This window comes from Manihot esculenta, chromosome 5 (genome assembly GCF_001659605.2).
Source record: "Manihot esculenta cultivar AM560-2 chromosome 5, M.esculenta_v8, whole genome shotgun sequence".
NCBI lineage: Eukaryota > Viridiplantae > Streptophyta > Magnoliopsida > Malpighiales > Euphorbiaceae > Manihot > Manihot esculenta.
The window spans coordinates 2660635-2722735 of NC_035165.2; the positions used below are offsets into that span (position 1 = coordinate 2660635).

General features: G+C 33.0%; 11 protein-coding genes across 16 annotated transcripts; 7 read left to right on the plus strand and 4 right to left on the minus strand.

Moving 5' to 3' along the window:
• The first annotated feature begins 961 nt into the window (after positions 1-961).
• Positions 962-3317, plus strand: LOC110615381 (protein BPS1, chloroplastic). Of its 3 annotated transcripts, none has more exons than XM_021757225.2 (2): positions 962-1117; positions 2057-3317. In XM_021757225.2, exon 2 carries the CDS (start codon positions 2069-2071, stop codon positions 3125-3127), a length of 1059 nt encoding a protein of 352 aa, XP_021612917.1. In that variant the 5' UTR covers positions 962-1117; positions 2057-2068; the 3' UTR covers positions 3128-3317. The 3 variants fall into 3 exon arrangements, with proteins under 3 accessions (XP_021612917.1, XP_043812999.1, XP_021612918.1); XM_043957064.1 differs by having other exon boundaries at positions 979-1105; XM_021757226.2 differs by having other exon boundaries at positions 984-1366.
• A 1847-nt stretch (positions 3318-5164) lies between these two features.
• LOC110615382 (mitogen-activated protein kinase homolog MMK2) lies at positions 5165-10559 on the plus strand. The gene is made up of 6 exons (XM_021757227.2): positions 5165-5458; positions 6211-6340; positions 8008-8145; positions 8496-8828; positions 9030-9213; positions 9951-10559. The coding sequence occupies exons 1-6, from the start codon at positions 5298-5300 to the stop codon at positions 10115-10117; spliced, it is 1113 nt and encodes a 370-aa protein (XP_021612919.1). The 5' UTR covers positions 5165-5297; the 3' UTR covers positions 10118-10559.
• Positions 10560-10990: 431 nt separating this feature from the next.
• Positions 10991-13509, minus strand: LOC110615380 (probable polygalacturonase). Its single transcript, XM_021757224.2, has 6 exons — positions 13108-13509; positions 12615-12947; positions 12351-12471; positions 12086-12260; positions 11931-12001; positions 10991-11831 (listed from the first exon to the last, which is right to left on the minus strand). The coding sequence occupies exons 1-6, from the start codon at positions 13186-13188 to the stop codon at positions 11122-11124; spliced, it is 1491 nt and encodes a 496-aa protein (XP_021612916.1). The 5' UTR covers positions 13189-13509; the 3' UTR covers positions 10991-11121.
• Positions 13510-17386: 3877 nt separating this feature from the next.
• LOC110614494 (putative UDP-rhamnose:rhamnosyltransferase 1) lies at positions 17387-19045 on the plus strand. Its single transcript, XM_021756043.2, has one exon. It carries the CDS (start codon positions 17458-17460, stop codon positions 18883-18885), a length of 1428 nt encoding a protein of 475 aa, XP_021611735.1. The 5' UTR covers positions 17387-17457; the 3' UTR covers positions 18886-19045.
• A 2997-nt stretch (positions 19046-22042) lies between these two features.
• LOC110614303 (probable receptor-like protein kinase At5g24010) lies at positions 22043-23982 on the plus strand. The gene has a single exon (XM_021755806.2). The coding sequence runs from the start codon at positions 22223-22225 to the stop codon at positions 23708-23710; it is 1488 nt and encodes a 495-aa protein (XP_021611498.1). The 5' UTR covers positions 22043-22222; the 3' UTR covers positions 23711-23982.
• A 1774-nt stretch (positions 23983-25756) lies between these two features.
• On the plus strand, positions 25757-29578 carry LOC110614302 (ferric reduction oxidase 2). The gene is made up of 8 exons (XM_021755804.2): positions 25757-25954; positions 26932-27139; positions 27218-27412; positions 27497-27731; positions 27871-28198; positions 28296-28539; positions 28643-29349; positions 29430-29578. Exons 1-8 carry the CDS (start codon positions 25768-25770, stop codon positions 29567-29569), a joined length of 2244 nt encoding a protein of 747 aa, XP_021611496.1. The 5' UTR covers positions 25757-25767; the 3' UTR covers positions 29570-29578.
• Positions 29579-35712: 6134 nt separating this feature from the next.
• LOC110614883 (brassinosteroid-responsive RING protein 1) lies at positions 35713-36542 on the plus strand. The gene has a single exon (XM_021756573.2). The coding sequence runs from the start codon at positions 35918-35920 to the stop codon at positions 36428-36430; it is 513 nt and encodes a 170-aa protein (XP_021612265.1). The 5' UTR covers positions 35713-35917; the 3' UTR covers positions 36431-36542.
• A 2587-nt stretch (positions 36543-39129) lies between these two features.
• On the minus strand, positions 39130-41714 carry LOC110614823. 2 transcript variants are annotated; one of them, XM_021756498.2, is made up of 8 exons: positions 41397-41712; positions 40795-40816; positions 40626-40682; positions 40465-40546; positions 40225-40320; positions 40004-40128; positions 39897-39915; positions 39130-39652 (listed from the first exon to the last, which is right to left on the minus strand). In XM_021756498.2, exons 1-8 carry the CDS (start codon positions 41494-41496, stop codon positions 39392-39394), a joined length of 762 nt encoding a protein of 253 aa, XP_021612190.1. In that variant the 5' UTR covers positions 41497-41712; the 3' UTR covers positions 39130-39391. The 2 variants fall into 2 exon arrangements, with proteins under 2 accessions (XP_021612190.1, XP_043812394.1); XM_043956459.1 differs by having other exon boundaries at positions 39515-39652; positions 39874-39915; positions 41397-41714.
• A 3803-nt stretch (positions 41715-45517) lies between these two features.
• On the plus strand, positions 45518-47409 carry LOC110616140. Of its 2 annotated transcripts, none has more exons than XM_021758467.2 (3): positions 45518-45855; positions 46144-46208; positions 46385-47409. In XM_021758467.2, the coding sequence occupies exons 1-3, from the start codon at positions 45703-45705 to the stop codon at positions 47067-47069; spliced, it is 903 nt and encodes a 300-aa protein (XP_021614159.1). In that variant the 5' UTR covers positions 45518-45702; the 3' UTR covers positions 47070-47409. The 2 variants fall into 2 exon arrangements, with proteins under 2 accessions (XP_021614159.1, XP_021614160.1); XM_021758468.2 differs by having other exon boundaries at positions 46388-47409.
• A 2935-nt stretch (positions 47410-50344) lies between these two features.
• LOC110614627 (syntaxin-71) lies at positions 50345-52939 on the minus strand. Its single transcript, XM_021756220.2, has 9 exons — positions 52656-52939; positions 52442-52567; positions 52183-52348; positions 52005-52090; positions 51772-51840; positions 51639-51683; positions 51340-51402; positions 51142-51218; positions 50345-50624 (listed from the first exon to the last, which is right to left on the minus strand). Exons 1-9 carry the CDS (start codon positions 52809-52811, stop codon positions 50612-50614), a joined length of 801 nt encoding a protein of 266 aa, XP_021611912.1. The 5' UTR covers positions 52812-52939; the 3' UTR covers positions 50345-50611.
• Positions 52940-54421: 1482 nt separating this feature from the next.
• Positions 54422-58171, minus strand: LOC110614242 (calmodulin-binding receptor-like cytoplasmic kinase 2). 2 transcript variants are annotated; one of them, XR_002487749.2, is made up of 7 exons: positions 57781-58171; positions 56556-56800; positions 56256-56424; positions 56068-56157; positions 55654-55955; positions 54744-55379; positions 54422-54603 (listed from the first exon to the last, which is right to left on the minus strand). XR_002487749.2 is itself a non-coding variant. In XM_021755729.2 (6 exons), the coding sequence occupies exons 1-6, from the start codon at positions 58019-58021 to the stop codon at positions 55119-55121; spliced, it is 1308 nt and encodes a 435-aa protein (XP_021611421.1). In that variant the 5' UTR covers positions 58022-58171; the 3' UTR covers positions 54668-55118. The 2 variants fall into 2 exon arrangements, 1 of the variants encoding a protein (XP_021611421.1); XM_021755729.2 differs by lacking the exon at positions 54422-54603 and having other exon boundaries at positions 54668-55379.
• Positions 58172-62101: the final 3930 nt, after the last annotated feature.

Below are 62101 nucleotides of genomic sequence, written 5' to 3' on the forward strand. Positions count from 1 at the left end.
CGGAAGGATTATTTGACGGAAAAAAAATATGAAGACGTTTTAATATGTGTTCAAAAATATAGAAATTAATTTGTTAATAATAATAATAATATCTAAAAATTAAATTATAAATTTCTGTTTTTTTTATATTATAAAAATTAAATTGTAATTTTTTAAAAAAATTATTATCAACCGGTTAGCAAAACTTAGTAAAACAAGTCCCGTAGGGTTTTAGCCCAGTAAGGTTGGGCTCAGCCCTAAAACTTCATCGCAACAACTGCAGTTGGGGCTGGCCATGGTCTGGTTCCAGCCGAAACCCAATAAACGGTTCTAATTATAAGATTAGCCTGGTTCAACTTCAAAGACTGGGGATGGAACCTAAAGGACCATTAATCTTAATTCCATTTTAGTTAAATTCAACAATTAATTTTTATTTATCATAAAAACAGAATTATTTTAAATTTAAACTTAATTAAATTTTAGTTTTATATCAATCCATAGAACCAGAAGCTACTACAGTCTGGACAGCTGTTTTCTTTTGGAATTATTCCATTAATTAAAAATGGAATTAGTCGGCAAATGGGGTTTTTAGACTTTAGACAGATACAGCAACCAAAACAATGTCGTATTTGATATAAATTGACCGATAACGCTCTTCTACCCGTTGGATTAGATGCATCGCAAATCATGCTGCCTTTCTGGCCCACGCTTCCTGCCCTGTTTCGTGCTTTCTTCGTCACTTTCCGCTCCTCTCTTTTTTTTTTTTTATTTTCTAATTTTTTAAAAGAAAAGCGAATTTTGCTACAGTGAGCCAAGATACTATGCACAGCCTCCCGAGGATAAGCATTACCTGATAAACCGTCACATGATGCTCCAACGGTTACCTCAACTGACCATTCTTTCTATCCCACGTGTACCATCTGTGACCGATTCTTCCTAACAGTCAGTGACTTGAGCACTCCCTTCATTTATAAATCAACACCAGCCCTATTCTGTTTTGTTTTGTTGTTGATGAAAAATCAACGCCTTTTAACAATCGTAGATAAAGTCGTCGAAATCTTAGAGCCAAGCAATTTGTATCACGCGTTTGAGACTTTCTCCGAAATCTCAGATCTCGTGTGAGCAGGTACCGATTCAGGTACCAATCCTCTCAGTTCCTGGCTTCTTCCCCTTTTATCTTTATTTTATGCTGCAAAAGAATCGGGTTTCCTTTTGGATTATTTTTCTTTTTGTGGTTGTGTCTATCTAAGATTATAGTTTCTTCTTTAAAAGATGCGTTTAGGGTTCATGCTTTTGTTGTCTGTTTCTGTAAATTTGTTCCAATCGCTGAGGGATCTTGTTTAATCTCTCGTTTTCGCTATTTTAATTCAAAGATCTAGTGTTTTTGGTAAGTTTTTCTCCCATCTTTTTTCCTTTGCTTAGCTCTTTCTGAATAGTAATAGGCTAAGTTAATTTTTGCGTTTGATTCTTTTGGTTTGTTTATGTTTCAATTATCAATTGAAGGCATGAATTTACTCAGTTGTTCTCTTCCAGAAAGAAAAAGAAAAGTATTTTTATTTTTTCATAGATGAAGCTCAGATTGATATAGGTATATATATATAAATATATATGAGACCCAGCTCTCAAACAGTTGTGTCTATTTTTATTAAACATCTAGTTTTTTTTTTATATATTTTACTTTTGATTTTTTAAGGTCTTATTTATTTTCCATTTTTTGTTGCTTTCTAAACCGGTTTATACTGTATAAATTTATTGTCAGGTTGAATTGGAAATGAAATTTGACTTGCGGGTCCTTTGATATGATTTTGATATAATATTTGTAAGGAATTAAGTGGGAAGGTTCTGTAGTTGTAGCTTCATTATTTTTATTTTTGGATTAGTTTATCATTTCTAAATGATGGTACTGTGTTGATAGCGTCACAATTTCTCAATTTATCTTGCATACGTTCTGCTTGGTTGCAATCCATTCTAGATCCTGCATATTTTGTACTAGTATTGTACAATTCTACTTGATTCATGGAATTTGTATCTCTTTTAGCAATAAAATCAATGGGTTTGTTTTGTCAACTCATTGCAGTAAATAACCAAGATGAGCAGACCACAGGAACCACACCGCCCTTTCTTCTCATTCGGGAATCCTTTCCGAATGATATCACCAAAGGGCTCTCAATTGTCTCCAAGGCTTCTTTCCCTATTGAATGCCTTTGAGGAAACCTTGGCAGAGAGGTTAAGGAAACTTCATCCAAAGGATAAGAATGATGTTCTTAGCTTATCATGGATGAAATATGCAATAGAATCACTTTGTGAGACTCATACTGACATAAAGTCCTTGATTACAGACCTTGAGCTCCCTGTGACTGACTGGGATGAGAAATGGATAGATGTGTACTTGGACATCAGTGTGAAGTTGCTTGACATTTGCATTGCTTTTAGCTCTGAGCTTTCCCGGCTTAACCAAGGCCATCTATTGCTGCAATGTGTCCTGCATAATCTGGAGTCTGACACACCAAAGCAATTTGTGCGGGCTCGTTCTTCCCTTGATAGCTGGAGACAGCAAATTAGTTCAAAGAATTTACGAGTCCTGAACTGTCATTCCATCTTGGATAATCTTGTGGAATCACTGGATCTGCCTAAGGTTAAGAACTCAGCTAAAGGAAAGGTCTTGATGCGGGCAATGTATGGAGTTAAAGTGCAGACAGTGTTTGTGTGTAGCATCTTTGCCGCAGCCTTCTCAGGTTCTTCAAAGAAGTTGTTGGATTTGGAAGTCCCAAAAGCATTCTTGTGGGCACAAGCATATTCTAATTTGCAGACAATTGTCAATGGGGAAATAAGAGAGATATTCTCCAGTGGAAGATTTACAGTCCTGAAGGAATTGGAAGCAGTTGATTCAATTGTGAAGAGGTTGTATCCCATGATTCAAGATGGGTTTGAGCCTGTTGAAGTGGACGCATTCCAGCATTCTGTTTCAGATTTGAGAACAGGTGCCGAAAGACTTTCTCAAGGGCTGGACTTTCTTGCAAAGGAAGTGGATGTTTTTTTCAAGATAGTTTTGAGTGGGCGCGATGCTTTGCTTTGTAATTTGAGAGCATCTAGTTCTGTTGGTGACACAATGTTAGCAACTAATGGAGGAGAGCAGATTGTCAGGTGAATGTATTTGGAGCTAACTATTCTAATGTATACAAATGGGTTAGTTGTGAGATGTTTTAGTTGTACGGCCTTGTATCGCTTGTCGTATTATGTATGGTGTGAGATATGCAATAGTATTTTGTTTCTGGTTTATACAGGTATGTCGTATGTAAAATTAACAATACAAGAATTGAAAATGGTGTTGCTGTTAACTGGCTTTCTCTTTTTTTACTTTTGCTCCCCCATCCCCCCCACCCCCCTAAAAAAATAAAAAATAAAAAATAAAAAAAAAAAGAAGAAAACTGTTAGGACACTGCCATCAGAATTGCATGACAATTATGCAGAAGTCGTGTGCTCTGCTGTAGTGCTGAATATATATAGTTATCTCCGTCGTATGTTCTTTTGTATTGGATATTGGTGCTGGAGCTTGGAGCTTGGAGTTTCCTTTCAACTGCAAGGGATAGAATAGGTGGGCCGCTCAAGAAGTTTGGTGTAAGCGATTCTCCCACTGAAAACATTCAAAGATAAATGTCATTTGTAGCCCTAAGTGGGATTTCTTAGGATACAAAATGGTATTGAGCTGAAGGATGACGAAGAAAAAGAATAGCCATTCAGTATAAGCTTGTTGAATCCTTTTGCGATAGCTAGTTGCACCGCTTATCTTCAAGCCAAGCTATCAAGCATAAGAGGGTCATTAATACCGTGATATCTTTTCAAGGGCTAACAACAAGGCGGTGCATCTACCGAGATGTTCACATTATTATGGAGGGTGTGTATAAACTATGGACATTTCCCACTTGTAAGGTTCACAAATATTGAACCTTACATATACCTGGTTTCTCAATGTCCAGTGCGTCTTGCGTATAATGGCCTGACATGGTAGCTATTGGAGAATATTGGATTATAGATTTATATATTTATCTTGTCCACCAATGAAGATGCAAAAGCAGCATCCTGGAAGTTGTCAATTTTGAAGCAAAGAGGTTTCCCTTGGTTTGATGTACAATCTTGGTTGGCAAAAGATGTCGAATGAAGAGAGGTGAAATCGTATAGACAATTAGACATTATGTTGGCCCTGCTAAATTCGCAGACACTAAACAATGAATGTGACGGAGACGGAAATAGAGAAATTTTCTGGTGTTCCCTTGCTTATTGCGCCGTCCTATGTTTATGATTTTAGTTCATTTTTGAGGACCAACATTTTTCCTTGTTATTTTCCCCCTTCTTTGCCCCGTCACTTGAAGTTGCTTGCAAGTTTAAACATGAAAAAGAAGTTATGGCTCTTTCTTTTCTGTTTCCAATAAAAAAACTCAAAATTCAAAAAGTGAAAAGAAGAAGTAAAAAAAGACCAGAAGATTCAGGAAACGGAAGGGGGAGACTTGGAAAAATAAGCAACATCTATAGCTTACGTTTTTACCTAGTCAAGTCTTCAATATGGATTTCTTTTTCCAGCTTTCTTCTACTTTGTGGAATAAATACACGTTACCCACTATGGAGGCTCCATTCTTGACCCAACAAATTAGCTATTTATTTATAATGTGATTTGTGACACAAGCTGCCTAACATCATCCCTCTCATTGCTTTGAAAAATATAAAAGAAGCTTCCTTTGTGACTGTTCAAAATGCTGCGTTTATGGTCATAATCCTGCAGAAAAGGCAAAATTTCTCGGAAAATTGTAAATTTTAATTTTAATTACAATTCCAATTTTTTTAATACAGTTGGCTCAGTTGAGTTTTAAACTTAGATTCAATTTAATTTTGGAGACTACTTTAGTATAATTCTGTAATTACTCCCTAAAATTACAAATTTATGTATTTACCACATCATTTTATTTTAAGATTAATAAAAAAAATTCTAATATTTTAATGAAAATAATATATTTTAATTTTTTTTTAAAGTTCTAATCTCTTAGTCTCGATGTCAAAATTTCACAAAAAGAACAGTCAAAACCCACTTCACGAGTCACCCAAGCTTTTCCAGTTCAAAAGTTCACATTAATCGCTCAACACCTAACAACTCCATTATATATATTTCTATTTTCCCTCCACCTCTTCTCCCTGTGGAGTTAAAAATTCGCCCCCCAAAGAAGAATTGTCAAACATTAAGCACCTACCGCACCCAGCCCCCTCCCCAACTAATAAGCTCAGGAGTCGGGTCCGGTTTCGGATCATCCGAGTTCACTGACGCGTCAATGGAGTCGAGCTCTGGCTCCGGCGAGCACAACGTCAGAGGAATACCTACTCACGGTGGACGCTACGTGCAGTATAATGTGTACGGCAACCTCTTTGAAGTATCTAGAAAGTATGTCCCTCCGATTCGCCCTGTTGGCCGAGGTGCTTATGGTATTGTTTGGTAAGATTCTTATCGACTTCCTTGTTATCCTTTTTCGCCCCTCTTATCCAAGATCATGTGGTTTATTAGCTTGTTTTCTTGCTCTTCAGCTGTTCGGTTCGTTGTTTAAGTTTGTTTGCTTAGTGTTCTGTTGGGTTTGTTTAGGATTCGATTGTTTTTGGAGTGTTGCATGCATACATAATATTCTTACCAAATTAGCTTAGTTTTCAACTGCAATTTGGATGATCTGTATCGTAAATATATAGTTGACTTCAATTTCATGATTTGATTAGGTATGTATTGCCCTACTTTTCTTCTAAAAAATCTTCCATTATTGTTTTAATGCTTTCATAGCTGTCTATTTCCAACCAAATAATCATTTTATTTTTGTTGTGAAACTTCAATTAGCATCATTTTAATCTTATTGTTGGTTTTTCCAGTTGTTGCAAGTCGGAAATTAGTAGTTTCACTTATAATCAGTGCATAATGCGTTTTCTACTGTGAAGAAACGGATTTAATGTTCAATTAGGTTTAAACTCTCAACTGTGTTGTGACATGTATGCCTTGCTTGCTATTCAGCAGCTTGCTCGAGGATTATCTCCATTTTATTCCATAAATCTTTCTGGAAGAGACTTCTTTGAAATCTGTTTTGTTACTGTCCGGAGAACTATTTTTCTGGTGAACTAAAAATGGTTATATTTTCTTTACATTTGACTCGATTGTTTTGTCTTACCAACATTGTGAAGGAAGATGTGATTTTTTATTTCCTTCAGTGCTGCTATCAATTCCGAGACACGGGAGGAAGTTGCCATTAAGAAGATTGGTAATGCTTTTGACAACCGGATAGATGCTAAAAGGACTCTGCGAGAGATTAAGCTTCTTCGACACATGAGCCATGAAAATGTCAGTTTTTGTTTATACTGTTATGAAGCTCATGATTTCATATGTTAACTATCGCTTTTCTGGAAGTATCTTCTATATTTTGTGCTGTTGGAATCAAATATGGAAAATCAGTTCTTTATAATTCTACAATTTCCATTTTTCTTGTATTCGCCAGTGGATTATTCGATTGAAGTTTTAAAATTTTTTATATATACATATAAGGATGCTACCAATAGTTTTCATAAATTATTAATTTGTTTTTGGGTTACCCCCTTCTTTTTTTCAAAAAAAAAAAATGAATGTCTGTTAGGCTTTAGTTCATTTGTTTACGCTGACCTTCAGGTGCTATAACAGAGATATGTTTTATTAGTAAAGAATCCTTATTATGATTCATGATGCGTTAAAAATTTTCAAGAAATAAAATCCATAGTGAGAAGTAGCAAACTGGAAAGAGAGATGTGGATGTGAATTTTGTGTTTAGGAACTGTTGAGTGTAAAATTTGGGGCACATTTATTTTGCCAAAAAAAAAAAAATCATTAGAGTCTCCCTCTTCCCCGCTTCTATAACCCCACCACCACAAAATCAATTTTCTCTATTTCATCCATTCACTTCTTTGCTTGCAGTGTCTTCATTTGGTTCATTATGGTCATCTTCTTCATACTCTGCTTTTGGTTAGTCAACAATTGGCTTATTTCCTACCCCAAGAATTTAGAATCCTCTATTAGTTCTGACTTTTCAATGTTGTTGTGGTCAGATTCTAGTCACTATCCTTTATCTACTGATTAAAGTTGTCATTTTCATCCATTTATTGTCATTTTCATCCATTTCTATGGTTGATTCCTCTACTGCCAACCCAACCAAATCTTCCCTGTAGTGCCAAATGATATTGGGAGAAGCAGAGGTGCCTTAACTATCCAAATTGGATTTTATTTTGGGATTTGTTTCCTAGAAAATCGTGTGCCTCTATCCATCCACCTATGTGATTTCATTTAGTAAGTTTGATTCTTTGCAAATCTATAAGAAGAACTTGCAAAATTGAAGTTTTGATTTGTGATTTGCTATGCATTTTGCAATTTGTATTTTTATACTGCTCTCAGTTATGGGGGTTGACATTTTCATTTATGATCTACATTGGAGGGAAAAAGCAAAAATCTTAGGTGTATGGTGAGAGTTTGAGGAAGAGAGCAAATGTGTGAGAGAGAGATGGAAAGTGTGAGGTAGAGTGATAGAGTATGATGGAGAGAAAAATAGCGTGTCTGACAAGAGACATAGAGAGTGTGTGAGAGGAGAGGGAGGTGGGAAACATATATCATTATCTAGGTAGGTCATTTAGTCTTTATTTTATTTTATTTTATTTTATTTTTAAATTGTGAAGTGTTGTTGGATACTTGGAAATATACAAGATAAAAACGTTTTTAATGTTAATCAAATTGAAGTTCAGAGATCCTCATTGTTATAGCACTCTAAGTTTAGCGACAAACAGTTGAAATTTAATCAACCTAAATGGGCACAAGACAACTCAGAAATTTATCACATTGACCAAAATTTTCTGAGTGCATGCAGAATATTGTCTTACTGCTCTTTCTCTTAATGGAATGATTATTTTACTTCCCTTTCTATATAGTACTTTTCCTCCTAAATTGATGGAATCATCATCTTATTTCTTGTTTTTCATTCCTTTCCTCAGATTATTGCTCTTAGAGATATCATACGACCTCCTCAGAAGGAGAACTTCAATGATGTTTACATTGTTTATGAACTGATGGACACTGATCTTCATCAAATAATTCGCTCTAACCAACCATTGACAGATGATCATTGTCGGGTTAGCACCATAAATTCTCTTAGATTTTGTGTTCATGATAGTATTGTATAGTTGTAGCTGAATTTTTTCTTCCCTCCTATGGATGAATCCATACTTTTATTTGCCTCCCCTCCTCCCACTCCACAAGTCCCAACACCGTATTACTTGGGAAATTTTGTGTCCTACCTCATGCAAAAAGTGCATAAGATGTCTTATTTTCCCCATCCAATCTTAAAGGATAAGTCTACCCTTGTACAGGACAGAAATCCATGGAACTGTTACAATGAAGCAAATTTTTAGCTTAACATATTTTATAGGTGGTAATAGTCACTAAATTGCCAAACTTGTTTATCGCATTGTTACTTTTGCAGTATTTTCTCTATCAGTTGCTGCGAGGGCTCAAATATGTACATTCAGCACATGTGTTGCATCGTGATCTAAAGCCTAGCAATCTTCTTCTGAATGCTAATTGTGACCTCAAGATTGCAGACTTTGGTCTTGCAAGGACAACATCTGAAACTGATTTTATGACTGAGTATGTTGTTACTCGCTGGTATCGGGCGCCAGAATTACTTCTTAATTGTTCTGAGTACACAGCAGCGATTGATATATGGTCAGTGGGTTGTATACTTGGTGAAATCATGACTAGACAACCCTTGTTTCCTGGTAAAGACTATGTTCATCAGTTGAGGCTTATCACAGAGGTATGTTTTCTGGGCGTAGCTCAGAAAATTTTTCCTGGACTAGACCTAAATTCTTTTTCCCTCTTAACCTTTCTCATGATCCCCTCCCCCTCCCCTTCCCCCTCCCCCCTCAAGTGATAAAAATGAAATATGTGGTTGGCTCATAGGAAAAATGAAATGTCCCATAAAATAACATTTGCATCCTTTATTATCTTTCTACAGCTCATTGGTTCACCAGATGACGCCAGCCTTGGTTTCCTACGGAGTGAGAATGCTCGCAGATATGTTAGGCAGCTTCCTCAATACCCAAGGCAAAATTTTGCTGCTAGATTTCCTAATATGTCTGCAGGTGCTGTCAATCTGCTCGAGGAGATGCTAGTCTTTGATCCAAACAGGCGCATTACAGGTAAATATGGCATGGTGATCTCTCATTTGCAATTGATGCAGTGACAAGTTAAGATTTATGGATTAATGTAGCAAAGGATGTGATAAATTTATGGTGAGAGAGGGAATGATAGGGAGAGTGGATGTGGTGAAATATTCAGATTTTTCTTTACACTTGTTGAGTCATATCAGATACTAAAGTGAGTTTTTCTTTCTCCACAAAATATATGCTTTCTCAGAAATTAGGAGTGTTAGCATATGCCATTCTTTGTTTGGCTACAATTGACACTAACTTTAATCCCTCGTTTGGCATGAATGATTTTGCAAGAAAAGGATTCAAATGAATTCTTATAAAATCATTTATGAGTTCATCTCTATATATAATGAAAATTTTTTAAATTAAAAATTTTTGAATCTTTTTGCAATAAAAGAATTCAATTAAATTGAATTCTTATAAAATTCTTGATTTCCGAAATCAATTGGAGGATAAGAGTTTTATATATATAATCACACAAATTAATACATTCTTGATCAGATGTGGTTTTCTGCTAATCGTTAATTGAAGTTTGTGTGCTCTGTGGAATACTGTTCGTGATATTAACTATACTTTTTGAGTTGAAAGTGCATATAATTAAACAAGATGAATACAATATTTTAGTTTGAAGGTTTATTTAGTTTTATTGAATGCGATGCATTGGTGTATTTTGGTCATTGATGAAGCTTTCCATTTTCCTTTTCCTGGCGGTTTCTGGTTTGCAGTTGACGCGGCGTTGTGCCACCCGTACTTGGCACCTCTCCACGATATCAACGAGGAGCCTGTTTGCCCAAGGCCTTTCAACTTTGATTTTGAGCAGCCAACATTTACCGAGGAAAACATCAAGGAGCTCATCTGGAGGGAATCAGCAAAATTCAATCCGGATCCTTGAGAATTATCTGATAGTCTTTTGTACACGGGAAAATACTCACATTACTCCCATCTTCATCATAATTATATAGAACCTGTCAAGAGTTCTAGGGAAAGAAGAAAAGAACTCCATGGGTATGTTGGGATTCACTCACGCCACGGACTGTTGATTCCTTTTATCTCGAATCATTTATGATATCGAAGTGTGTGAAATGGAGGCTAGGTTTTCTTTAAGGTAACTGAGAAGAATCTCTATGAAAGTTAAATTTGTAATTTGTGTATATGGGCAAACCAATTGATTTGGGTGGATGGAGTGGCTGTTGTACTGGCAATCTCTTCCGTTCTGGAATGGGGATTTTGCATGGATCTGAGACCTAATTTCCCTTTCTTTTCCTTAAAAGTTTCTGAAAATTGATTTGAATGTGTAGAATTTCTTTGATATGCGAGGCTTATATGTTTACCCATTTTGACATGGAATAATTGAACTGTGAAGGTATGGCCTGGTGCAGTTTGGCTAAATGTATGATGTTAGGATGGAATGGTTTTAGGGCCGATTTTTATTATATAGAAGATCTAACAACTTCGTTTTTTTTAACTATTAGCAGCAGTAGTTGAAGTTGAAGAGCAAATACCAAGCCGTTCTACGTGTGTAGATTGTTTCAGTAACTATATCCTTGAGTTGAATGTGAATCAGTACGGGGCCTTTCTATGGGATTCTGTTCTTTAGAATTTTTACCCTTGTCTTAAGATGAACTTGTTAATCTAGTTTTGCTACACTCGATGCAAGCCTAGAAACTGTGTTGGTTATGTAATCTTACCAACGCAAGTCAACTTTCGTTTTCATAAACACACCAAGGTAACAGCACTTTTTTTCTTTAATCTCACTCATAGCAACTATTTCAAAGCAGCTTCAATGGTATTATACATATCAAGACCAATATGTTTACAAGGAAGCACAGTAAACTCCTTATCTAGTCGAGCTTTCAGGTAGAAGAACAAGTGTTTGCTCGTCTTCATAAAAGAAACTCACATATAATGCATGCCATAAGAACACTTCTGCAGCTTCACCGAGTCAATTGGTATATCCTCCGGCGGAAAATCGCACTCTGTAAGTTCCTCTGGCCTTTGATCTGGCAATAAATCACATGGTCGAGGAGTCACCCCACTTGTGATCCCCTCGATTTCAGTGCATGTCCATGGTATCTTCTTGGCCTTAGCTGCCATTCCAATTGTAACATTAGAAATACAAATTTCCTTAAACGGGTCGCCGGAAATCCCCTCCAATCTGGCTGCCATCGACACATTATCTGCAACCATATCCCTATAGTTGATTCCTTGGATCACCGGCAGCGCATTTGGGTCATAGTTCTTATCAGCGTGTGACCCGTAATTTCCCGTCATCCAAAAAGCCCATTTCATGGTGTGCATAATCATTCTCTTTACGTATATATCCTTCACATATCCTCCTCTTCCTACGGCAGTTTTGATCCTGACCCCTGATTCTGTATTGATGGCTGTGATGTCCTCTGCTCTAACATCTTGGATCCCACCTGACATTTCACTTCCTAATGCAATTGTGGCACTGTATGGAGAAATGCACGTGAGTCGTCTGATGATTAATTGCTTTGTGGGCATCCCAAATGCAATCCCATACTCATCCCAACCGCTCTTAACCGCCACACAGTCATCTCCGGAGACTATGTAACAGTCTTCAATTTTAACGTTTGTGCAAGAATCTGATCACCAAGAGTAAGCAATAAAAAAACAAGTCTTTATCAATATAATTGAAAACTGAAATCCTACATCTATTGATTAAAATGAAAGACTAAATCAACCTGGGTTAATTCCATCCGTATTTGGAGATCTGACTGGAGCAAGGATGGTAATCCCTTGCACAAGAATATCACTGCAAATTCCATGGTTAAAATACACTCACATCATAATTCAAAGGGTGAAATTTTTACAGAAAATGGAGTTCCTGTGATGGTACCTGCTGTAAACAGGATGAACATTCCATGATGGGGAATTCAGGAGCGTTAGATTTGAAATTTGGATACCATCTGAGTACATGATCTCAATCAAGTAAGGTCGGGTGTACTTGAGCTTTCCCTGGTGGAATTTCTGCCACCAGAAAGCACCCTGACCATCAATTGTGCCATTATCACCTGAATTAAATTATTCCAGTCAAACGTTTACCAGTTGCTTACTTAAAACTTACGAAGATTGCTAATAATCTTGGTTTTGTTCTTAATTACCTGCGATAATAACATCAGTGAGGTTTGTTCCAAATATGAGACTGGCGTATCTCCCAGCTGCTGCATCCCTTCCTCGGCCGTACGATGGCAGAGGTTTCAGCAATGGCCATTCATTTAGGTTCTAAACAAATTTAAACAATATTAGTCCTTTTTTTAACAAATTTATTGTTTTTTTTTTTACCTAGAATGAGCTCACAGCTCGGGACCATGGACGATTTGAGCAACATTTGAAGATGAATTTATCACGTGAGAAAAAGGGAAAACCTGAGAAGCAAGAAGAACAGCATCCTTGTGGAGGAAGAGAGTGAAATGACTGGTTAAGCTGAAGCTACCCGTCAGCCATTTTCCAGCAGGAACATAGAGTTGCGAACCACCATCTGATGCATACTGACTCAGATGATCAATTGCATCCTGAAATGCTTTAGTGTTTGATGTTTGACCATCTCCAACTCCTCCAAAATCTGTTATTGAAGCACTGTGAGCCCTGCAACTCATAGCATTGTACTCAAAAGATTCCAAAATCCTTCCTTTTCTGCTCTCTGCTCCCTTCACACTCAGTAATGCCAAGACTACCAGCACTGTAACTACATTAGCCGCCTGCAAGCTCACAGTTAATTGAACAAGTGAAGAAGAAGTAAGTTTCTCCCTGTTAATGAAACTTATTAATGAATTGGGTTGACGAAAACAGAAACAAAATATAAAATAAAAGCAGAGATAATTGTCAGAAAGTGGACGAAAAGTGGGTTGAGAGTATTACTCGAGGTTTCACAGGACTTATCCAGAGCAACTCCATGGCCGTAGCTGAAAGTGGATGGATGAGGGATTTGTTACAAGGCATTATGGAGAGGAAATGGCGTATTTATAGGGAAAAAAAAAGCTGTAACTGTGTATTTGGAGAGTGGCTTGTGGTTCTTCGAAGCCAAGCAAAGGTATGCTACTTTTCGTGACTAATGTGAATCTTTTCATGGCTTTGACATCATTTCAACAGAAATATTCCATCATGAAAATTATCAATTAATTTATGTTTTATAAATAAAATTAAGATTTGAAATTATTATAAATTGAATTGTTGCAGCTTGGCTTGGCTTGGCTTCCAGGCAATAAACTAGTTGGATTTTGTTAACCTTAAGCATGAAATAGAGGTTGTGTACTCCTCCACTTCCCAAATTTTCCTACTACTCATCATTACACAAATAGCATGTCACTGTTCCTATTCTCTAAAAAATACATATTTTTTTTTCTTAATTGAAACTAAAAACACGGCAGTGGACAATTAAAGTTGGTAGGTTTTTCTGGTTTTCTGGCTTGTAATTATATGTGGATGTGGAAATTTCATCCTGCTATCTCAATTTTTAATTTATTTTTTTACCCATTATAAATTAGCAATTATATAAAAATAAAAGTGTTCACATGACTGTCATATCTGTCCTGATGCTTAACAAAACACTGAAACAGACTCAACCCCTATCCATTTCCATTGGCGATGAAACTGCTAGGAGAGCATGTGATGTGAGGATTGGATTGTTTGTTGCTACCAATGACGTCTTATTGAGGAATGAGAACCGAACAATTTCAGGTTCAGTTTTTGAGTCTGTTAAGCTTATTTTTAGCTGCAACGTTTCAGTAAGACCTGACAGTTTAGGATTTTTTTAGCAGCAAAATTTTAAGCAAACTCTGAGAATATATCATTTAACTAGGAAGTTATCATATCTATTGCTAGCCTAAATAATTAAAAGTGATTAGTCTTATTAAAATCAAAGGTGAAATTTTTATAAGACTTTTTTTAATACAAACAAAGATGTTTTTTTAATTTGAGAATCGTAATTATTAGATTCATATCAAGATTACAGAATTTTAATAAGATTTTGTAGTGATATATAAGTTAAAGTTGAAAGATGAAAGATGATTTAATTGAAAATAAATTAGAGTTGGAAACAAAATATAAAGAGATAGAAAGGCAGTTAGTTAATTGGGAAATGGAAATAAGAGGGTGGTTGAAGTTGCGTTTTGGTATGTTAGTGTTGGAAAGCAGTGAGTAGGGCCCATTTGGCATTTGTTGGATTCGGCATCTAAAGTCTCGTGAGCTTCTCTCTCTCTCTCTCTCTCACGCACCACCCCAATACTGCCGACCCACTTCACGGGTTATCTTAAAATAGCGTGCCCCACTCCCCCCTTCGCTTTCCCATCATTTGCTCTCTCCCTCACTTTTGCTATTCTCCTTCAGTTATTTATATGTATGTATAAATAAAAAGTTCCTTTATTTCTTTCTTAATTTCACTTATCAATTATTCATAAACATTTTGATTTTAAATCATATAAATACAAATGAAATATATGTTAATTATTACTTTAATTTTATGGTATTTTTTCTTACTATACTCTCATATTTTCAAATTAAAAATAAGAATATATTATTTTTCAATATTTTTTTAATCTTATTTGAGATAAAAGCATATTAAATCCGTGGAGTAATAGTAGCAATGAAACGTGAACTTGTATTTTTCAGATAATGAGAAAGTAAGGAGTTGTGGGTATTTATAATAATAATTATTATTAATTAAAAAATAATTGAATTATTTTACTATACTTGATTTTTTTTAAAGAAGTTAATGTTGAATTTGACCCTGAAGTTGTCGTATTATATGTAAAATGCAAGCGAATTTGAAAGGCTTATGCCGGATTTAGGAGTAGTGCGGTGAGTCACGCTCACGGGAGGACCATTATTAGCCTTTACTAATAAAATAGACAACTCTATTCAATATAGGGAATGAGATTATTTAAAAAGAAAATTTTAAATGTTATTAATTTTAGTTTTGAATATAAAATATTTTTAAAATTTAAAATGGAATATTTTATTGTTTTTGTATGTTTGTATATGGTACAAATTTAAATTAATTAAATATGAAAATTTATTATATCAAATAATATATAAAAAAAATATAATATGAAAACTTTTTATAGTGATTAGTGAGTGGTGGGTGGTTTGGTTTGCCGCTGTGAGAGCCTCTCCGTTGCAGTGCTATTCACATGAGCAATCTTTTCCTTTTTGTTTTTTTTTTTTAAATCTTTTTAATCCTTTGGGTATTTGTCCCATTCTTTCTACAGATTCTTTGTGGATTGTTCCCACCTAACTTATTCCATTATCCATTCCTAGCTGCACATATTGGTTCTTTGAAATTCTTCAATTTTTTTAATACTTTTTTAATCAATGTTAAAATTAATTAAATAAATTTTCTTACCAATTTAAGCCACCGATGCAGAGTAACTTTAGATGTGACTGTTCAAATTTTGCTTAATTTGTTTAATTGGTATGATTCTATACCTGTTTTTTTTTTAAGAGAAATAATTTTTATTAAAAATTATTTTTTTATAATTAATTATTTATTCATAAAGAATTGTGCGTGAAAAAATTTATAATAAAATTTTATCTAATCACTGTTTCTAGTTATTAAAATTCTCAAGGCTATTAAAATCGATAACATTATCGAAGGAGGCCCAAAACAATCGGTTTGAGTTTGGGGACTAGAACTTCAAAAGGCTTCTACAATGTTTTGGACAAACGATGAAGATGTTTTTTAAGGTTTTCTAGCCCGTATAACAACAATGTACCTCGACAGTGGAAGCCCATACTTAATTTAATATTAAAAAATTTTTAAATTTGCCTTCTCAGTTGTAAGCACGCTCTCACTTCCTTTCTGTCACACGCATAAATTGCGTAAAGGAAAATAATGTAATTAATCCTGTTATTATTTTAAATAAAATAACGAGCAATCAAAACATGCTTCAATATAAATAATTATGCATTTAATTAATAAAATAAAATTTAAACACATATTATCTTATTATTTAATTAGGATTAAAACACATCAAATGAGGGAAAATTTTTATTCTCATTTGCTTTTTTTTTTTTGAAATAAATTTATTCAATTTACGATAAAATTAAAAATCTAATACATGAAAATATTTAAAATAATAATACAAAATAAAGAAAATATTTAAGATGCAGTTTGAATTCATCAATTCGACTTTATTGACCTAAAGATTTTTCCATTTATTATGAAATTTGAAGTTAAATTTTAATGCTATGTGGCCTTAATTCTTCGAAAGAACTAAATAAATTCTACATTAACTAAAATAAAAATTAATGGTAAATAAACAAGAAAAAATAAGTAGAAAAATAAATGTGCAAATAGATTGAAATTCGCTAAATAAGCTTCACAAGAGTCTTTATAGCGGCTTTACAATGCTTTCTAAGGTGCCAAAAATTTGAACAAGAATCTCTATTTATATTTTCAACCACCAAATGTAGAGATATGCTATGTCGTGCATGGAAAGAGCCAAACACAACCTCAAAAGAAGAAGATCTACACAACTTAAGATAACAATAAGGACAAAATACGTAGGACCAAACCAATACTAATTCATTATAAAGACGACTATAAGTTTTTCTTTTTTTTATTTATTTATTTAACAAAAAAAAGTCTATTTATTGTTATAAACAGTATCTTCATAGTAGGGTTGCTAAAAGAAAGTTTATGATGATACGATTGTGAAATTTTGTAAAATTAGGGAAACTTTTTTTGCTAGTAGTAGTAATATATATTTGTAAAAGAAGATAATAACTATTTTCATAATTTAGAATAAATAATAGAGTAAATTATTACTTTTAATTATTTATAAATAAAAATTTTTATAGTTTCTCAATTAATTTAAATTTTATTAAAAAAACATGAAAATAAGAGGAACAATACAATGCCGGAAAGTTTGGTGAGTTCTAGGAATCCTATCATTTGACGTCTTGCTCGGAATGGGAACTCTACTGGCCAACCAAATTTGAGAAGAAGAAAAAAAAAAAGAAAAGAAAACTAGCCAACCAAAGTTGACTTTTTTTTTTTTTATAAATTTTAGAGAAGCCAACAATCGTTGACTGTTAAATGAAAATGCAAATCAATGAATAATATTTAATTATTATACATGTAAGAGTTATGCAACATAATTTTTTTATAAATAAAAATGTCATGATACTGATTTTACAATAATTTTATTAGGGGCTCTGGTTTCTTCTATATCGCTTGTATTTTTCTTTGGGTGTGGTCAGAATTCTCTAATGGAAAAAATGGCCAAAGATCTTCATGTAATGATGCTTCCATGGTCAGCCTTTGGCCACCTCATTCCATTCTTTCATCTCTCCATAGCCTTGGCTAAAGCCGGAGTTAAAATCTCCTTTGTTTCAACTCCAAAAAACATCCAAAGACTCCCTAAAATTCCTTCAAACTTAGAAACACTCATCAATTTCGTGGAGTTTTCATTGCCGACCCCACAAGACGAATCTTTGCCTGAAGGAGCAGAGGCCACTGTTGATATTCCTCCTGAGAAAATCCCTTTCCTGAAGATTGCATACGATCTCCTGCAATACCCCTTGAACAAGTTTGTAGCCGACCAACGGCCCGATTGGATTATCATCGACTTAGTTTCTCACTGGATGGTCGACATTTCCAGAGAAAACAACGTTCCTCTGTTGTATTTCTCTGTTTTCTCTGCTGCTTCATTTCTTTTTCTCGGCCACCCTGGGTGCTTGGCCGGTGATAGTCAAAAGAATCTCCGGCCATCGTGGGAGAGTATGACTTCACCACCGGAGTGGGTAGACTTCCCTTCATCCGTAGCTTTTCGGAAGCACGAGGCTATCGGAGCTTTTGAATGGATATATGGAACAAATGCTTCTGGAATATCAGACGCTGAAAGGGTCGCCACAATATTGAATTCCTGCCAAGGTATGGTTATACGAAGTTGCACAGAGTTTGAAGGTGATTACTTGACTTCATTGAATAAAATAATGAAAAAGCCAGTAGTTCCTTTGGGTTTGTTACCGATAGTGAAACCAAAAGCAAGACAAATCACAGATGGTTCATGGGGTGAAATCTTTGATTGGCTTGATCAGCAGAAGCGCAAGTCCGTTATTTTCGTAAGTTTTGGTAGCGAGTTTAAGCTAACCAGAGATCAAGTTTACGAGATTGCCTACGGGCTAGAGCTATCTGGATTGCCATTTTTGTGGGCATTAAGGAAACCCAATTGGGCAATTGACGATGTTGATGCTTTGCCTCTAGGTTTTAGCCAACGAACGCGTGGAAAGGGAATTGTGAGTATCGGATGGGCACCACAGATGGAGATTCTGGGACACCCATCAATTGGAGGGTCATTGTTTCATTCAGGTTGGGGCTCTATTATTGAAACTCTTGAATTTGGACACAGCCTTATTCTGTTGCCATTTATCATTGATCAACCATTGAACGCAAGGTACTTGGTTGAGAAGGGTTTGGGCGTGGAAGTAGAGAGGAGCGAAGATGGATCATTTAGCAGGGACGGTATTGCCAAGGCTTTGAGGGTAGCGATGGTGCGCGAGGAAGGGAAAGAATTGAGGGCACGTGCAAACGAAGCTGCGAAGATTTTTGGAGATGAGAAGTTGCATCAGGAGCATTACATTGGTAAATTTGTGGAGTTTCTAAAAAGTTACTATGAAGATCATAAAGATTGTTAAGGCTTTGGGTTGAAGATGTGTCAATGGACTTGAGAACCTCCTGGGAATATCTTTTTCTGTCTGTACGCTTATTTATTTTCCCTCTCTTTCCTCTTTCTTGTGTCTGGAAATACTTTAGAACTGGTGGCTTGATAAAGAATTCCAATACCTTACTAATGAATTCAATTTTCATCATTTTAAAAAAAATAATTTATTTAAATAAATTATTACACTGCAATGACTTCTCAGACTTGATATTGCAATAATTATTATTAAAAATACCTTTTAATAATCAGTATACCAACTATAAATACTAAATTATTGCAATATTATTATTAAAAAATATTTAAATAAATTATTACGTAATAACTTCAAATGAAAAAAAAAATATTAATGTTTAAAAGTAAATAATTAAAAAAAACATTATGCTGCTTGAAAGTGAAAATATTTTAGATTATTTTATATTTTAAATAATATTAATTAAAGCTGAATTATTTTCAACATCTAAGCAGCCACATACTATGCATAATGAATGAATGTCCGCAAAATAAATAGGAATATTAATGCAACTCAAATTAAAATGACTTTAAAAATAATAAATACTTACTAAATATTTGAACAATCTCATCAACTAATAATTAATGGAGTTGTCTCTTAAATTTTAAGAACAAGTGTAATAAAACAAATTTTAATATTTTTCGTTTTGTTTCTATAAATTAAAAAAATTGCACAAGCTATAATAAATATATCGCAATAAAATGATATATACATCGAATGACCGCTGGACTTCTGATGTCCAAACTGAGACCGGACCCTAAAAAGGAAATAGATTCAAACCCCAAAAAAATCTACCATCAGACCGACCCACAGCGCGTTATACAGCTCGTAACTAAAACAGACTGGACTGATCCAAAACTTAGATCCATCAAGGAAAAACCTAGTTCGTGTGATGTGACGGAAGATAGAAAAGCAGGACCGACTACACCACGACTCTATCAGTATACACGACGGAGAGAAATTAAATAGCCGCCTGACGAAAATGAATAAATAGATACGTCCGTACATATGAGTTTATGTGATAGGAATAGATCATACCGTAACAGAATAACGGTTATACATCACTAAAAAATAAGAAAAAAGGAATATAGGAGGATGCATAATCCTTTTATCAAACTTACCCACACTCTTATAAATTCTATTTTTTTTTAAAAGTACTACGTAGCTTTTAAACAATTAGGTTTAGATAAGGGAGAAGTTATGGAAGTACTTGACTTCTTGAAATTGGTTGAAGAAATATGAAAATCACAAATTAACTTCCCATCTATATGCTATTAACGGTTCTAGTAATTATATAAAATATTTTATTTTTACCTTAGGTTTGTGATTTCCAAACTTATCATGCATCTAGTAATAGAATTCTTTTATTATTTTATAAATTTTAAAAATTATAAGACATATTAATTTATTTTAATTTTATTGATATATTATTAGTGGTTTTATATATTTATTATTGATGAAAATTGATATTCTAAGATCCAGAAAATAGGGTCTACAGTATGATTGTAAACTTAGATGAAGAGGAAGATGTTCTCTTTTATTCTTTTCCTTTTATCCGCTAGTAACGTCTAACGGCCTCTCTACTACAGTGTCACATGTTTCTGTCACGCAAGTCCGTACGTATGAGAATGTCAAACCCCTCTCCATACGAGGCAGCCATTTAATTCCTCTTGCACGCATGCGGATAAGGCTGTGAAGTGACTGGACCTGCTATCCTTTACCACGTCACATCACCAGGCTGGATTTTTGATTACTAGATCGGAGTTTGCGGGTAATCCGATCTGCCCTGCGTATTAGAGTCAAGGCTTAAAATGCTGGGGCGGCCCGCTGAAAATGGACTTCTAGAATTGTGGGCCTACTTTGCTTTTTTGGGCTTGACTCTCTAGAGTAAATGTGGCCCAACCGCCATAAAAAAATGAACATTTTTAAAATTTTACTGTTAAGATTAAGTTAAGAATGAAAAAAAATTAAATTTTAGTTATGAAGTTAAACTAAATAAAAATTATATAAAACTCAATTGAATTTCACATTTTAAATTATATTCAATTAATTAAACCGTAGAATTTATTTCAAATGAATTTTATTTGAAATTCAATTAAACTCTATTCAATTGAAAATGAGTTATGTTGTGACTGGCCAATAAAAAGAAATAAATTGGTTAACGAATGCTCAAATATAATAAATTATTTAGAATTCAATAATAGTTTTATTTAATCTCTATGTTAATTAGTTTTTAAATTATAAATAAATAGAATTGGTTATTAAATCTCCTACAAATTGGACCGATATCAATTAGTGAGAAATTTTCACAATTACAAGTATAATAAAAATATATTGAATTATATCCACTAATGATAATTTTTTTATGAAAACTTAACCTGTTAAAGAATGTGTGAATTTTTGTGATATACCGAGTATTGAGATGTCCTGACCTTCCTTTCTATGAATAAAATCTTAACAACAACATATCAATTTATTAGATTGTTATCGTATAATCTTATTTTATAATCACAATTTATAATCTATTTATTTTATAACAACAATTAGTTAATGACATAAGCAATTATTATATCACATTAGTATATAGTAATTGATTTTTCGTACAATTTAAACCATGGCCATGACCATGTTTGAGATAAAAAGTTATGGAATAAAAACATATATGTTTAATTAATGAAATGTAGTGACATGTTCACATAGCAGTAATAAATGCATTTAATTGAATTTTGAGAGTTTTTAAATTTTTTGTGGTTAAAAGAGTTTAAATTTAATACTTTAATTTTTTTTATAAATTTATAAAAAGAAAAATGAAAAGAGGATAATAGTGAAAATAAAGAATAATTATAATTGTAATAATAATAATTGTTATGAATCAAACAATTTTTTAAAAGGTGTCACATCGCCTTTCCTATTCATTTACCCCTGAAGAGGAAGTCATGTAAAATATATAAATTCATTTTTTAGGCTTTAAAATACCTTTTTGTAAAAAAAAAATCATATATGTTTGTTTTTTAAATCGACGTAATTTAGAACTTCTCATAAAGTTTATGCCACGTTACCCCGTGCCAAATCCAAATGATACGTGGCCTCGAGGATGAGGCCATAGCGAAACGCGCGTTAGGCTTCACACCTTGTCCTAAAGCGTAGAATCCGAAACGGAGTTCTTCTCGCTGACTGGGTTACAATTCACGTTAACCACAAAACCAAAGGAAGAAGAATTTTTTCACCTTGTTTTAACTCTCCGCGTCTCCAATTCAATTACCTCACTTCTGGTATCGTCTTCCCGATCAATCCTTCACTTATGGAGAATCCATGCACGAATCTTACTCTTTTTCTTTTTCTCTCTTTCTCTCTATTCTCCGCTTTTACCTTGTCCTCCTTCTCCCCTACCGATAACCACCTTATCAACTGCGGCTCCTCCGTAGACGCTTCTGTTTACAACCGCCACTTCGCTTCTGATGACGACTTCTCTAACCCCAACTCCCCGCTCCTCTCTGCCACTCGAACGACTCCACTTGCCAACCAGAATCCGGCCCCCAATTCACCCCAAATCTATAACACGGCTAGAATTTTCTGGAAACCTACCAAGTATGAGTTCGAGGTCAATGATCCAGGAACCCACATGGTACGCCTTCATTTTCACCCTTTCGTGTCTTCGGATTTGGACTTAAGCTACGCTGAATTTCACGTTCTGGTTAATGGGTTTGTCGTTTTGAGCAATTTTACTGTGGCAAATACGGCCACCCCCCTGGTTAAGGAGTATTTCATCTGGGTTGAGTCAAATAAGCTTGTCATTACTTTTATGCCTACAAGAAGAGATGAATTTGGGTTTGTTAATGCAATTGAAGTAATTTCTGCACCTAAAGATTTGATTGCTGATACGGCAATTTTTGTAAGTGGCACTAGAACTGAGAAATTTGATGGATTAACTAAGCAGGCTCTTGAAACATTGTATAGGATCAATGTTGGTGGTCCAAAAGTGACACCATTTAATGATACAGTGTGGAGAACATGGGTTCCAGATGATGTGTTCTTTGAACCAAGTGAAATTTCCAGGAGGATCTATTCCAGTGGTCGAATTAAGTATCAAAATGGAGGTGCTAGTCGAGAAGTTGGTCCTGATTTTGTTTATAGTAGTGCTAGAGTAATTGCAAGCACAAGTGCTTCGATCCCTGATGCGAACATGACATGGAATTTTGCGGTGATGGAGGGTTATCAATACCTTGTTAGATTGCATTTCTGCGATATTGCTAGCATGTCGCTTGGTTTGCTATATTTTAATGTATATATTAATGGGAATCTGGCATACGACAATTTGGATCTTTCCTCAATTACATACATGCTGGCTTCTCCATTTTATGCAGATTTTGTTGTCGAGAGTGAAAAAGATGGCGTTTTAAGAGTGAGTGTTGGACCTTCAAACATGAGTATGACACACACAGTTGATGCTATCTTGAATGGGGTGGAAATTATGAAGATGAATAACTCAGTTGGTAGCCTTGATGGGAAAATGTGTGCAGGGATGGTATTGAGGAGCTGGCCAAGAGGGAAGATTGGTATTTTCTTTCCTCTAGTTGCAGTTGTGTGTCTAGTGTTGAGTGTATCTGTGCTAATGCATAAGAGGACGGTTGGTGGAAGGGACACTGTTGCATGGTCTAAATTGCCAACTGATGATGCCCCTGGAGATAAGTTAAAGCATGAAGATGACGATGACAATGATGATGATGACGAAGACAACGAAATCGACAATGACGAACATGAACATTTATCTGGCAAAGCCAAAGCGTGAAGTTTCTTCAAGATAAAAAGATTTTGGAATCATGCAATATGAGGAAGGTGTTCTTAGTTTGTTACTTTGTGATATTAAAGGTGATGGATGATTCTATAACTTAATTCATAATGTGAAGTCTCTAATGAAAGAGCTTGTTGTGTAGTTGAGGGGGAATATGTAAGTAAGTTGTATTTACAGCATATAGGGTATTGGTAAATAACCTTTGGCATCTCACTGTTGTTGTATCCTTTTGTGCCTTCCTCTCATAATGAATTGCAGATTACTTTAAAGATGGTCTTTTTCTTGATCATATATCTTATGCAACTTTTAGAGTTTGAATTGTATGATATCCTGTCAATGCTGTTGTTTCTTTTTCTCAAGTACAGATGCACCGATGTTGTGAAGCTTAAAATTGAAAACCATTTCGGAGTATCAACATTTTTATTGGGCTTATAATGAATCATCCAAGTATAGATGTGCAAATATGATGTCCTCCTTGAGCATGGTTTTGGTTTAGTCTCTCCAATAGTAGTTTGTGCTGTTCTCATGGATCTAATTAAGCCTAATCTAATTATGGGAGTTGATGGGCTGGTCTGACTGTTCTCAGATTTAGATGGTCATGATTCTTACTGTGACTGCTATGCTGCTTCTGTTTTTTAGTTTTCTTTGGATAGGGTGGATGGTACAATTCGTGGACCAAAGGATTTAAGTCTATGAGCTTTGTTTCTTAAGACTATATATGTATATGTTTTTCCCAATTGAACCTTATAATGCATTTCCGCAATTAAAAAAACTTTAATAATAATCTTTTCGTCCAAAGATTTTAATCTAAAAACTTTTTGGACCGATTGATATTAGTAAATATAAAAAATATAAAAAAAATAAATTACACTTTAATTTTTAAAATTTTACTGTAATTAATAAATAAATCATCTCTATATTTTTTAAATTGAATATTTAAATTTCTATATAATTATTTTATCCATAATTTCATTAGTCAATGGGTTAAAAAATAAATAAACATATCAAATACTTAAAAATGTCAAATACTTAAAACATAATGAAGATATTTGTTTCAATTTATTTAATTGTATTTAAAATATATTTTGTTAAATTGAATTTAATAATAAATATTCAGAGAAATAACAAATCATTCTAATTTTTCTAAAGACTATTATGTTAAATTCATTTGAAATTCTTACAATAAGCTTATGATGTTAAATATTTAGAGTAATGTATTTATTGTAAATTAATATTATTATATTTATGTTAAATAATTAACAGTTTTAGGAATAAATGTTTGTGCGTTTTAATATAGACTAATTTAATTTATAATTATATAATGAAATAAACGTGAATTCTATAGTATTTTATTATTCAATGAAATTTTATATTGTAATTATAATTACTTGAAAAATATCTATTTCATTAAACATAAAGTTAATACATAAACTCACTGAAATAAACTGAAGTGGATATTATTTATTTTTGTATATTAAAATGAAAAAATTAACATAAATTAAAATTATCAATTTATTACAAAATTAATAAAAGCAACGTGCAAGGCAGAGCAATCTCATAGTACTTGATATGGAATTAAATTACTAGATGGTATATGATATCTAGGCATCAAGGGTTATGCCAACACATCACACGCCAACATCCACCTCATCATTCATTCCTACGCAAGCATCTACGTCAGCCCTTTTTAAACCCACATTTTCATCATCTAGAATATAATTTTAACCTTTACATCTTGAACCCAAGTTTCCTTTTTTAAAAAAGAAAATCTTTAGAATTTTGTGAGAGTGATGTCATCATCATTCCATGACACGTCATATGTTCATTAATGGCATGAACAATGCAGCCACTGGTAAGTAAACGCATCCATTTGGTCTACAAGTTCTCAATCTGTGTTTGCCATAACAGATAATGAAAAGCCAACCAAGTTTTATAATGAAGGATATGAAGCATGCTTGTTTTCTTCCTATTTTCTATTCAATTCACATTCTATATATGCATGATATTCTCCTAAAACAAGCAAGTAGACATCTGGGTGTTTGTGTGGGAGAGAAATGGATTCAGAATCAGCTTCTAACACAGAAAGTAACCATATGGTTCGGACAGGGATTAAGACAACATTGTGGGTAGTACTGGGAGGATATGCTGTGTTTTGGGTTATGATGCCCACTAATACCTACCAACAAACATGGCGTTCTTATTTGAGAGTTCATATCGATTCCACCTACTTTGGGACTCAAGGTTCGGACATTCTTTTCTTTATCTATTCACTATTACTTTAGATTTTGTGTTACTAGGTTATTCTCACTTATATAACATTATCGTAGCAATAATTATAAATCTATTATTTTAATATTATTAAAATAATAAATTAAAAATAATTTAAAAATTATTGTAAAGAAATTCAATTTTTTATTATTCATAATAACTACTTAACATGTTTACACTTTTAATTAATAGAAATCAGTACCTCTGAATAAATCTAAGAGATCTCATATTTTATTCTCTAATTCTCAATATCTATTTTAGAAATTAAAAAAAATTAATGAAAAAAAGAAAAAGAAAATATGTGTATGCAAAATGTAGAAAGATATTTTTGAAAAACTAATAAATATTTTGAATGTAGTTTGTGATTTGTACCAAATACAATTTCATTTTTAATATACAATATACTAAATAAAGAAATCTTTTTATAAATAAATTTGATTATGGAATTTGTTTCATTTGTAAATGAATTCAATATTGTAAGATTTAACCAAACATGGAAAACCGTTTCTTTATACAAAACGTATGTCCTTAAAAATTATGATGAAATGGGCAAGAAAAAAGTATGAAAAAGAACATACGTGAGAGAGATAATTAGGCTAGGATAGGAATCTTGACAACCAACAAACTCAGAAATCAATATATATACCCAACACACAAGCATCTGTTTCTTCTTCACTGCATATTTGCTTTTCTCCATTGCTCCATCTTTCCGAGTCTGAGAGAGAAATTAAGTTATGTATTCGGAGGTGGTGAAGAAGAGATCACCTCCTTCTTACAAAGAAAATGAGATGCTCAGAGCTGCTTTAAGACTTGTATTAACAGCAGTGTTGCTGCTGTATCTCATGATCTGGCTTGTCATGCCCACTAATACATATAAACAAATATGGTTGCCCAATATGCGAAAGAAGTTTAATTCTACTTATTTTGGTCGTCAAGGTTTGATCCTGTAGCTAATATGTTTCCTTGTATTTCTTCCCTTGCTTTCGTTTCAATGACTGGTTTTATTTTACGGCTATGGGGGCTTTCTGCTTATGCATGTAAACTTGTTTCAGGTCCAAACCTTTTGGTACATTTCGCCACCATTCTTTTCATTGCTTTGCTGGGTTGTGTTTATCTCCATGTAGTAAAGAGATCAAATCACAGTAACTTCGAAAGGTAGTGTATGATCATAAATTCATTACTTGGTAGCCTTTTCTTTTTTATTTACTGTTATAATTATGACTTGTTTATCATTAGCAATGGCAGAAAACAACTCTTGGCCACATGGAAGAAGCCGATGCTAGTGAAAGGCCCTCTGGGAATCGTTTCTGGAATAGAGCTGGCCTTCTTGATCATGTTTGTTGCACTGTTGGTTTGGTCTTTATCAACCTATTTGCATGACAGCTTTTCTACCATCACCCCACAGTCGGCTGCAGGGAGTGGGGAGACTGTGTAAGAATTCAATTACAGGATAGTAGAAAATTTTCCAAAAATTTGGAAGAATGCTAGCTGAAAGGTGATATATGGTTTATGCAGATGGGAAGCTAAAATGGAGAACGCAGCCCTTAGGCTAGGGTTGGTGGGGAACATATGTCTGACGTTGCTCTTCTTCCCGGTGACTCGAGGGTCATCGATTCTGCCATTGTTTGGGCTCACCTCAGAGGGTAGCATTAAGTACCACATATGGCTTGGTCACACTGTGATGGCTTTCTTCACCGCACATGGAGTTTGTTACATCATCTATTGGGCTGCTACCGATCAGATTTCCGAGGTAACTAACTTATCATCTTCTTTCTGTCAAAGTCCACATTCCCATGTTATTAAATTAGGTTCTTTTTTTTTTTCAAATATATAATCCTTTCACTCCTCTTTTTTTATAAACCGATGTGGACTCATGAGTATCATTGCAGATGCTGAAATGGGCAAAGGTTGGGATATCAAATGTGGCTGGGGAGATTGCTTTGCTTGCTGGGCTGGGCCTGTGGGCTACAACCTTCACTCGCATAAGAAGAAAAATGTTTGAGCTCTTCTTTTACACTCATCATCTCTACATCCTCTTCATGATTTTCTATGTATTACATGTTCCCATCTCTTTTGCCTGTATTACAATCCCTGGATTTTACCTCTTCTTGGTCGATCGTTTTCTGAGGTTCTTACAATCACGACAAAGAGTTCGTGCTGTCTCATCCCGCATTCTGCCTTGCGAAACTTTAGAAATCAACTTCTCCAAAAACCCTGGTGAGAGATTACATCCTACTACTCGACTTTCTTACAAGTGATGATCAATATCTGATAATTGATACGTTTTTAACTTTTTTCTAATTTATACTGCTAGGTTTGAGTTTCAATCCAACGAGCATCCTGTTTATAAATGTGCCTAGCATTTCTAAGCTGCAATGGCATCCTTTCACAATCACTTCTAATAGTAACTTAGAACCTGAGATGCTGAGTGTTATGATTAAAAGTGAAGGAAGTTGGTCCAGGAAGCTGCATCAGATGCTTTCATCTCCTTCCTCAATTGATCGTCTTGAAGTTTCAGTTGAAGGACCTTATGGACCTGCTTCAACTCACTTTCTAAGGTTTGCACTATGCGAGAATTTGAGAATACGTATTCTTATACGTTATTTTCTTGTTTATGAAAGTGAAATCGTGGACTGATCAACGATCTATCTACATACTTAGGCATGACACACTTGTGATGGTGAGTGGAGGCAGTGGCATTACTCCTTTTATATCTATAATTCGAGAACTCATCTTTGCTTCCACAACATACAAATCAAAGATTCCACAAGTACTCCTAATTTGCTCATTCAAGAACTCTTCAGACCTGACCATGCTAGATCTCCTACTTCCAATATCTGGCACCCCATCAGAAATTTCCAGTCTGCAGCTAAAAATCGAGGCTTATGTTACGAGAGAGAAAGAACCCTCAACCAGCAACGGGAAGCTCCTTCGAACTCTATGGTTCAAGCCCCACCCAACAGATAAACCTGTTTCTGCCATTTTAGGCCCCAAAAGCTGGCTATGGCTTGGCGCGATAATATCATCTTCGTTTATCATTTTCCTCATCATAATTGGCCTTATTACCCGCTATTACATTTATCCTATCGATCATAACACCTCCAGTATTTTCTCATACTCTTTCCGATCTTTTCTTAATATGTTAGTAATATGCATATGCATAGCCATAACAGCAAGTGCAGCCTTTTTATGGAACAAGAAAATAAATGGAAAGCAACCGAATCAGATTCAGAACATTGAAGGGTCCACACCAAATACATCACCAGGCTCATGGGTATATGATGGTGGGAGAGAATTGGAAAGTCTTCCACATCAGTCTCTTGTCCAGGCTACTAATGTGCACTATGGCGAAAGACCTGATCTGAAGAGTAAGTTACTAGTGATTACTTGTAAAATCTGTATTCGCTAGCTTAGTAGCTAATACTCTTGTTTATTGTTTTACATGTAGGAACACTACTTGATTGCAAAGGATCAAGTGTGGGGGTTCTTGTTTGTGGTCCGAAGCAGATGAGGCATGAGATTGCAATGATATGTTCATCTGGATTGGCAGATAACTTGCACTTTGAGTCCATTAGCTTTAGCTGGTGATCTAGTCATCTTCTGTATGTGTTTGGGGCTTCTTTGGCGGAAGGCTCAGGAGAGGGTGAAGCTATGGTTCAGTTTCTATCGTCCAAATCGGTTCAAGTAGAAGTAGATTTCTGGTTTTGTAATTACAGTGACATTGACCTGGCTACTCTCTTCGAATTTCAATATGTTATGTGAAATAGTCTGGCATTCAAATAATTTGTAGAACTACAGGTTATTTAGCAGTATTGAGTTAGTATTTATAACCTAATATTACCAATTGAATTAATAATTTATCGATGTGGGACTCTTTCACCTCAAAGCAGACATCCGAATTTCACACTCACATCTACTAAATTTGTGATATACTCCGTTGCAATGGAATCAGATACCATTATTAAGTCATGACTGAACCCTCATTTATTAATTTTTGGACCTACTGGTTATTTAGTAGTATTAAGTTAGGATTTATAATTTAATATTACCAATTAAATTAATAATTTGTCGATGTGAGACTCTTCCACGTCAAAGCAGATAGCTGAATTTCACACTTTCATCCATTAAATTTGCGATATTCTCGTCACAAATGAATCAGATACAATTACTAGGCCATGATTAAACTCTCGAGTATCCACATCAAGTAGACAGCTGAATTTCATACTCAACTCCGTCAGAAGGCAGCTGAATTTGACACTCTCTCCCGCTAAATTACTAAATTAATTTGTGACGTTCTCATCACAACTGAAATGACTCCCGCTAAATTTGTGACGTTCTCATCACAATTAAATTGAATACGATTGCTAAATTAGGGCCGAACTTTCGTGTATCCACGTCGAGCAGACACACGTCGAACAGACAACTGATTTGACACTCTCGCTCGCTAAATTTCAAAATAATTAATTTAAATTATTTAATAATATTAAATTAAAATTTATATAGTATCAATTAAATTGATAATATTAATTATTTTATAATATTAAATTATGATTTATATATTATCAATTAAATTGATAATTTACCAATGTAGACTCTTTCACAGGGAGCTGAATTTCACATTATGTATTTCAACCTCTTTGTTCAATGCAAGAATAAAACTGGGTAAACTCATTTTCAAGCTCCCTATATTAAGTTCCGAATTAATAAAGCTTAAAATTGTAGTTTCTTCGGTCCTATGCTATGTTCCTGTCTTAACTTGGAGACCTCTAGTACAAAGACAACATGGTTGGAGGTCCAACCAGGAAGGCATCAAGAATGTCCTCTGTTGCCAAATTAGGGTAATTTTCACCTGCATCGTGTTTTCACTTTGATCACTCAGTAGCGTTATTTTTATTTTGTAATGCAATATTAAAACTTGCCAATTATGATTCTGTCAAAGAATGAAGAAATTTGTTTTATGAGAAGATAGTACATGCATAAATTATAAAGTGGCAGGAAGCAGCAGTCGCTTGTTAATGGGCTGTAGACGATGAGCCTGACTCAAGCCCAGCCCAAATTTAACGGATGAGCGAAAAGGTCCGTCTTGGTGACTAATGCGGACAAGGATGAGCCCTATCATGGGGCTCGTCGTTGGTAGGAGGGCTCATTGGAAAAATCCTGCTGCGTTTTATGTCTAAAATTAATCATTTGTCAATTTTCATAAGGGGTTGGACTCGGATTGAGTCCTTTCGATTTTCAGTTAGTCTATGACGTTGCCATCAAATTGAAAGTGCAGATGCTTATATTATATATCCTTTTTTATACTAATCTGTTCAATCGCATCTAATTTAACTTAATTTAGTTGATAAAAATATATATAAATTATTTAATGGACTTGTGTTTGAATTTTTATCTTGTAAATTTATAAAATTTAACGAATTCAATCTAATTCACACCAATAAACTTATTAGATATAAACTCGCAATGAAATTCACTAGGTTTCGGCTGTATAGTCCGAGATGCTAATGTTAGATTTATGGTAGCTAAAGCAGGCTGTTTTTGCAGTCAGATGGAAGTGTGCTGAGACAATAGCTTTTCGAGAGGCGTTGAGTTGGATTAAAGAGTGCGGATGTGATCGAGTTCTTTTCGAATCGGATGCTCAGGTTCTTGTTGTATCCATTAACAATGTTTCGTTAAATGATTTATCACTTTTAAATTCAAGATTGTAAATTGCTTCTATCCGATTATGAAGAAGCAAGATGTGATTTTATTCACAGTTCTGCGAATGATATCGCTCATGTTCTAGTAATATCGGCTCATTTTGAGTCAGATCAAGGAGTTTGAATTCATATCCCTCCTCCTCATATAGTTTTTTTTATCGTTTTGAGTTAATGATATTTCTCTCCTTTAAAAAAAAAAAAAAAACTTATTAGACGATTACGATCGATTAGTTTGGATATTTTATTAATTTATATAGTTTTCTTTATTAATTAATCAATAAATAATAATTTTATATTCATTATACATATTAAATTTTATTTTTATTTTTTCTTCTTTAGTTTATATTTAATTTGAATAAATACTAACGAGTTTTTTTATCTTTATTATTATTAGAAATATAATATCTCAATTCAATTAATTTTTTAATTTTTAATTTTTAAAAATTAAAAATTAATCAATCATAATATTGTTGCACTGATAATATATTTTATAAATATGTTATTTTATCTTTTTACAATTTTTTCAGGTGTAATAATTTTTTAATTTATATAAAATTAAAATTAGTCACATTTATTAAAAAAATTTAAATTCATATGCATAAATTATTTTAATTTTTAATTCGTTTAAAATTTAAAAGTAGTCACATTTCTAAGAAAGAGTTAAAATAATGTACAAAATATATTTTATTTTTTAATTTTTATAAAATTAAATGGATCACATTTTTTAAAATAATTAAAATAATATGTAGAAATAATTTTATTTTTTGATTTTTGAAAAATTAAAATTAAAGTTACAATTTTTATTTTGAAATTAAGTTTTTTAGTTTATAAAATTTAAAAGTGTATAAATTAAATATTTTTCGTTTTGTTATTATTTGAAATATAATATTTAAATTTAGTTATTTTTATTTAATTTTTTATGATACTTTTAATTTATATTGTTTAATTATATTTTTATTACATTAATAAATTTACGCTTGAAATCTGAATTATTTTTCATTATATTTTATAATTAATATACCATTAATTAATAAATTAATTTTAATAATTAATGGAATATAAAAATGGTTTAAATTGTTAACCATTAGTTAATAATATAATTAAAATATATATGATTTTAGATTAAATTTGATTATAAAATCAATCAATTATGTATTATAAATGATGATGATTTAAATCTAAATTTAATCTAAACCAAATACCCCTACCACTTTCTGTTCCTCTACTTAAAAAAAAGAAATTTTTTTTTATCATTGTAGTTAAATATTTTTCAATCAGATATGATATTTTAAAATTCAGGATATGATGTTTTGAGATTCAGAAAACAGGATTTATAATGGTCGTATAAACTTAAATTTTGAGAAAATTATCCTTCAAATATTAAAGAGGAAACTTTTAACCACTATTAAATTACATATGAATAAACTATAGAACATATAAAATAACAAAAATATTTTTTAAACTAAACATATAATACATACACATATAATTTAATATTATGAAATTATATTTTTCTAATTAAAAGATTTTTTAAGTTAAATTTATATTTAAAGTCATAAATAGTATAGTAATTATAATAAGTCTGATACGTTATTATAAAGAATATATAAATTTAAATTGAGAATTATAGAAAAATAAAATGTAAAAAATGAGAAGAAGAAAATGACGTGGTACACTGAACTTGTCCCATGTCGTTTTCAAATTACTTGGAGCTTCCTCATAAGAAAGCCTCTTCTGAAGAATCAATAATTTGTTATTGAAAGCAACCAAACCACCAACTTTAGAATTAGGTCAAATATGTAATTTAATTTTACTCTTGATAAAAAAAATAATAGAATGGGAGAAAAACAGAAGTGAGTCCACATAAAGAAGATGAAAGGAAGCTTTATGATGGGAAAGGAAAATACAAATGAAGAGTCAAAACAAGGGCATGTGAGAGATGGTGATAATAGAGAAGAGAGACAAAGAGCAGACTAAATGGGTCCCTTTGAAAAATGTTTGCTTAATTCACCATTCTAAGGAACAATTAATAATATTTCCTAACACACACACACACACACATCAAAATCCCACTTTCTTTCACATCAATTTTAACACTTTGCTTTATGTGGAGGGAGGGAGGATGCACCTAATCCTTCCTATTCTCAAAATTCCAATTTTAAGCCTACTTTCCCTTTTTAACCCTATTATTTAATTAAACTCTAAAAATCTCTTGCTGTGTAGCTATCCAATGAATTCAAATCAGACCAATTACTAAAATTAATTTTAGGATATAGTAAATTTTAAGATTGGTTAAGCTGGAAAATGTATGTTTATGATGGTTTGGAGGTTAGCAGAGAAAGATTGGAAACACAGGCATGTGAAGTTTGAGTAGTTACGAGGTGCTAAATCTTTTACAGATATGGGGCTGTCCAATTCCTACCTGTTTAATGACTTTTTAACTACTAGCTGTGCAGAAACAGTCTACTGAAGCATTTGGGGCAGCCAGTGTCTTGGATTGCCGCGCATACGCCAAAACTAAGCATTTCTAATTGCTAACGTTTTATGTTCAAAGTTCACAATTGTAATTATTTTTGGGTTATGATGGTCGCCTGATCCAGCCACGATGATTTGCTGGTTGGTCAGGGCTCGCACCACCGACGATAAATTTGTCCTGCATCAGTCTGAGCCCTACCATGTTTCATGGACCCCATCATTTCTCTTATCCTGCCCCTTATTATGGACCTTCAACTGCCCATACCCCACTCTTCTTTTCTTCCTCTTCCCTCTCCAAAATCCTGCTTTGTTTTTTTTTTTTTTTTTTTTTAATAATGCATATATCGTACCCTTAGTGGTTTGAAAATGTTATATAATGGTGATTACTGGTGTGATGGGTCTGAAGAGAAGAGAGGACTGATTGCCTCTTCCAAATCAAAATGGTAAGGATTTGAGTGTGAGTGAGTATTTATTAAATACAGCTTCACATACTTAAATTAAAAGATGTTTGGGAGCACAGATCCAATTTATATTCTATTATAATAAATTATTGCTTGCTTAAATTAAAATCATTTCCACCATTGCCAATTCTAGCTTGATTTAAATTACTTCAATTATTATAAATTTAATAATTAATTAATACCATTTCAAATAAAAAAATAATTAATTAATAATAAAATTGTGTGATTTTCTAATTTCTTCAACGTCAGTCATAATATATATTCCCATTAGATTTCGTAAAAAATTTTAATTAATAATATTTATTTTAAGTTACTATTATAATTAATGTTTTTAATGACATTGGAGAGATGTTATATGCAGACTTTTAATTAAAATAATAATAATAATAATAAAAGAAAAAGAAAAAGGTTGAGTTAAATAAAAACCATTTGGCGATCACAATCATTAACCAAATTATATTAATAATTATGGGCAAGGCAACAACTTCGGTCTTAATTGATGCAATTCCCCATGCTGCTTTCATCCATTTCACAACTTCTCCCCAGCCCAAAAAATACAAAAATAAAACTCTTCCCCCTAAATATATTAATTTACTATATTTCATAATATAATTTTATAAAAATGGGGAAAACAGTATCATATATGAATTCTTACAATATAAAAATATAAAATTATTTTAAAAAATATGCAATTATTTTACTCATTTAAAATAAAATAATTATTAAAGCCCCTCATAAAAATATAATTAAACAAAGATGGAGACAAGAACAAGTAGCCGATCACGATGGATCCATTTCCTTAATAATAATAGCACGTGGCACGTGCCTAATTTCCTACGTGTGACGGTTGCCATTTTCTTACCAGTAAACCTTCCGCAGCCTTCGACAGATCACATTACCAATAGCTTTCGTTACCCTCTATCACTGACCAATCAAAACCAAAGCAAGTACCTGTGCCTCCTGGGACCCATCCATAGATCCCAAATCGTCTCGTCTCCTACTGTCCCGATTATAACTCCAAGAAGTTACAGCACGTAGTTTTAGTATTACCCCTTCACACGGTTCTACTATAATACTATTATAGCACCCATTCGCCCAAGAGCTGAAGCAACCGAAGCAGAAGCTGAAGCTGAAGCAGAAGTAGAAGCTTCTCCTCTCAATCCCTACCTCTAAAAATTCCTTATAAAAGCCTCGAAGCCTCCTCTCCTTCTATTTATCAAGGAAGACTCTCTCTCTATACATCGCTCTCTCTTTTTCTTTCTTTCTTTCTTTCTTTCTTTCTTTCTTTCTTTCTCAGCTTAATGGGATTTCCTGTTGGGTACACAGAAGTGTTCTTGCCGAAGCTGTTCGTGCACACACTATCTTTTCTGGGTTTTATCAGGAACCTCATTATTTGCCTTTTTAACTATCTGGGTCTCTCGGATTTTCTAGAAACCGATAACATATGGCCCGATAACACTACCCGAATCCATACCCACACGCCTGTTTCAGCCGTCCTGATCCGGGAAATTCTACCCATCATAAAGTTCGACGATTTGATTGCCGGAGGGACGGAAGGTGAGCTGCCGGAGAGCTGCGCCGTTTGTTTGTACGAGTTCGAGGGAGACGCGGAGATCAGATGGCTAAAGAATTGCAAGCACATTTTCCACAGGGCGTGTTTGGACCGTTGGATGGATCAAGATAGGAAAACGTGTCCGCTTTGTAGGACCTCGTTCGTGCCTGATGAGATGCAAGAAGAGTTTAATCAACGGTTACTGGCAGCTTCTGACGACGGTGATTTTTACAGTGAATACAGTTCGGTTCCGGTTTTGTAGACAGGGCATGTCATCCTGTTCGGATGAAATGTACATATACGATGAAATTTGGGCAATTTATCAAAAAAAAAAAAAATCGAGTGTCCTAATTATTGCCATTTTTTATTCACAATTTCCCCTCCATTATTATTATTAAAACTTTACTAATTAATTTATAATTTAAAATTTTAATAACTATTATTAGTAAAATTGGATATACATATTCTCCCTCTAATTAGCCTAAACATTTTAGTAACAAATATGCTAAATAGTAAAGAAAAAGAGTGGGGTTTGGTTTTAACAGTAAGATATAAATAGGGTTGCATGTGCCTGAAAGGAACAGATCCTGAGAGAATCACGGTAATATGTAAGAAATTCAGATACTCTAAACTTGGCACAGCAGGTTTTGTCCGCTCAATCTTATCTTTGGCATTACTGTTAGAGATTATTAAATATTAAATGTAATATATTTTAATTAAAATTAAAACTATAAATTAGAATGACAGTATAACAAATTAATTAATAAAGTGAAAATAAACGGCTCTTTTGAGATTCTACATAATGGTGAAGGATATATCTAAATCATATAAAATTAATAAAATTTATTAAAATTATCATTATAATTAAATTAAATTGGAAAGAAAACACGTATAATTAAGTGAGAGGTTGACATTTTTTTTTTTTTTTTTAAAACGGTGCTAGTGGTAGTTAACAAAATATGGATAGGTAGAGCACATGGAAATGGAGGTTGTTTCTTGCAAAAGCTGAATCACTCCACGTTTGTCTCATGGGTAAAGCCCTGCACTTCACATTTTCCTCCATTTCAACTGCTGTTGGACTTTTATTTTTATTTTTACTTTTATTTTCTTTAAAAAAAAAAAACTAAATTGGCAATTTCTAATTGCTTTATTTTTTATTTTTTTTAAAAAATAAATGATATCAGGCAACTTTAAAATTTTTAAATTTAATTTATTTAAGAAAAAATGTTTGTACATTTTTAGGCAACAAGACACTAGAAAATATTAATAAAAACAATTTTCTAATAAAAAAGAAAAAAGAAATTTTTATTTTTATTTATATCAAATGACGTTTATGTGATTATTGGTGTATTAAAATTGCGTGTTAATTTGTTAAAACACAAAATTTTGGAAGATTTATTATTAAATCAGCAAAAGAGAAGTAGATAAGGATGATGATAAAGCCTACAGAGTATAGGCTTTATTTTTATGAAAATAAAGAAGGATATCTTGTATAAAACTAAAATAAAAAAGCACTAAACTTTCTGTCTAAATCTAACATTAAATTTGATAGCTTTCTGCTTTATGTCACAGTTACTGTACACATGATAGTGATAATTCAATATCCTGTGTAAGCTCAGAAGAAACATGCCCAGTTGAGTTGATGCACCTTAGTATTACTGAATAATTTGATTCTGAGTTGCATAATAATGAAAACATCTTCATGATGATGTGGTGGCCACTGCTTTTCTTGAACTTTTCTTAAACTTTAAGGATCATTCCTCTCATGGATCTAAACATGTTAGGGAAAATTGCACAAAATGAAGACGGTCATGGAAATGATTCAGCATTATCAGAGTTTACTGGTGATTTTTATTATTATTATTATTGTTATCAAATACTAGTGATTTTTGTTAGCAACCAAGCATGGATTATTTTGAATTCTACACCAAAACTTTAGGACATCAATAACTCAGAATTTCGCAACTCCAAATTAATAATACTATGTACGGAACTTTTTAGAAGGTAAGGGTTTTTAAAATAACATACGTGTTTGAAGGAAGATTTTCTAAACCTCCAAAATTTTCAATGCATTGAATCCGATTGTTGAAATTTTGATACTTCATAATTATTAACCTTATTTTGTAAAACCTTCATTCATTTCATCTAAACTTTAAAGGCTTTAAAACAAAAAATGTATAATGAAAGTTCACTCAAGGATGAGATCAAAGAAAATTTCACGAGAACTTATGACATCATTAATTCATTTAAAAACCGTATAGTACATAAAACAATATTTTATTATTTAATAGATTAAAGTTTTAGTGTCAAATTATTTATCTTTTAATTATTAATAGATTAAATAAAGTTAGAAAATGTACGATCATATATGAAAATGAGTTTTTTTTTTTTTTTTGAAATAGGGGGTTGGGGAAGTCGAACCTTAGACCTTTCAAGACTACAGGATAAACTTTACACCAGTCTAAGCCTTGGAGTGCATATGAAAAATGAGTTTTATCACTGTTAAATTGAATATTTATATATAAGATCTCATAGTAAAATATAAATTATAATAATTATTAAATTCAGCGATTCACTTTATAGTCTCACCTAATAGATTATATTGTGTAACCATTAAATCTCCCTATATTCTGTGATTAAATAGAGGTCTCCAAAGAGTTTCGTTTCTAAAAACATCTCACAGTTCATTCCATACTTTTAAGGAAAGGATCGTCCTGCCATTATAAAAAACCTTGGAAATTTTAGTATTGAGTTTGGGGCCTTCCTTGCAAACACTCCAAGGTCTGCATATATATTTTAGTTAAGATGAGTTTCTGCCAAATTCTATACAGTTTAGCTTTGATCAAACCATCTCTGACATTATGCAACCTGCTCAAATTTGGATGAGAAAATATATATATCAAGGTTGGTGGCAGAGTCTCTGATGCAGAGGAACATAACACAAGCCCAACAACGTGGAAATAGGAACAAATGGTATGAAGAATTTTACTTTTAACTTATTACCTAGAAAAACCAGTTCCTTTTTGCATTGGTATTGGCTCACAATAAACGGCAAACTATCTATTGTAACCTGTATTTATTGTCTCAGATCGTCCATTTCTGAATAAGATGAGCGATTTTTTATATGATTATGATCACTGCATAACCTTAAACACAACATGCTAAACAATAAAAAGCTATAGCTAAGCAAAAATTACTTTCTCACTGTGCATCACTGTCCAATTCACTTGGGATAACCAGCTGGAGGATAAGCACCAGGTGGCGGTGGTGGATATGCAGATGGAGGGTACCCACCAGGAGGGTAACCTTGAGCATATGGGGGTGGAGGTTGGGCATAAGGTGCATATGCCTGTTGTGGTGGATAGCCCACCGGTGGGGGAGTTGGCTGATCAATACGTGACATTTGTTGCATCGGAGGCACTGCCATAACAGGCTGTGGCCCAAACTTGCCATCTCTTTTATCCATTTCGATCTTATGCTGGGTCTGCATCATTCCACAGTACAAGGAACATTAGATTACCCCATCGAGCCTACTATAAATAATCAGTAAAATAGGAGTTCAGTTAAAGCACTCAGTACAAAACAGGGGACAGATTCCTTGTTTATCAACGGATATTACTTCTTGTAATTCTTTTTAGTCCAAACAAATGGAAGGGCCTAATATATTTTGTTGCAAGAGTAAGATGCTAAAGCTTTGAAGCATACGTTGAGTTTTATTTATTGCATACCTGAATGCATGGGCACACCCTGCCAAAACAAAACAAAGCAAAAGATTAATACAAGATTTTAAAATATCTACTTTAACCAATAAAGGGTTGCAGTACTAAAGCCTTACGAGCAAAAAACCAAGTCAGCCAAACAAGTCAATGCCTCTGCAATGTCTCCAATTTCATCATTTCCAGTTATGCAGGCAACTAGGGAACATATGCATGCCACTTGCTGCAGACACATCATGAATCCCTATACAAAGAAATCCGTTTTTTTTTTTTTTTAATAATTGGCACATACGTGAACATCGAATCAGGGGAAAGAGAGCAAGAGAGAAAGAGAGAACACAATGATGCAGTTGTCGCATTGTGTAGTCTGTATGTTGAATTCGTCTTGCAATAGAAAGCGAGTTGAGGCAACTGAATTTGCAAAGCAACAGAAGACCTGAATAAAGAAAGAACAGGAAAGAGACTGATTTTTAGTAACTATAAACAAACGCATATTTATACAGAATGCAAAGGGCCTAGTATTTTGTTGATCGTGTTACTCTTGACTAAATGCAAGATGGAATTAAACTCAGAATCATACCTCAGTGCAAAGACACAGTTCAGGGCATTTACTTTCCCCGCACTTACCACTACACGGTATATATCCAGCACAGCAGGTGTACCTAAAAGATTTCGATGTGAATAAGCAATATTATGGATGTTCTCCATATGTAAAATCCATGGAGAAAATAAAATTAGCACCTGGACATATCATTGTAAAGAGCTCGTCTGCGCAGCATATACGATGCACATGGTCCGCTATCAAAAAATTAAAGGGGTAAGGTTTTTCCGATGGGATAATCCCAAAAAGAAAAGAAAGGCCTAATTAAAGCTAGTCGAAGCAGCAAAGACTAGAGACGAAAGAAGTTACCAAAGCAGTGCGAAACAACAATCTGCAAATTCCCAAAAAAAGTAAAAAATCAGAGGAACTCAAAAAAAGTAATGACAAAATCAGGGAGTTAATTTCCTGTTTGGCCACTGAGAAAACAAAGAAGCAATGCTAAAATCTATTTCTCAACCTTACAAAGATGTCATAATGCTCATTTGAGAAGTTTCAAAATGTGACTTATTTCAAATTTCCAGCTATTTCGTTTGCCTATATTTTGAAAATAGAAATTTCAGCTACATGTATTTGTTTATGCACCAGCCAATCAAGATTCACCGGTAGCTTTTCGAAGAAAAAAGATTCACCAGTAGAAACTACACAATTGGCTTAATGAAATTAAAGGTAAACCAAAATTTGACCGCAAATGAATTCTAACAGAAACTCTCGATTTAGTGAAACCATTCTCTTCCTATATTTTTTTTCTTCAACATTAAACAATCTCATTCACAGATCAAAATCAAAATTTTCATTCAACTCAGTATTATGGATGGAGTTATAGAAACGAAGCTGATGACTCACTCAACCACAGAACATAAACATAAAGTGAATTAATTAAAATATATATATTAATAGAAAAGGATGAATACAAGGAGTATCGGCAACGACGGTGCTCAAGAGATTGGTGTGCCAGAAATTCCTGTAATTCTGACGCATCTGCATTTTCTCGACCTGATCGTCCAGCCCCATTTTCCTCGCGATCCAAACAGGGAAACCGAAAAAATAATAAGCCTAGTGCTTTTGCAGAGAAGCTAAAGGAGAGAATATAGAAAGAGGAGTATAGAGCAGTTTTGAAACGGAATTGAAGCGTCAAAGACGACTTGATGTAAGAAATAAGGCGCCGCCGATTGTTTGGAAGGTGTACGAAGAATTTCGCAGGGACTGACGCCGTGACGCGGGATGGTAAATAAGTGGGTACCTGTTTAAATTTTACTATATATTTATTTTATATATTTTAAAATTTATTTAATTGAATTCACTCAATTTCAATTAAAACATTAACTTAAAATTTCACAATAATAATTTTAGTAATACTAAATTTAAGTTTGTTAATGTTAATTATTATCATTATTATGGCATAAATATAATTTAATTTTCTTTCAATGGTTTGGACATGATCGTTTAAGAGCTTCTAGAAAGTTTTTGATAAAGTCGCAGACGGAAATATATATGAGTAGAAAAATCAATTTTGAATCTGGCAGCAATCTCCTTGGTTTTCTCTCTTTAATTCGTTGTTTTATTTATTTTCTCATTTTTTCTAGATATAATAATAAAATTCAATCATTCAGCTTAAAAAGAAAAAACACGAGGAGTTATCCACGCTCGATATGACACATGGCCTTGTGTATTTAGCTTTAAAAGACCCAAATAGGCTGTAGGCCTTGGAAAAAAAAAGCGAATTATATGAGTGAAAAAATCAGAAATTATATACATAGGTTAATTTCAAAACTCCTAGAGAGTACACTTCAAATTCAGATGACGCATGCAGCAGTTGAAAAAATATTATTATATTTATCCAAAAAGAGGGGCAAGTGGATGCAATTAAAGCTTGTGACAGTTGTATAATTTTTTTTTTCATTTTTTGTACAAATTAAAGACCATCAAATTAAGTGGAATAATAAAGACAGAAACGCAGAAAACAATAACAAATCATGCTTACACACAGTAACAGATCATATATTCCCTTAAAATCACTAAAATAAAGGTCAGCAATAATGATTTATAATTGGCGAGTTATGGGCCTGGTGGCATATGGGCATCAGAAATACAGCGACTCCCCCTAGCTAGCTAGGTACCTAAGAACCTAGGAGCCTGTCCAAAGAGCTAAGAGTCAGAAATATATATATATATATATAAATCCTCTTTAATTAAAGAGGAGAGCAAACAAGTAGGACAGTGACTCCTTGTGAGGGATTTTTTTTTTTAATATTAAATGGAAAGCTAATATTTATTATAATTTTAGTGAATATTATGGTAATTTAGATAAAAAAATCACTATTATTTTAAACAACATGGTTTTTTTTATTTATTTATTTAGTAGTACACGCTGTTTATAAATAAGACTTGCTCTTCGTCGATTGTCCGACTACTACAGCCGACGTACAGTTTGCGGTACGGTACCAGTTAAAGAAAACGCCAAAACAAAAGAAACAAGTAAAAGTTAGCGACTACTACTACACTTCACCTTTCTAACTGGCTTCAACTTCCTACTCTACACAACACTCGCTGCTGCTTTGGTACTTCTAACTCGTACCCAGCACAGTAGCTAGCAAACAAATTGCTTGCAACAAAAAGTCGGCTTCGTTGCTTCAATCTATATCATCTTTAAACCATTACAAAAATCCAAATACACACACACACACACACATATTTATATATATATATATATGTTGCATGTGGAGAGATCAAAAAGATGGAAGGAGACATCCCATCACCTTATCGAAGTTGCCTCCCATTATTGTTCAAGTCTCCTGTTTCTGTTTCTTCTTATTCATTCCTTTATTATTTCTTTCCCAATTCTTCCTTTTTATGTTATGGCAAATAAATTTTTCGGTGGATTCATCAAACGCACTCAATCCCATTAATTATATGCATATGCATTCAACTATGCAAAGTAACAGGAAGCCAAGCATCCCATATATCTGGGGTTTCTCAGTGCTGCAGATTTTTGGTATCTCCCATCTCCGAGAATCCCATCCACCTTGTATTTTTTCTTTACCTGATCAGTTAATCGAAAGGCAGAGAATTTGCTGTTCCAAAAGCATTCTGCTTCCTGTAATTTGACCTGAAAGTTTGTTGTCAAATTGCTTTGGTTCCTGTTTAGGGTTAGAAGTGCATCCATGGACAAAATTTCGAAGTAATCAACAATATCATAGACGGCGTTCACGATCTCTAAGTTGCAGACACTAAGAATGTAGTAAAACTAAATAAAGGATAAAGGATTTCATATATGGTTTATTATTATGTGAGAAGTATAGAATTCGTTTTTTTTTTCCTGCTGCTTTATAAAATTTATTGCGAGTTAAATTCAGTAAATCTTAGACCATCATGTCCTGCCATCACCATACACAAAAACAAAGAAAAATTAAAAATTAAAGATACTCGAAGGGAAAGGCTTTCTTTCTAGGACAACCTTTCCACTAAAATAAACTGATGTGTCAGCTCAAGAGTAGGAGGAAAGATTCTCAGCTAAAGCAGGATTTTGCATAATAGTAGGCGGGTGGCTTTCAGCTTTAGCGCAATTATATTAAAAGTTATTAAATCTTAACCAAAAAAAGAAAGTTATTTGTTAACACATATTTTTATTATCCAAGTGATAGCCATTTTTAGAAATATTTTTTCTCCAATGCTGATGTAATCATTGTTGTGTTGCTTTTGAGAAATTCCTTCTTTTCTATTGGCACGCACATTTTACATATAAATCAATACCTTCATCTTCAAATGAAGTACCAAAATAGTGTTGATATATAATTAAGTAATAATTGGAGCTTTCTTTTTGGTTGTGGTGAGGCTTATATATTCATGCATGACTTCTGATTATAAAGGAGCTCTCTTATACTTTCTCTCCTTATGGTTGTTGTCATGCGTAAAGATCTTTCAGCGTTGAGCTTGTTTTATTAGGATTTAATAACTGGGTTCATGGGTTTTGAATCTATCAATGCTAATCCAGCATTGGACTGAATTCAATTTGCTAGCTTATAAAAGGATGGAGTATAAGCAAAAGATGGAATTTGACCCTTTTGGATTCTAATGTCTCTATACGTGTCACTTTTTAAATGGTAGGTCCTCCTGCATTTGGCCATTTATAGTTGGTGATAACGTCTACATCTTCATATATATATATATGCTGCTCTGCTCTCCTCTTCTCTGCTCTTATAAAGGAAGGGTGCTTGTGTATATACATGCCCATCTCCTTTCTCTAAAGCCTACCTCCAACTGACACGTCTGGTTACTTCCTTCCATTTAATACCAATAATAACCATAACATGATCTCTTCTCAGCTGCTAGTATCGACTCTGTGCTTTCACGCCTCTCTCTCATCAACCCTGCGCATCAGAGCCGTCTATCTCCTCGGTCCTCCACCCTTTGGGACCCGCAAAGTACACTCACCAAATCCATGCTTATGTGGGCCAAAAGTGTTTGCCACTTCCTCTCTCCGAGCGTGGGAGGCAGCGCGTCATTTCCACCCCCTACCCCCTTCTCTTTGTTCTAGGAACAAAAATATAAAGATGTTTGGTTTCGTGAGTTTAATCATTTTTTTTTTTAAAAAAAAAAACGAAGCCGAACCTAATATTGGAGTCATGATCGCATACGACTATGTTCATAGCAATACAAAAGGATCAGCTGCTGGCAAATGAGATAATGGCACAAAAGCAGCAGATCAGTCGAAAAAACATGAGGGTTCAGTTGACCTTTAGATCTCATGAAGCGAAAAGAATAGAAAAACAAAAATCCTATTTATGGTAATTAAGTGCATCGCAGGTGAAAGTTAACAAGAAACGACCGCATCGGATAATAATGACATCGTAAAATTAATTTTTTTATGTCTTTTGGACAACTATCGTGACGTGTAAACAGCGGCAGCTTTCTTTCTCTCAATTCTCAAACCCAAAATCCGTAAATGACTGAAAAACCTAAGGATAAAATGGTCCACAAAAATAATAAATCGAAACATATGAAGGGCCGAGAAAGCAACAGAAAGGTAAGAAACCCTGATTATCGAGTTCTGTGAGATCTGCAAAACAATTAGGAAGGGAGCCCCTTTCTTCGTCCTTCCTTCTTTGTGTCTGTGAAGAGAGATACTTAAAGATAGACAGAAAGAGAAGTGCCTCACCTGGATCTATACAGCACACCTTTCTTCTTTGTTCTCTGTTCCTATATCTCTGTCTATAAATTATGAGGATTCGCAAGAACGCAAACCTCTCCTCCTTCATGTTCTCGCACGCTTCTGGGCCTGAGGTGCTGCAGACACACGTGTGCCAGCTGAACCAGTCGCCATGGGATGTGATTCCTTTCGCTCAAGACACTTACCCATCTTCGCTTCACCAGGTTACTTCATCTCTCTTTTTTACTTTCTTTTTTGTTTATATTGTTGCAGATCTACCAAAACCCTCTTAGCTTTTCTCTCTATTTATCCTCCCTCTACCTGCATTTTCTCTTGCTTCTTGTAGGGTTTTTCGAATATGCAGCTTTAGGGTTTCATTAAAACCCTAAATTTTCTCGGTTTTGTCGTGTATTTTCTCCCAAATGGCCGATTAGGTTAATGGGTCTTCGTCATTTCGTTCTATTTGCTTCGGGTTCGGTTCTTACTCTCTGGCTTTTTATTTTTTCCATCAGTTCGAAGGAGAAGACAGCTTTAATGGAAATGGGAGCTTAGGTGATTCTATTGGTGCTGTTGAGAGGTAATTTAATCTCTATATCAATTTCTTGTCGTGCGTTTCGCTTATCGAGCATTAGGGTTTTTGAAATTATTGGATATATTCCAAGAAATTGCTCAAAATTTGTGATGGGTATCAAGCTTCGATGATTAGTTGTTATTTGTGGTTGTTGAATATGTTATTATATATACAATCCGCAGCAGCGTCGCGTCGTTAATGGAAGACGCAGAAGACAAGGCAGCGATAAAGATGAGGGTGGATAACATGGTCATCGACGATAATTATGAAATGGAAGGGATCGCAGAGAAGAAGAAGAGAGTGTTAAACGATTACGAAGAGATGAAAATGGTTAACGAATTCAAGTTCAAGAAGTGCTGCAACAAGACCGATGGCAAGGGCTGGCATTGTAAGAATGAGCCAAGAGAAGGCCACTCTATGTGCGACCATCACTTGAATGTTACTTGCTGTGTTGGTCTCCCTACTAGTCCCTCCAGCAAGAAACAAGACAAGGGAATAGCTGGAGCTGGGGGTCGCCGGGGCCGAGCAAAAGCAACAAAGAAAGGGTCATCGTCGAACTCGAACCCTTATGAATTTTACTATTATTCTGGATTTGGTCCACTGTGGGGGAAGAGGAGAGGAGATAGAGGGGAAGGGAACAAGGGCGGGGATAAGGAAATTGAGAGCAACGGCATTATTAGCGTTGCTGATATTTCCACACCTCAAAATACGACGTCGTGTGTTGCTCCTTCGCCAATTGAAGATCTCGAAGATTTCGATTATGTAGATGAGGACGACGATGACGAGGAGGATAACCAAAATAGCGATAGCAGGAAGAAGCGGGTTAGAAAACCAGTAAAAGCAAGATCCTTGAAGTCCCTCATGTAAAAAATAAATAAATAAAAAAAAATAGAGGAGGGTTTTGGGCCTGAGGGGATTTCTGCTGCCGCTTGTTTTTATTTATTTCTGTGTTTTTTCTTTTTTTTTTCAATTTTTAGGGTTAGGGTCCTTAGAGTAATTTTGATGCATATTGTGTTTGGTTGTGTCCTTGGTAAGGTTAGAATTTCCCATAACATGACAGTTGGAGTAAGTATTGGATGTGACTCAAGCGGAATTTTAAGATTGTATTAGTTAACTGTTTGGAGATGGAAGGGTACAATTGTAATTTAACTGTTCTTTATAAAATTATCTTTCAATGGGATGTCTGCCTTCAGTCGGCAATGACGTGGCGCATTCTTTCAGTTTATTGGTTTATTACAGACTAAAGATTAAATGAATTTTTTTTAATATACATAGATAAAGTATTCATAAAAATTAATTTAATTTAAATTTATTTAAAACTCAATTATTATTATACAAATAAAATTTAAATTTATTTAATTTTATATATTTTAATTAACAATATATATATATAAATATTTTTTATTAATAATTTTTATTTAAAAATTTTAATATTTTAAAAAATATTTAATTTTTAAATAAAAAATTATAAATATTACTATAAAATATATATTTTTATATTAATTTAATTATTTGTATAAATGAGATCTATAAATAAAATTTAAAATTAATTTAAATAAAATTTAAATTTAATTCAAATTTTTTATAACTATTTAAATTCGTTCTATTAAAATTCGGTTGGATCGATTATTTAAAAATATTTGATTGTGGTTTTAATTTTTTAATAAAAAAATAAATGAAATTTATTTAGTTATATTTTGAATATAATGAATTGAATTTAAATAAAAATAAAAAAAATGATTATTAGAAGTAAGATAAATTTTATACTAGATAAATTTACTATTGTAATTGTAATTTTTAAAGCAAATTAAAAAGTGAGTCATTGTACAAAAAAAAAAAAATCATTTGATACTTTAATTTATGAGGATTTGTTTTGATTAATGAAAATCTTAACACAAGGATTAGGTACTTTTTAATTTTCTTTTAAGGATTATAATCACTAAATGGATCATTTTTCTTTTAATTTTGACACCTCATAATAATTCGCCTTTAGAATTATTAAATTTATAAATATTTAATTATTCGTCCTTTATCCGTTTAAATTATAAGCAATTTTTAAAATAAAATCTGTTAATTATATTTCTAATATATTATTATTTAATATACTGATAATGATAATTTAATAATAAAACAATATAAATATATACTAATATATTAAATATATTTTTATTAAAAAATATTTCCATTTTAGATAAAATCATAAAAGTAGGAGTTTTTGTGGAAATAAATTTAAGAACAACTAAATTAAATTTTTATATATTAACCCGTAAATCATTATATATGGTTTAAATTAATTCTTAGACATAATTATTTAATTTTATATTAAATCGAGTTTATATTATTTTTTAAAAAAAAAAACTATTTGGAAAAATATGTATATTTGTGATAATATTTTTTTTTCCATCAAATTAGCAATTATATTGGTTTACCAACTGGATTGGATTATGAAATGAAATTAATATGTTAATTTTGATAAACAATGTGAAAAAAGTTTAATTAAAATCTATAATCAATATTGGTACAATTCTATCTAAAATCCATAATTAGTTTTTATTTTTAGTAATTATAATGAAAACATTTTATAAAATTAAATTTGGATTTTTTTAAATATAACTTTTTATTTTTACTCATAATTTATAAAACTATACAAAACATAAAAATATTATTAAAATATATAGTGGAAATAAAATAGCACTAAAATTATTATTATTATTATTATTATATATAATCGGCAATAAATTTAATTTAATATACTTTTAGTTTTTACTTTAATATGATTTTATAAATTTTGAGTTTGGTGGGAAACCTCAACAACACCCTACTATGCTAGTTGGGGCAACTCTTATTTTAGTGGCACTTTTCATTTTGGAAAGTTGAGGTGTGTTATATGTCCAATTTTGGATAATTTCATTCACAATCTATCGATTTTATTATATTTTTATTTTATCACTTAATTTTAGTTTTTTTTTTTTAATTCTTTCAACCTTAAATATTTTTTCATGTTATTACAAGTTTTTAGATTAATTCAATTAAAATCTTATTTCTATTTCTTTACCTTTTACACAATTTCATTTTTTTCTATTAAAATCTAATAAATTTTTGATATTTTTAAATGATAATATATTTACATTAACAATATTATATATACTTTTAATTATTAAATACAAAATTTAATTATTTGAAATAGAATTAAACTTTTTTACTCTATTTATTTATTTTTTCATGAAATTAAATAATAAATAAATTTTCAAATATTAACTAAATTATAGTAACTCATAAATTGTTAAATATTACTATAAATATTGTTAATTTTAATTTCAACTTTATTTTGTTAAATACTACCATTTTATTATATTTATTTAATATTGATATTTAAATTTAAAATAAATAAAAACAACATATTTAAATTTTCTTTTTTATATACTTTATTAAATGTTAGTTAATATAATTCACATATGTAAATACATCGAAGGATATTAATAGTATAGTGAATAATAAATTAAATTGTTAGAATGAAAAAATCTCTTTTAATAATAATAATAATAATACTTTAAAATTAATGATATATTAAATAAATAATATCTTAAAAATCTTAGATTTAAAACTATTAATATGTATTTTTTTAAAAGAGAGAAAAATTTGAACGATGATTATTAGGAAAATAAAAAAATATTTTTTTATGTTATTTAATTTTTTAGAGAAAAAAAAAGAGCTCATTGGAGTGATTTCTTTTAAAATAAAATCAAAATTAAGTTATTTTATTAAAATAAATTAAAATTAACCTTAAATTTGAGTGGGCAAAGGGATCAGCCCAAACGAGAAAATTCATATACCTTCAGGAATTCGAACTTACATTTAAATTTTGTCCCAGCATAAATAAATACATAAAAATAAATATTAATATTCACGCTCAAAACAAGCACGTGCCAATCCAATCAGATGACAGTTGTACAATTGCTGCTGGAAGTATGCCAGGGCGTCAATGCAAGTAAGAGGAGATTGTATTGTACAAAAAAAAAAAAAAAAAATCTAATTAAAGAGCAGAATATAAAGTGAATTTGTTCTAATTCCCCAATCATTTCCATCTTTCTCCTAGTGGAGAATGTACTTAAAGAGTAAGAAGGATTAAAAATATATTGCCCTTTGATAAATTTAAGTTTGATTTCCCATACTTTTGATTCTTTATGAAAACAAAAAGAGATTGGTTGACATGAGAATGGTTCCAACATCATTTGCAGATGCTCATAATAATTATCTAATATACATATATATAAAGACTTATAATTTTATAGCCATAGAAGTCGGAATGATTCTTAACTACACACCTGTGTGTATACACCAAACCAGTAAGTCTCATGTAAAAACATGTTGATGTAGGTAAGATTTTGTAATAAACATGCTCCAACACTTCACTTCAACACGCTGCAACAGAGAAGCAAACACAAAACATGCGGATGTAATAGTTGAACAACGTTACCTAGTAATTTAATTAACAACTTGAGTGTTTTGTTGTTTCAGCAATAGCAGGAAAAGGATTCTAATTCATGTAAAGCAGCCAAGCAGTTTGGGATCAAGAAAGTTCAGTTGATTTTAGTAAAATGCTAATTCATATATGGAGAAGGAGATTACTGGATGGGAACAGGGTAACAACAATTGCAAGGGATGATTTGTACTTAGAATATTTTAATCAAACATTTAACTATTTTGTTTCAACAGGAAATTCTGGTCTAGACCAAGTCTAGATGAATCCATAGTATAAAACAAAAGTGGAACCCACATAAAATCCTATGCATTTACATTATATATAGACCCGGTGTAGGTGAATTTTTCACTTGTTCTACTAAAAACTATCCCCAGATTTTCTACCCAATCAAATCAAATTTCACAGGAAGTATAAAGAGGTTCAATATACTTATATTCTGAAAATTAACGAACTTACTTGTATAGATAAGCAGCGATGCCCAAAATTATACAGAGAAGGATGATGTCAATGCAAAAGTTGCGGCTGGACCTCAGCTGAAAAGGCAAAAAAAAAAAAATGAAAAATGAGAGAACACGCCAGAAAAAAGGGTAAGTTGGTAGTAAATATGCTATTTAAAAGAACTTGCACTTTTCATATTAATAGCAGCTGCATTACCTGGTTGAGGGTATCCCTAAGTCTCACGTTAGTACTTTTGATGTCTGAGGTTGCCCTGTCCACCTGCACGGATGTTAGAACACCTCCATTTAATAGAAAACAAATGAATTGAATTGAACTCTTGTGAAACCTTTAATTCCAAACAAGGGGAATTTATTCAGCATATTGGATCCACAAACACAGAAGCTAGCTTGATTACAAGCTATGCACATAATTCATTCTGCCAATGTATGCTCGGTTCTGTAATATAACGAAGAAAACTGATAACAAGAGGGGAAAATTAAAAAGCACGGGATCACCTTGTCATCTATTTCATCCATCAGTGGGTCTTGCCTGTCCATCTCCTGCAGATAAAATTTGCAGCAAGGTAATGAACAAGAACCAAAACATCTAATTTTGTTACAACTCTATGTATAAAGCCGCCGCTCAAACCTCATTCATGTCATGGGCCATGTTTTTCAGTGTGTCTAATCCTTCTGCTATGACTTCTAAACCTTGATCCTGCACAAAGTCAGACATAGTTTACATGTGATGTTCAATGGAGCTAAACCAGTAAAACATCATTCTCCTAAGAATGCCATTCCACCAAATTTCTGGCTTACAAATTCTAGCAGCAAAAAAATATTCTGCCATTGTTGAGGCGAACAAAAGCCCACAATACTTGCCTGTTTCATTCTACGCATTTCGTATTCCTGCCTAAACCGGTCTGACTCTTCAGTTTGTTGGAAATATTCACCATCAAATCCACCATCTGATCAAAATTAAGAAAACCATAATTAAGCTAATAATAATTATAATTATAATCATAATCAAGAATCAAAGTGAATACGATTGATAAAATACCGTAAGTTGAGTCAAATTTGAATCCTTTGTGTGAGGTTGAAGGTGCCCAGCCACTGGCTTGTTTAGCAGTGCTAGTACTTCCATCTGGGATCGCTTCAATCCTCTCTTTTAGTGTGGAAACTAAATCACTACGAGCCTCAAGCTCTTCTTTTGAGAGCCCTTTCACCTAAACATTGGTTAATGTTATTATCGGAATAAGATGAATATACCAAAAGGAAATGTTGGAGGAAGAAAAGAAAAAATAGTTGAAGGGACAGACCTTCTTAAAAGCGAGCCTCTGCAATTTGGGGAGTTCCTCGAGCAATCGAGCTTTGGTTCTCCGAATCTCAGCGCTCATAGCAATAACCGTAGCCCTATTCTTCTCCGTTGCAGCCGACTCCGATTTCTACAAAGTTTTCTCAGGTTAAAATAAAAAAAGGTTGACAAAACAAGAGAAAAGAACAGAGAATTACAAGAGAGAGAGAGTTAATTACTTGAAGAGCAGCATCAAGGTCAGCCTCGACGACAGCGTAGAGGCAGGCGAAAGCATCATCGCCGGCGACGTTAAGGTCCTTTTGCTTATCAACATCGTACTTTTCATATTTCTTGCAAATAGCTTCAACTCTGGTTATCAAGTCGATCACAGTCATCGTCTCCTAAATTACCTGACCTGAAACTCAACTTCCTTTTGACTCCACGAATTGTACCAAGTAACTGACAGACGAGCGAGGAACAGGCAATGGACGGCAACACCGAGGAGAGACAGCAAGACGCGTGTGCATTTGAAGTTCGAATGGGAGAAAAAGAGCCACTATCTAGTGGTTATGTCTACAAGTTTAGTTCCTGCAACTGCGGTTGATTGTTGCCACGTTTTCTATACAAGATTCGCAATCGCCAAAACTCCTGGTCCTAGTAAACGTCGTCGTTGCTGATGTCATCCTTCATTTGAATGGAAACGTTCAGTCGTTTAATAAAATGAAGAGTAATAATAGAACTTTTAAACTATCCTTAGTTAATAGGTTAAAATTAAAAAAAGTTAAAAATTTAAATATAAATTGATTTCATTAATATCTTATTTAAATTCAAATTCTATTATAAAGTAATATTTATGTTTTAAATTAATTTAAGTTAAATTAATCATTATATATGTAATTAATTAAATATCATTGAAAAATTATTTAAAAAAATATTAATTTAATGTAATTTCTTTGAAAATATTGTAAAATCATATAGCGTAAGAGTTTTTAACTCGAAATTTTATTTTATTGTAAAATAAAATTATATTAGTTAAGTAATTTCTTTTAATACAGTAATTATTCATATGTATATAAGTAACACTAAATTATTTTATATATATATATATAGGAGAGGAATACGTTTTTTTTTTTTAGATATTAATAATTATATTTAAATTTTAAAGTGGCAGATTTTTTTACTTCAATTATTTCATTATTTAGAAACTCAAATTTTTATATATTTGAATAAATACTCACTTAATTAAGGTTAAAATTTCAAGATAAGACTACTTTTGGTTAAATTGAAATTTTAATTATTAGTCATCAGCCTATATTGCTTATTTAAAACATCAACCGAAATGAAGCCAGCTTATATGAGAGCAAAATTGTAGCTGAAAATTGTTGCAAGGATTACTGTGGTTTTTACCCAACTCAGTAGCTGAAAAGTTTTCGACAAAAAAAAAAAAAAAAGAGTAGCTGAAAAGATTATGTAGGGACATACAATGATCAATTGGTCTTATTGCATTAAATGCTGCAGCTCTGCTTCCTGCATATTGGGCTCTTCAGCAGAAGGTAATGCATACTAGTGTGCTTAATGCTTGCCCATTTTGTCTCTGACTGCATTGACAATGTTTTCAAACTTCTGGCAGTGAATTTTCTGGTGATTTTTGGGTGAATCAAGGCGTCTGGTGAATTTTATTACAACATTGATCTTCCTTAAGATTATCATTGTTGTATCAGTTTGTAAACTTCCTACAGCATTTGATCGTTTAGTTCTATTATCAGACTGATATATCTAACAGCCAATGAGAAGAGTTTGTGAGACTTCATAAATCTAATGGATGCAACTGAGTTTTTTGCACAACAGAGGTCAGTAGCTTTCAGTAAGTAATCTACAATTTTAATGTCATCGAGTTTCCCTTTTCTCACTTCTTTTTAATTCATAATTATCTGTTGCAGTTTATATTTTAACATCTCAATTAACTTTTGATCAAAAGACCATCTGAAATGAGAAGCTTAAAAGATGTCAAAGAGGGAAACACATTTGACAGACAAGGGAATTCTGTTTACATGCACTTAACATTTGACAGACAAGGAATTCTATTTACATACCCTTCATATGAAAAAAATTGTTAAAATCATTTGTACAATTTCCCGATCTTCAGACAGTGCTCGCACAAAATATATAAGCTGGCTTTTATAAGTCCTACAAGGAAAGGCACATTGGATGAATAAGAAAATTAAAAATATATATATAGGATGGGAAGATAAGGTGAAAAATTGGAAACCCTTTCATATATATATATATATATATATAATATTAGTTCAATAGGCAGAAGTACAAACCTCATTTCAGTGATGCTGAACAACTACAAAATGAATTGAAGGGGAAAGGAACCAAAGATGAAAATTTAATGAAGACACAATCAGGCAGAAGCAAGGAACTTCTCCAGTCTCCACCCCAGACAAATTCCTATATAAAACCTAATTTCATGACCATGTTCCTTCTATTATCTTGCAACTGGTAGAATCCTATCAAAGCTGCTATCTTCACTTATAGAAAGGAATTTTTTTGGCTCCTTTCCATCTTGAACCCGCACAAATACTCTCAAATCAATTCATATTCAATTAAGAAGCAATGGGCTTTCACTTTCGTTTCTACCCATTAAGCTTAACTTCACCATTTGCAATTTGGATTCCAGATCTCATCTAGTGATTTCCTTATTCTTCGCTCACTGAATAGCTCCTTGAATTTGAGGAAAGTGAATGAAAATCTGAATCTGATAGTTCTTTGCAATCCTTGCGGATACACCATAGAATCTCCGCACATTTCTTCATGCCTGGCCGGCTTTGTCTGTGTGGGGCCAAACACTGCAAGGCCAATTCAAGAATCTTTTCAAGGAGCAAGTTATTTGCAGCAGTACGTTCCAGCCTTGGGTCCAAGATTGAAATTGAATCGTCCTCAGCGAACTTCTTCATAGCCTGTAAGTCACAACAAATAGAACTTAATTAAAGAAGAAAAAAAAAAAATCTTATTGTCACTCGATATTTTTGGTTCCTTCCTATAATTGTATACAAATGGACAGCTTGAGAATATCTAGCATAGATTCTATATGGTGTTATCTCGCCAATGGTGGCCATTGCCGGTCCCTATATAACTGTAGAACTGTGATCTTAAAAATTACCAGTTTATCGCAAAACATAAATTTATTAGTCTGCAAAATTAAGCAAAGATGAGAAGTAAAGAAAATAATACCCATCTTGCAGTTATCCGCTCCTTGAGTTCCCTTTTTGGTTCAATAGGCCGCCTGCCAGTTACTAGTTCAACAAGCAGCACGCCAAATGAAAAAACATCACTCTTCTCAGTAAGTTGATAGGTCTTCAGGTATTCTGGATCCAAGTAGCCAGCAGTTCCTTTCACTTGAGTGGACACATGTGTGGCACCTGAATCACTGTCGGCTCCCATTCTTGCAAAACCAAAATCAGCGACCTTGGCTCTAAAGTTTTCAGTGAGGAGAATGTTGGATGACTTTATATCCCTATGAATAATTGGGTGATCTACAAGTCAAGTATAAAAAAAATCTCATAAGACAGTTTCTATAAGCCTCACAGAAGAGCGTAGCTCTAATTTAATGAAAGTGAATTAGCTGGGTTCCCATCAAAAGAAAACCTGTATACGTGTGAAGATAGGTAACTGCATGAGCCACATCGATTGCAATATCTAGGCGCAAAGCAAGATCAAGTACTTTCCCATGGACGCCTGCATTAATTTGCTTCTAGAGTTAATTGGATTAAGGCCCCCCACACAGAGGCAAGAAAAAGGAACAAGAATAACGTCACATCATAAAAAGAACTCACAATCCAAGTGTTCTCTGAGCGTTCCATTACGAACATATTCCACAACAATAATTCTTTCTTCATCTTGTTGCAAAAATCCATAGAACTTTACTAGACTCAAGTGCTCCACTTGTGCCAGCGTCCGAACCTCACTTTGAAATTCTGCACCTAAATGTTTATCGTACAAGCTCTGCAAAGAAAGGTGACACAAAAATTGATAAGTTTCCCTACAACAGTGTCTTAAGCCCTGTAATAATTTGAGAACGAAAACGAAAATGGTAATTTTCACCTACAAAAAGACAAAAAAAAAGAGAAAACAACCTTCTTTGCACGTTTGATTGCAACAAGAGTTCCATTTTCTAGTCTCCCCTTGTATACAGTACCAAAGCCACCTTGTCCAATCTTTAAGGATGGGGAAAAGTTCCTTGTAGCTTTGTAGATTTCCTCCATGGTGAATTTTACACTGCCAGGCTCTCTTTCATGAGTCGAATTCTGTGGACTGCCATAGACACCTCGACCTGAAGATCGTCTTCTGTCTCTGTTCGACCCCGTTGCATCGGATGCGACTGATAACGCAAATATAGGGGTATAACCGTGAAATTTTTAAGAATAATGGTTGCTCTAAAATCATTAACTGATTGTTTCTCGGCTTACTAAATTACATTTACTCACGATAAAGATTTCTAACATGATTCAGAAATTTCTCGGGGATCAGATAGTGCTTCTAACAGAGTCATCAGAAAGAGAAAAGAAAACAAAAAAAAAAACTATGCTACTATAATTATAACGCATATTATAAGATAGTCCAAAATAACAACCCAAAACGAAAATTTCAAAAATCTGCTTTTTGTCCAGGTTTATAAGATTATGTACTGATTTAAAACTCATACATCTCGGTCTCAGTTCTGTGTTTTTCTCGGCTACCAAACAAAAACTAGTCTATTAAGCTCAGGACACAATGGATAGGGTATTTTTGCCTATATAATTCCATAGTATTTTAATAGAATAAATTTAAATAATTATAATGGGAAGGAAAAATTCAAATTTAAAAATCAGATAGATTTAAAATTTATTTACACGTACTTACGATCAGAATAATTATATAAATAATTAATTTAATATAAAAAAATATATTTTATAATAATATTTATAATTTTTTTATATATTTTATTTAAAATTTAAACTTAAATATTTTTTAAAAATTATTAAAATTTTTTAAATAAAAATTATTAAAATTTTTTTATATAAATTATTAATTAAAATATATAAGATTAAACATTTCAAATTTTATCTAGATAATAATAATTGTGTGTTTGGAATGAATTTAAATAATTTAAATTAATTTTTAATACAAGTCAGATTAAAATTTGGATATTACACTATCCAGGTTTGTTTCCAGTTCTCCGTTTTTCTAAACTACCAAACAGAAACTAACCTACTCAACTACTAAGATCCAAAACCGAAGAAGTAGAAGAAGCGCAAGTCCAGTCAACCGCAATAAACGCACAAGTTATCAACACTAGATTTCAAATAAACCAGAATTTACCAGAGGGAGGTTTGAACTCTTCAGATTCTCCGAAATTCGTGGAGTTGATCGTCTCGGTCGGATTAAAGCATGTCATAAACAATCCGACCACCGATTTTGCAGCGCCCGCCACGGGGTTCCGCTTTCTGACGGTCGATGCATCAGAGTATGGGGGGCCCGGTGAGTAATGGAATCGTTCGGGGGTTGACCGTGTGCCGAGCCTAGCGTTCCGCTGACCGTAGCAGGGCTGAGGGCTTTTCATGATTACCAGAGAGAGAGAGAGAGAGAGAGAATGTGATTTCGAAGCGGGTAGTTGTATGGGGGATTAAAAGAAGAGGACCGAGTTGAAGAAGGACTTTGATTTTTCAAAGGTTGGTGGGGTTACTGGTTAGCGCACCGTTGAAGTTATTAGCGCTGTTTTATGAATTATGACTTTTGAGAAGAGGGCTTCTCAAATTCGACTTTTTTTCAGGTCGTTATCACTCATGAAATTTATTTTTATATAAATTAGACAATCCAGTTGTCACTCTCTCTCTCTCACACACACACACACACACACACGCACACATATATATATATAAAATTTAAAAATAAATGTAAGTCATTTACATAATATAATCATATTTTCAAATTATAAATTTTGTTGGAAAAATATTTTTGTTAATTATAATTAGAGATAAGGATTAAAAATTTTAAATTTTATCGATTTTAACTATAATACTTCAAAATTTTCTTAGCAATTATACGCTAAACACTACTGAATTAATTGTAAAGAAGTAGTTTATATTTGAATTAAAAATTTACACTAATATATTTTTCATTATTTTTTTATTTTTCAAAATAAGAAAAATATGCATATTCCTCTTTTTCCCAAGTTATTTTTTCAAAAAACCAATTTACCTTTTAACTTTAATTTTAAAATAATTTTTTTCTTATTATTAACGTTTTCATTATATTTATTATTATCGACCTATTTTAATGTTAAATTTCAAAATTGAATTTCCCATTTATTTTAAACAATAAATGGAATAATGTGAAAATTACTTTCCTTTATTCTTTTATTTACTTTTATCTGGATAAAAAATAAAAATATAATAATAATAATAATAAAATTTCCTTGCAAACAATAAAAATTCTAATAAATTTAGAATTAAAAAAGTAAAAACCAAAATTTAATTTTTAATAACAATAAAACCTTTTTTTTATAACACTTGTATCCTACTGATAACAGAGTGATTATCAGCCATTAAGTTTAAAAGTGGTGGATCATAATTAATTTAATCAATGTAGTTTATGGTATAATTATTAAAAATTAAAAAAAAAAATTCTTGGACTCTCATATTCGGATCACAGTTAGGGCTGTAAATGAGCCAAGCTATTCGTGAGCTACTCGAGACTAGACTCGATAAAAACTCGACCGAGTTCGGCTCGTTTTTTAAACGAGCCAAGCTCGAGCTCAATTTTGAGGCTCGTCACTTAAACGAGCTGAACTCGAACTCCATAGTATTCGGCTCGTTAAGACTCGCGAGCTGGCTCGTTTTTAGGCTCGCGAGCTGGCTCGTTTTTAGGCTCGTGAGCTGACTCGTTGAGAAGGCTCGCGAGCAGACTAGTTGAGAAAGCTCACGAGCAGACTCGTTAAATAGGCTCGTGAGTAATATTATTTAAATAAATTGGTGAACCAATTCGTTAAATAAATTTATGAACAAGTTCATATATTATTAAAAAAATAAAAATAACTATAAAGTTATAAAATTTAAACTATTATAAATACTTGAAAATTATAGTATTGAAAATTACAAATAATTAAGATTAATTATTATAATTAATATTCTTTAAAATTAAATTATAAAAATCTTTTGTATATAATTATTATAGTAAGATTCCATAAAATTAATGTATAATCACAAATAATTAATATTAATTATTATAATAAGTATTCTTTAAAATTATAGTACTACATGATAAATTGAGTTGTAAAAATTATATACATTTTAAAATTAAAGTATAATTATAAAAAAAAATTTGTATATAATTAAGCATACAATATAAAAGATGATAATAATTATCAAAGTATATTAATAATAATTAATTAAGGTTATATGGATGTTGAAGTTGAAATTCAAGTTAACTAATTGAACAAGCATGAAGATGATTATGAAGATAATTAAATTATATTAGCTTGTTTCAACTGTTGGAAGTTGGAATCAACTTTATTCGTTTAATATTAAACTTTGTGTGTAATCTAATTTTATTATGTTGTTGAATTTATATTTATTTGTGTTATTTTAGTTATAAATTGTGTTACGTAATTTTTTTTATGTACACTCTCTTTTTTTTATATTATTTAAATTAATGATGATTAAAAACTGATTAAAGTATAATTATTAATTCGAGCTCGAGTCTGAACTTGAGCTCAAACCAAACTTTTTAATTTTGAGCTCAATCTCGAGCTTTTTTAACGAGTTTCTTAATCGAGTTTTCCGAGTTCGAGCTCGAGTTTTATTAACGAGCTTCTTAATTGAGTTTTTCGAGCTCGAGCTCGAATTAGGCTCGTTATTAAATCGAACAAGTCTTTCACGAGTCGAGCTCGAATCGAGCTCGATTATAATATTTAATTCTCGAGCCGAGCTCGAATCAAATATTAGAACTCGAGTCGAGCTCGAGGTTGAGCTTCCAAACTTTTTTAATAAACGAGCTTGAACTTTACAAAGTTCGGCTCGGCTCGGCTCGATTACACCCCTAATCACAGTTTGGCCAAATCATAATCCATTCAAGTTTATAATCCATTCAAGTCTAATGTGCAGGCCGTCCTATTAATATGCAATCAAGATTTAATTTGGGTAGCGGAATTCAATAAGAAATAGACTCATAAAAAAGAAGTCCATTGATGAATATTTGTGAAGCAGCGGACCCTTGAGCATTCAGAATTATATCTGCATGATGCTAAGGATATTAAATGATCGTCTGATAATATAAAAGGAATAATATAAAAAGGGACGGTATGCGCATACGAACGGACGTGAAAATGACAGACTGGCCGAAGGTGCCGCCGAACCTGCCTGAGTTTCGTCTCTGTCTGGGACTTTCGGCCGCCGAAGGTGCCGCCGAAAGTGCCCTGTTCAGCCACTTCATGCATATCTCTATGTGATATTTTCAGGATGTTGTAGGGGGTTTTTGGGGAATGTATTAGAGTTATGTTTATGTATGTTTGGTCCCTCATTGGAGTCCACCTGTGTAGGTTCGGACCCGAGGAACCAAGGACCCCAGCAGTGAGCCAGCTGCTACAGAGTTGTCAGAGTCTGCCAGAGGTGAGTGGAACTAAACTTAACTTTTAAATTTAGAAATGAAATGCTTTTATCATGCTTCATGCATCATGATCATATTATAGGTTGTTTGCATTAGAATTCACGACTATGCCGCATTGTATTGTTGTGATAGTTGATAGTGGATGGACATTAGGATGATTCATTAGCCTTCTGTATACGAAGTCCTGTGGTGCCCATAATAGGGCCGGGCAATACGAAGACCTGTGGTGCCCATAATAGGGCCGGGCAATAACTCCGAGTACGAAGTCCTGTGGTGCCCATAATAGGGCCGGGCAATACGAAGTCCTGTGGTGCCCATAATAGGGCCGGGCATGGAGTTGAGGGATTTTTGAATCAGTCCATCCGTGGTGTGAATTGTTTGTGCAGTGACGCATTTCATGATAGCATGTTTTAAATATTCTTTTTACAGTTCTACTCACTGGGCATCTAGCTCACCCCTCTCCACTAACCCCAGGTTTGCAGGTACGGGATAGATAGAGAAGGCAAGAAGAAAAAAAAAGTCATATGTATGTAATAGTTAGTGTGTGGACATGACAATTGTATTATGATGAAATGTAAGAATATTCAGGATGTTATGTAATGAGGTCATTGAGGATAGAGTTGTGCTTGACCATAATATATTGTTAATCCCTTTTGTATATACATGATCTTATGTTATGATGTTTATGTAAACTAACTCGACACAGGTTGTTTTGCCTTTAAGGCTTGATGAGATCCCACAGAGGGACTATGTTATGTATATGTTCAGAGTATGCACAGGTTGAGTTAGTTGATGAGAGTATGTATGAAGAAAAGTTTTAAATTTTTATGCATGTTGTTGATCATGTATGGGATTATACGGGTTTACAGATTATATGTCAGGCTTGCTACGGGTCCCGGCGGCCTTAAGTCGACCCGGATCCTAGCGCCGGTAGCGGTCCGGATTTCCGGAGCGTTACAGTAAAAGTGTAAAACAATGGTTATACGTCATAAAAAAATAAAAAAGATAATAGATAAAGGAGAAAAGAAAGAGAAAA

Bases quoted from the DNA above. Each gene is read 5' to 3' on its own strand.
- LOC110615381 (XM_021757225.2), top strand. From the start codon at position 2,069: ATGAGCAGACCACAGGAACCACACCGCCCTTTCTTCTCATTCGGGAAT.
- LOC110615382 (XM_021757227.2), top strand. From the start codon at position 5,298: ATGGAGTCGAGCTCTGGCTCCGGCGAGCACAACGTCAGAGGAATACCT. The intron at 8,829-9,029 runs GTATGTTTTCTG...ATCTTTCTACAG, and splicing joins AGTTGAGGCTTATCACAGAG to CTCATTGGTTCACCAGATGA. The intron at 9,214-9,950 runs GTAAATATGGCA...TCTGGTTTGCAG, and splicing joins TCCAAACAGGCGCATTACAG to TTGACGCGGCGTTGTGCCAC.
- LOC110615380 (XM_021757224.2), bottom strand. From the start codon at position 13,188: ATGCCTTGTAACAAATCCCTCATCCATCCACTTTCAGCTACGGCCATG. The intron at 12,948-13,107 runs GTAATACTCTCA...GTGAGCTTGCAG, and splicing joins TAAGTCCTGTGAAACCTCGA to GCGGCTAATGTAGTTACAGT. The intron at 11,832-11,930 runs GTTGATTTAGTC...CTTGGTGATCAG, and splicing joins TACGGATGGAATTAACCCAG to ATTCTTGCACAAACGTTAAA.
- LOC110614494 (XM_021756043.2), top strand. From the start codon at position 17,458: ATGGAAAAAATGGCCAAAGATCTTCATGTAATGATGCTTCCATGGTCA.
- LOC110614303 (XM_021755806.2), top strand. From the start codon at position 22,223: ATGGAGAATCCATGCACGAATCTTACTCTTTTTCTTTTTCTCTCTTTC.
- LOC110614302 (XM_021755804.2), top strand. From the start codon at position 25,768: ATGGATTCAGAATCAGCTTCTAACACAGAAAGTAACCATATGGTTCGG. The intron at 27,732-27,870 runs GTAACTAACTTA...GTATCATTGCAG, and splicing joins CTACCGATCAGATTTCCGAG to ATGCTGAAATGGGCAAAGGT. The intron at 28,199-28,295 runs GTGAGAGATTAC...TTATACTGCTAG, and splicing joins CAACTTCTCCAAAAACCCTG to GTTTGAGTTTCAATCCAACG.
- LOC110614883 (XM_021756573.2), top strand. From the start codon at position 35,918: ATGGGATTTCCTGTTGGGTACACAGAAGTGTTCTTGCCGAAGCTGTTC.
- LOC110614823 (XM_021756498.2), bottom strand. From the start codon at position 41,496: ATGGGGCTGGACGATCAGGTCGAGAAAATGCAGATGCGTCAGAATTAC. The intron at 40,683-40,794 runs GTAACTTCTTTC...ATTTTTTGATAG, and splicing joins TGTTGTTTCGCACTGCTTTG to CGGACCATGTGCATCGTATA. The intron at 40,321-40,464 runs GTATGATTCTGA...TTCTTTATTCAG, and splicing joins AACTGTGTCTTTGCACTGAG to GTCTTCTGTTGCTTTGCAAA.
- LOC110616140 (XM_021758467.2), top strand. From the start codon at position 45,703: ATGAGGATTCGCAAGAACGCAAACCTCTCCTCCTTCATGTTCTCGCAC. The intron at 45,856-46,143 runs GTTACTTCATCT...TTTTTCCATCAG, and splicing joins ACCCATCTTCGCTTCACCAG to TTCGAAGGAGAAGACAGCTT. The intron at 46,209-46,384 runs GTAATTTAATCT...TACAATCCGCAG, and splicing joins TCTATTGGTGCTGTTGAGAG to CAGCGTCGCGTCGTTAATGG.
- LOC110614627 (XM_021756220.2), bottom strand. From the start codon at position 52,811: ATGACTGTGATCGACTTGATAACCAGAGTTGAAGCTATTTGCAAGAAA. The intron at 52,349-52,441 runs GTCTGTCCCTTC...ACCAATGTTTAG, and splicing joins AGAGGCTCGCTTTTAAGAAG to GTGAAAGGGCTCTCAAAAGA. The intron at 51,219-51,339 runs GTAATGCAGCTG...TTGCCTTTTCAG, and splicing joins TTAGGGATACCCTCAACCAG to CTGAGGTCCAGCCGCAACTT.
- LOC110614242 (XM_021755729.2), bottom strand. From the start codon at position 58,021: ATGAAAAGCCCTCAGCCCTGCTACGGTCAGCGGAACGCTAGGCTCGGC. The intron at 56,801-57,780 runs GTAAATTCTGGT...TTGCGTTATCAG, and splicing joins AGAGTTCAAACCTCCCTCTG to TCGCATCCGATGCAACGGGG. The intron at 56,425-56,555 runs GTTGTTTTCTCT...CTTTCTTTGCAG, and splicing joins CAATCAAACGTGCAAAGAAG to AGCTTGTACGATAAACATTT.